Below are 67,474 nucleotides of genomic sequence, written 5' to 3'. Positions count from 1 at the left end.
CAAATAGTTGTTGATCAGGGAAGGGAGGGGATGCAAAGACAAAGGAGGAGCAATCAAGAAACAGTAGTACAGCCTTGGGGGCAGGGTCCTGGTTCCCCCTCAAGGAATATACATAATGTTATCTTTCAACTCTTGAACAAAACTAAAACCCCCACCAAGTGGAAGACATGATGAAGCACTCTTCATTCCAGAGAAGGTCACAGTTCACCTATTACCTGATGCCATATGATCGCCAAGGGGGCCCAATATCAGGAGTAAAAGAAGGGGTTCCTCCTGAGAGATTCTAACTTTCCCTGCCACACACAGGGAGATGCATCTCCCAGCCCAGAGAGGTGCCAAGGAAGCATTCCTCTGGGACTGACTGGGAAGGATCCAAGTGCTCAGGGCAAAGATAATTCCAGCATATGGGCACTCTTGTGACAGCTTGGGGACAGAGAGACCCTGAAGGTCAGAGAGAGGTAGAAAGGCCTCAAGCCAGGCCTAGGAAACATAACCAGCTGCCCTCATTTGAGCCACCTGGATAGATAGGGTCTTGTTCTTCAACTACACCAGGTCAGTCCTGATGCGCCTGTGGGTCTCATCTTAGCTCACTGTGTGACCCTGGGCAAGGCAGAACCTCTGAATCTGATTTCCCTCACAGGTAGCTCAGAATTTAATCACACAGTGGAGGCCAGAGCCCTTGGTTAGCTGTAAAAGATTGGTCTCAAAACCTCAAGTAGGAGCTTCCTTCCCCTGGTGACACTACTGAGTCCTTCCCACTTTAAGACTGTGGAGTTTAAGATCTGTGGATTTATGAGAGCAGTGCCTTGACGAGAGAGAGTGAAAAAAAGGATGGAAGGGGGCAGACCGGAGGCAAGACAGAGGTGACAGAGCTTAGTCCTCAAAGGTCTCTGGGGTCACGAATGTCATTGTTCCAGTCTGCAGCAGTCTGTACCAGGCCCGCAGAGCCCTGTGCCCTCAAGCCCAGATGAAGATCCTGTACACAGCTGCCACCCTCTGCCAGGGGCAGGGCCACAGGACCCAGGGCAGAAGGGACCGACGGGCCCCCTGTCTTAGGAGGAGAGACCTGGGGGAGGAGCAGCTCCAGCAGGAAACCAGGGCAGAACAGGAACAATAGCAAGGTTTCTTCAGTCCTTGTTTTCTTTGGCCTCTTAGCTGCCATGGAGCCCAGATCCCGCTCCGCCAGGTCCTTGACTTTCCTCCGGCCCGCCCCTCAGCCCCCTGACGGAAGAGCACCTGTTCCCTCCCTCTGCTGCGCTCCACACACAGCCCTCAGGAGGCTTTAAAAATTACAGTCACATGTGAGGAAACTTTACAGAGTGTTGCTCTGTGCCAAGCACTAGACTGAGTGCTTCCCAAAAACGGGGCACGGGAGTGGTGGAGGCGTCTTCAGTGCAGCTCCACTCCTGGGATCTTGGGGGTCCTTCCTTGCCCCTCTTCCAAGCTCTCAAGGGCCCTCCAGCCTCATTCCCCACATACCTACCCAGGGATTAGGGAAGAGGGAAGGATGGGAGGGGTGCGGGTTGGGGGAAGAAGGGGCGGCGGAGAGGAGGGACTGGGAAGGACTGGAAGAAAGTGTTACCCAGTTCACGGGTGGGAGAACCTGACTTTGGGGGAACTAAAAAAGACCACATGTAAGACATTCAGACGTGGAAAATGATGCAGCGACTGACAGAGACAGAGTAGAAGAGATGACGAAAGGTGAAATAGAGAGTAGACGCTAGGATGGCCAAGTCCAGGGCAGGCTGGCCTGGTGCTCATTATCCCCAAACGCCCCGGCTCCAATCCAGGAGGTCTGCCCCGCCCGAGTCAGGGAGAGGCCCGCGATGGCCGGACCGCCCCGCAAGGCCCTGCCCGGCCGGCCGCCCCCGCCACCGCCACCGCGGGCCCGCAGGGAGGTGGGCGGCGGCGGCGCTGTCCTCAGGGAAGCGCATCATTCCAGCCCGGCCGGGCATGAGGCCGGGTCAGGATGCCCAGGTCGCAGGAGGAAAAGGAGGAGCTGGACCCAGCGCCCGGAGAGAAGAAAAGGGGAAGACCGCGGCCAGAGATCAAGGCTCAGCGGAGGCACCCGTCCGGAGAGCCGAAGAACGGCAGAGCCCAGAGCCAGCAAAGTCGCCCCGGGAGCCCGGGACAGATAGAGTGGAGTAGGAGCGCGGGAGCCGCCCGGAGCGTACTATGCGCGGGTCCCAGCCCGCCGGGCCGGTCTACACCGCCGGCCTAGTCACGTGGCCCCAGAGGGCGTGCGGCTGCCCGGGCGGGGGGGCGCGCGGGGCCGGGGGCGCGGCGGCCCTGAAGTTCCCTCCCTGCGTGCAGTGCTGGCCCCCGGGTGTGGGAGCCGCCCACTGCCCCCCCGGGCCCGCCCCGCCGCGGGCCGCCTGCCTGGTATATAGCGCGCCCCCGCAGGCCCCGCGCCACGTCGTTAGCCACGCCGCGGGCACCCGGGACTGTGCGGGCACCCGGGACTGTGCGGCGCCCCCGAGCCAGCCCCCGACCCCCTGCACCACCGCCTCCCGGACGGGTGACCCCTGCGGGGACTGCTGCAAGACCATGAAGAAGGAGGTGTGCTCCGTGGCCTTCCTCAAGGCAGTGTTCGCAGAGTTCCTGGCCACCCTCATCTTCGTCTTCTTTGGCCTCGGCTCGGCCCTTAAGTGGCCGTCGGCGCTGCCCAGCGTCCTGCAGATCTCGCTGGCCTTCGGCCTGGCCATAGGAACCATGGCCCAGGCCCTGGGGCCCGTGAGCGGTGGCCATATGAACCCCGCCATCACGCTGGCCCTCCTAGTCGGGAACCAGATCTCCCTGCTCCGGGCGGTCTTCTACGTGGTGGCCCAGCTGGTGGGCGCCATTGCCGGGGCCGCAATCCTCTATGGGCTGGCACCATACAATGCCCGAGGCAATCTGGCTGTCAATGCGGTGAGTGCCCAGGGGGCTGGCGGTGGGGCAGGGACCCTGGGGTGGGCTCTGGACCTGGTCTCCAAGTCCCATCTCCCGAATGGGTGGCACAGAGTAGACCAGCCAGCTGACACCTTTGCCAAGAAGGTCATAGCATCCTAAGGCCAGGAAGATGAATCTCCATGGTGGTGTGTGCTCTCCGCCGACTCCTCGGGTTCGTACCCACCTCCTCTGCCTGCCCACCCACCTCTTGCTGCTGCATCCCAGCGTCTCTCCCGGTGCCTACTGTCCACCTTCTCTTACCTCCCTTCTCCTGTCTTACCTCCGAGCTCTTCTGTCCTCCTGGGCACCTCATCACTCCCGTGTGGCCCTCAGTGGAGTGGTCTCATGGAACCATCAGTGAGAGATGGGTTGTGATCCTGCCTTTGGTGACCCCAACCTCTCTGGGTTTTGTTTTTCTCATTCTCATTACATGGGAATGGCCATGACTTCCGTAGAGTGGGACTCAGGGGGGTATGTTTAGCAGCCAGGCTTGTGGACTCCCTAATGGGATGCCCGTACATATGGCCTCTGATGAATATTGCTTTCTGCTCCTGGCCCCCTCCCCTTCCCCCCATCCCTGCAACCCCAGTTTCAGCCCCCTTGTCCCATGCAAACTGGGTTCATTAATCAAACACAGAGGAGGATTTTCCTGGCCATTGTCAAACCATGAGTCAGCCCCACCGGAGAGACGGGTTTGAGGTTTGGAGCTGGCAGCGGGTCAGGCACGGGCGGGAGGCGGGCTTAGGGGGAGCAGTAAGCAAACTGGGCAGCTGCCCACAGGAGGGAGGGTAAATGCCAGCTTGTGGGGGTTGGGGCCTGGGCAGACCGGTGACGGGCCAGTGTCCAGGAAGAGGTCCCCCAGCTTTGTCACTTTGGCCACAGCTTTGCATTCCAAGCTTTCTGACCACTGGCAAGTATATAGTCTCTTTGGCAAATGAATGACCTCCCTGAAGTGACAGGGCTTGGCTTCCAGGCACTTGGGCCCTAGGAGTCCCTGGAGACCAAGACCCCCATCCCTGCAGGTTCCTGGCCATAGAGTCAGAAGAAGGCAGGGCTCCTAACACACCATCCCCTTGCAGCTCAACAACAACACGACTGCGGGCCAGGCTGTGGTGGCGGAAATGATTCTGACCTTCCAGCTGGCACTCTGCGTCTTCTCTTCCACTGACTCCCGCCGCACCAGCCCTGTGGGCTCCCCAGCCCTGTCCATTGGCCTGTCCGTCACACTGGGCCACCTAGTGGGGGTGAGCAAAGGCTGCTATACTCTGGCCCAGACTCAATCCCCTCCAGTCTGAGAAAATACGGGAGTGAGGGGGAGTTGGGATGGGGACAGCAAACCAAGCCCAAGCTCAGGACAGAGAGGAGAGGAGGGATCCAGAGGGAACTGTGAAGGGAAGGGCTCCAGGCTAGGAATCGGGGGATGGTTGGAGGCCTGGCTGAGCTCTTGAACTGCTAGGGGACCCCAGCGCGGGTCCAGGCCTTGTGAGAGTGGACAGGCATGCTGCCCTCCTCACGGCCTCCTTCTCTCTGTCTAGATCTACTTCACGGGCTGCTCCATGAACCCGGCCCGATCTTTCGGTCCCTCAGTGATCATGAATCGGTTCAGCTCCGCACACTGGGTAAGACTGGACCCTCCCCTGTCTCCCTGGCAATGAGTGCCTAGAAACCCAGCCTCAGCAGCTGACGGTTAACAGGACTTTCTGGATGATGGGGGCCCAGAGCTTGGGGGTGACTGGAGAGAGAAGGGGATGCAGCCAGAACAAGGGCAGGGGTAGATGTAGATGGCAGGGGACCCTGTTTGGGGGGCAGCGACTATGCGTGTTTGTCCCTCTAGGGAAGGGAAAAGCACCTGTGCTCCGGAGTTGGTCTCTGAGGATTCGGTTTCCATCTTTTGGGGTGGCGGGGGGCTGGGCAGTCCAAGTGTCTGTCTTCTCTGATGTATTATTTATCTGTGCCTCTTGGGGACTGGGGAGAGTCTTCCTTCCTGTGGGTCTGTCCCTCTGGACAATCTGTCTGTCATCTCCTTTGAGAGCTCATGGTCTCTCTCCAGAGTCTGTCTCTCTCCCTGTGTGGAAGGGAGAGGAGTTGTGTTCATCTCTCTGAGGTTCTCCATGTCTCTTCCCTCTGAAGGTTCATTTGTCTCTCTTTAGGGTGGGGTTGGTGGGCTTCCCAGGTGACGCCAGTGGTAAAGAACCTGCCTGCCAATGCAGGAGACAGAAGAGACTGCAGATTTGATCCCTGGGTTGGGAATATCCCCTGGAGGAGGACACGGCAACCCACTCCAGTATTCTTGCCTGCAGAATCCCATGGACAGAGAAGCCTTGCGGGCTACAGTCCATATGGTCGCAAAGAGTCAAATGCGACTTGCAGCAGTGGCACAGTGGGGTTGGCGGGGGCCCTGTCCCTCTGGGGATGTCCATCTCCTTTCAGGACCTGGGTGTCAGTGTCCTTTGTCATTGGGGAGTGGGATGTCAGTGGATCTGTCCCTGAAAAAGGGCAAATTCTCTCTTTCCGGAGGTGTGGGCGTGTCTGCATCTGTCTCCTCTGAGAGGCCCCTGGGTCTGTCCTCTGGGGGGAGGGCTCAACCCTGCCACTGCCCTGTCTCTGCCAGGTGTTCTGGGTGGGGCCCATCGTGGGGGCTGCCGTGGCTGCCATCATCTACTTCTACCTGCTCTTCCCCCACTCCCTGAGCCTGAGTGATCGTGCGGCCATCCTCAAGGGCACGTATGAGCCGGACGAGGACTGGGAGGAGAGCCAAGAGGAGCGGAAGAAGACCATGGAGCTGACTGCCCACTGACCAGCATCAGACAGGGGTCAGCCTCTCAGCCCCTGAACTGCAGGGGAGAAGAAGAGAAGCATATGACAGCAAGGCCTCCTCCCCCCGCAGCTGGGTCCCCTGGGCTGGGAAAGAGGTGCTGCTCCCCAGGCTGTGCAGTAAAGAGTTGGAAGCAAGAACACAGGATGGGACTCTTGGGGTAGGGGGCCAGGGGCTGGGAGCTGATGGGGAAGAGACAGGGAGGTCAGACCTCAGGGGTGGTGAGCTCAATGCAGGCTGCCCCGGGGCCAGGCAGGAAGGGGTGGCTTGGCAGTCTGCATCCCCTCCTCCTCCCCAGCCCCTCTTCCAGAGCCAGGAGGACCCCAGCCCCTGGGACGACAGGGGTTGACCCACCCCAGAGCTTCTTAGGTTCATTACATGCCACCTTATTTATTTCTGCTCAAGGATCCAGGGGGTAGGGTGCTGGTGTTTAAGGTGAGGGCTTCCCAATAAACCACTGACATTCATGTTTGGCCTGTCTCGCTCCAGAAGATACTCTCTCAAAATACTGTAGCTCCTCACCTTTCCTCTGCATCATCCCACAACCCCCTCCACATTCTCCGCAATCCTCCGCAGAAAGACAGGGAAACTGAGGCCAGGGGAGGCTTAGAAAGTCAGAGAGGCGGGATTGAGAGGGCAGAGAGACCAAATGTAGGAACAGAGCTGGAGGTCAGGGGGGGGCAGTGGGAACAGAGAACGCCCTCACCAAGCGACCGCCTGCTCACCCCTCCCTCCTCAGCTATGTCGAGTCCTTGCCACTTGAGGAGGGCCTCAGAGACAGGGTGTGCTCAGCAGGGTGGAGGAGAAGTGAACCGGCCGGCAGCCCCTTGAGATGCCAAGGGGGTGAGCAGCCAGGTCTGTCATCGGGCCAGGAGACACAGTCCCGGACTCCCCTCTCGGCCCCTTGAGGTTCCAGAAAGGTGCCACGTTGACAGCCTGTGTTCAGAGGGAGAAGCCCCCTGCCCCCACCCCTATCGGAAGCCATACCCAACCCACCTCTTTTCTGGGTCTGCCTCCACCAGCCAGGGTTTCACCATCTTCCCCTTGGCCTCTAGCTCTGCCCTTACTGCTCTTGTTCCCTTGCCATTGACACTCCTTAGGACACTTTCTTAAACTCACCAAGCCTCTGCCTCTTAAACTATGAAATGAGAATAAAAAAGTGCTTCCCTCACAGGGTTGTTGTGGGGTCAGATGAAGGGAGGGAGGGAGATTCCTGGGACTGGGCTGCTCTCTGTGGGGAGAGGGACAGATAAAGCTCAGGACACAGCTCTGCATCAGAGTTAGAGTCCGGCTTTGAGTTCAAGTCTGGTTGTGCAACTCTGGATGACACAAGCTGTCCAAGTTTTAACTACTTCGTCTGTAAAATGGGGATATTTGTACCCATGGATTGTTGTGAAGATAAAATGAGACAATCGATAGAAAGGAAACACTTGTGCAGACATCTCAGATCAAGGGCTCGATTTGCTTGTATGCAAAGAAATCAGCATGTCCACAGCTGGGCCCCCAGCCACACCCCAGTTCTGGAGGGCCTCTGCTTTCCTGAGAGTGTTTAACCCAAGCTCTTGCTTCTCTCTGGTGTGGGAACCTCTCATTGTGGTTTTCAGTTTTGCTCCAGAAGAGAATGGGCCAGGAAGGCCAGGAGATGGACTGAAAAGGATGGGAGAAGCTATTGACAGTGGCTGACAAGGGTCGGCGCCGGAGGGTGGGGGTGGGGGGGGCGTGGAGCAGATGCTCCAGCCCTCCTCCAAACTTGGGTGGTGGATGTGTGAGTGCTCAGTTGCTTTAGTCGTGTCTGACTCTTAGCAATCCCATGCACTGTAGCCCGACAGACTCCTCTGTTCATGGGATTCTCCAGGCAAAAATACTGGAATGGGTTGCCACGCCCTCCTCCAGGGGATCTTCCCCACCCAGGGATGATTGAACCCGCGTCTCCTGCATCTCCTGCATTGCAGGCAGATTCTTTACTGCTGAGCCACTGGAGAAGCCCAAACTTGGGTCTGAAGAAGTGAAGTGACATGAAGTCGCTCAGTCGTGTCTGACTCTTTGAGACCCCATGGACTGTAGCCTACCAGACTCCTCCCTCCATGGGATTTTCCAGGCAAGAGTACTGGAGTGGGTTGCCATTGCCTTCTCCAGGGGATCTTCCCAACCCAGGGATCGAACCTGGGTTTCCCGCATTATAGGCAGACGGTTTTACCGTCTGAGCCACCAGGGAAGTCTTGGGTCTAATATCTGTAAAAGGGAGCTGCGGCCAGCCCTGCCCTGTCCTGCCTGCCTGGCAGCTTTATAGTTAACATCAAATGGCAGTGTGTGTGAAGCCCCAGTGAAGGCGCACACCCGCCCCCGACAGCTGCCACCACCCCTGCCTCTACCCAGGAGCCGGGCGCAAGTACCAGCTCTGACCAGCAGGGGGGGACCTCGTCCACCGGATCCACCACTGCTGAGCTTCCTCTTCCCCCAAGTCCCGGGTCTGGGCTCCAGTCAGATGGAGCGCCGACGAGAGGGCACCTGGAGTCTTTGAGGTCTGGGTCCTCTGGACCAGCCCACTGCACCCCACCCCACTGTCGGGGAGTGGTCCAGAAGAAAGGGGATTCCTTCCCCACTCACCCCCTCCTCTTTGCCCAGGGGCGGCCAGTTTCACCAGGTAGGAAGGTGGACACGGTGATGGATGGAGAGACCGAGGAGGATCGGGGGTCAAGGCAGAGAATAGACAGAGTGTTGGCCGTCCAGATGAATGGACAGGAGGGGTGACTGGGAGGGTCGGCTCTTTCAACCCCAATCTGTAGATCAGTATATCAGACCTCACTCGCCCTTCCAAACGGCTCAGGTGAGGTGCAGTCGTGACTGGGAGCCTGGCCTCTTCATCCAGCCCAGCAACTTGGTTCCTTTCTCGGACGGACCCCAAGGGAAGCAGGACGCGGTGAATGGCGGGTCGATGAGGGACAGACCCTCAGGGATGGGCGGGGCACCGCGTCGGAGGGAGGTTCGTCTAGGGCTTGAAGCGGACTAGGTGCCACGCGCCCGGCTGTTTGGCCAGCAGAGGGCGCTGCGCCCCCTCCTGTCGGATCCTCTCCGAGGAGCTCGAGTCCAAGGCTGGCAGAGACCTGCGCACACATGAGCCAGCACACGCTAACCCCGCTCTTCTCGGATCTCCGGTTGTACCCAGCGGGCTGCATCTTCGCATAGACTTCTCGCTCCGCATGTGTGCGGAGCCACATCGCCTGTCCCCCATTCCTTTTCACAGGACCGCTGGGGATCAGACCTTGGTACCTGGCTCCATGTGTTCTCTGAGGGGTACAAGTATGTGTCATATCCAAGCACACCCATATTCAGTCACCACCTCTGACCCTCTGCTCCACCTGAAGACAAAACTCAGACAAGCCTTGCTTCTCCGTAGGCTGCTTCCTCCCTTTCCCCTCCCCCTGTGCCCAGGGACGGTCAGTTTCCCCAGGTGGACATGGTGACATGATGGAGAGGTGGAGAACCAGGGGTCAAAGCAGAGGATAGGCAGAGGGCTGACTGTCTAGATGGCTGGACAAGAGGAGGGGTTGCAGGGAGGGTCGGCCCTCTCAGCCGGCCTCTGAGCCTCCGCTTCCTCTTTCCAGGTTTTAGTGCGGTGGGTGAGGGGATACGAGGGAGATGACCTTGAATCCTTCCCTTTCTGTCATGCTTATTGTTCCTCCTCCTCATCTCACCATCATCTCTCCTCCTTCTCCTTCTTGCTCCCCCATCCCTTCCCAGCCCTGAGATAGGACCTTAGCACTCACACTGCCCCAAGTGGACTTGCACACACACACACACACACACACACACACACACCTGCTCATACATGGAGATGCCCACCCTGGTAGTCTAGGGTGCCAGGAGACAGGCCTCTGAGTGAGCGCACACAGCTTCCTGGCAGGCAGCTGCAGACAGCCAGGTACGGGGCTTGACAAAAATTCTTGGAGCATGAGTGACCTCAAAAGCATGCCACTAGGGCCCAGGAAGGCTAGGTCCAGGGACACGCTGGCTAGAGCAAGTTCTGGCCGATGTCCACCTGTCCTGGACAGGTAAAGGACCGAGTTCCAGGCCAGGCAGGGTCCCAGGAGACTCTGCTCCAGGTCAGCTGGAGACCAGGGCCACCACACACTCAAGGCTCTCAACCCCGGGGCCCGGAGCAGGGGCCTCAGGTGCGGCTTGTCCTGGGCCATTTCTAACCCAGCACAGTCTTCACAGCTCTCACTGGAGTGGGAAGGGAGGTGACAATCCTAAAAATCACCATTATCTGACTTTCTCCAAGGCATCATCAGCACATTCACTCCTAACAACATATTGCTGCTGCCACTGCTCAGTCGCTTCATTCGTGTCTGACTCTGTGCGACCCCATAGACAGCAGCCCACCAGGCTCCCCCATCCCTGGCATTCTCCAGGCAAGAACACTGGAGTGGGTTGCCATTGCCTTCTCCAATGCATGAAAGTGAAAAGTGAAATTGAAGTCGCTCAGTCATGCCCAACTTTTAGTGACCCCATGGACTGCAGCCCACCAGGCTCCTCGGTCCATGGGATTTTCCAGGCGAGAGTACTGGAATGGGGTGCCATTGCCTTCTCCAACAACATATTAGGGAGGTGGGAACTAACGTCTCCACTTTTTTTTTGGCCTTGAAGGCGCAGCTTGCAGGATCTTAGTTCCCCAACCAGGGACTGAAACTTGGCCCCCGGCAGTGAAAACTCAGAATGCTAACCACTGAACCACCAGGGAATTCCCATCATCTCCACTTTAAAAGTGGGGCAGCTGAGGTGACAGGAGTTAACACCGGTCAGGGATGCGGAACACACGGTAGTATTCAAATGCTTTCTCTTTCTTATCAAAGGCTCTCAACAGACAGGCATGACTGCTGTTTGGTGCCTGTGTACAGGTGCAGAAATTGAGGCCAGGTAATATGCAGGGACTGGGACGTGTCCTCAGGCCCTCTATGACCCTGTCTGAGGGGAGCAAAGGAGGGAGATGCCCTTGAAATTCGCTGGGACAGCCCCTAGGCAGGGAATTCCCCCCACCCCTCCGTGCCAGGGTGTAATGTCACTCACACTGTGCCCACAGCCACATTCCTTCAGCCTGGAGCATTTCTTGAAAGAGTCCTTCATGCCACGCAAGCCTGGGAGTCTGCACTGGAACAGTGGCAGCACCAAGGAGGTCAAAGTCAGAAGTAGCCACTAGTTATTCCCAAGCCCATCTTCTCTATGAAGTTTGCCCTGACTCTGCTGGAGGGGGAAAATTAGGGCAGGCTTCATAGAGGAATTGAACTTGAGCAAAGTCTTGAAAGAAAACCAAAAAAGAAAAGCATTCCAAACCCAGAGTCTCCACTACTCGGTGACTACCCAGGCACGTTTCAAAGAGCCAGCCAGGCAGAGGGAGATGTGAAAATCACAGATGAGGCTGGGAATGGCCGAGAGAGGTCCCCAGTCACTTGAAGGGAGCCAGGAACCCAAGGAGGGGCCCCGACTCGAACCCAGGAGAAGGGCTGCCTCTTCTTCAGGATCAGAGGGAAGCTGGCAAGGGCACAGGGGGCTGCAGGGACAGGGGACAGGGGAGAATATACTAAGTCTTGCCAGCTGGTTTCACTTTCTAGGTAGAGCAAGAGGCAAATCGATCTGCTGGAAGAAAGCCAGAGCAAGGTAGGGTACTCAAAGAGAGTAGGAAGATTTGAAGTAGGGCTTAGAATAGGGAGAGAGCTGCCTGGAGACAGTGTGGTGTATGGATTACTGAGACCCCTACTGAGGCCAGAGACCATAGGCTTGTCAAGGCATCAGTCTGCATGGCTGGGCAAGTTTCTCCAGCAGTGCTCAGCAGCACAGATGGGAGCAGAAGGGTGTGGAGGAGAACATGCATGGAGGAAAATGGTGGGGGGCAGGGAGGGCAAGGTGCAGAGAATGGGAAGCTGGGACAGAGGACACTGCAAGGTGAGACGCCAGGGGATCTGGCTGGACAAGGTAGAGTCAAATCAGGAGGGTGGGGTGAACAGAAAGGGGGGAGGGGAGGATTGGGGGAGGGATGTGGCTGGAATTGAAGTGGGAGAGGGTGGTTGGACAGAGCCTGTGGTCAGAGTTGGGATATTTCACTTGAAGATTTCAGAAGGCCTGTCCCAGGTAAGGACAGGCTGTAAGGCGAGCTGGCTGAAATGAAGCAGACATGAAAGCCTCCAGGTCAGGAAACTTATTCACTCATGCATTCATTCAGCAAATATTCATTGAGCACCTGAGCCAATCCCTACGCAAGAGGGTACATGTAGGGATGAACAAAACTTGTTCCTGCCCCCCTAAGGGGCTCCCCACCTCACTGGGGCGATACATTAACACCATGACAACACCCATGGTGACTGTAGTGTAAATGGCCAGGTGTGGTGAGGAGGCCTCACCCAGGAAAGGGCCAGGTGATGTCAATGCTGAGCCTTGGGAATAGATTGCTGTTGTTCAGTCACCTACTAGTCGGGTCTGACTCTGTGACCTCATGGACTGCAGCATGCCAGGCCTCCCTGTCCCTCACCATCTCCCAGAGTTTCCCCAATGTCATGTTCATTGCTTTGGTGATGCCGTCCAGCTATCTCATCCCCTGACGCCCTCTTCTCCTTCTGCCCTCAATTTTTCCCAGCATCAGGGACTTTTCCATTGAGTTGTCTGTTTTCATCAGGAATCAATTAGGGCTCCCCCAAACAAAGGACGTGGGGTGGGCTTTCCAGGGAGAAGAGAGAGTATCCCCCCAGGGGAGACCAGCATGAAGTATTCTAGAACCACTGGCCATTTGGTGAGGCCAGAGGGTAAAAAACAAGGCAGGAAGTGGGGAGAGGTGAGGCAGGAGAAGCAGGGTCCCAGAGGACCGTGGGGGCCAGGCACGGAGCTCACAGAGGCGAACAGAGGCTTTGAAGGGATTTTAGCAAGGAGCAGCAGGATCAGATTTGCATTTTAGAAAGATCACTCAGGCTGCAGTGTGGATAATTGATTGGAGCGGAGCAAGGGAGACGACAGAGAGAATGGTTGAAGGCTGCAGGGCAGCAGGGGTGGCAAGAAGAGGGCAGTGTCAGGAAATACTTGGGATTCAGCATCAGTAGGACTTGATGCCTTGGCTGGACGGGGGCGGGAGGGCGAGGTCAAAGATGCCTCGCAGGTGCCACCAACTGAGCTGGGGACAACAGCAGGAATGCATTCAGGGGACCCGGGGAGAAATGAGAATCTCATCGTGAGACACGTCACATTTGGGGAACCTGCGGACACCAGGGGACACCTGCTGGGCAGGGACACATGGCTCCGGGCACAGCCTGGGCACTCCGCTGTGGGTAAGAGGTGACAAGTGCATTATTTTAGCAGCTCGGCAGGTTCTTCTTAGGGACAAAACACTTCTGTTTGAGAAAATACCTTGGTATATTGCTGGGGGTTAAAGGGCAGAGCCTGGGTGTGGGTAAACTAAGGCAGCGTACTCACAAGAATGGTAAGCTGCCCTGTGAAGAGGCACAAGAGGGCGAAGAGTCAATGGAAACTCCAGACCGGTGGGCAGCAGAGGTACCCACCGCCACAGGTGTCACCAGTTAGCTGTGGAGCAACTGCCCCTCAACCTGCTCCTCTGTACCCCTGCAGGCTCACGTCCTCAGTAAAGTTGACCCCGTTCACATCAGCTTTCAGAAAATGGTGCTCTAGGTGGAAGTGGAGGACAGAGCTTCCTTCACATCTTGGTTTATGGGGTGCAGAATAGTGTGAACCCATTTGGAGGCCAAGTCTGCCGGCAAAGGGGGCCAGGAGACTAGGAGCCTGGGGCAGGGGGTGCACAGGGCCCTCTGACATAGGCCTTGGACTTGGGGATCTGAGTGATCTCATTCTCTCTAAGCTGACGTCGCGGATGGGAGCATCCTAGGGTCACCTGGGCCCCCAGACTGGGTGTCGGCCAGCAGCAGAGTTAGGCCTGCCCCGCTTGGAAAACTCCTGGGAGGTTCCAGTTCAGTGCCCAAGGACAGCCCCCCTCCTTTGGCTGTCATGTGAGTTTAGGGTGGGGCGAGCGTGTGGCCACCCCCACACCTCCCACCCCACCCCCCGAACACACAATACCCTGTCAACCTGCCCCCTGCCAGTCTGACCAGCATGGTCCTTGAAGCAGCAGCACCATAAGGAGCTGCAGGCTGGGGCCGGAGCAGCCCGAAGACAGGAGATCAGAAAAGGCAGAGATCAGAAGAGGAACATAGACCCGGGGGCGATGGAGTCAGGCCGGCACAGCTTGGCTAAGATGCTGGTGTGCCGGCTCTGGATGACCATCAGCAGGGCTCTGTTTGCCGAGTTCCTGGCCACGGGGCTGTACGTGTTCTTTGGCGTGGGCTCGGCTCTGAGATGGCCCTTGGTGCTTCCCTCTGTGCTGCAGATCGCCATCACCTTCAACCTGGCCACGGCCGTGATCGTGCAGATCACCTGGAAGGCCAGTGGGGCCCACGTCAACCCTGCCGTGACGCTGGCCTTCCTCGTGGGCTCCCACATCTCCTTGCCCCGGGCTGTGGCCTACGTGGCTGCCCAGCTGGCAGGGGCCACGGCGGGAGCTGCTCTGCTTTACGGGGTCACGCCTGGGGACATCCGAGAAAACTTTGGGGTCAATATGGTAGGTGCAGGGAGAGGGAGAGGCAGGTCCATACAGGTGGTAAGTGGGGAGGGCCAGGCCGGGGCAGAGGGGATACAGCAGAGCACGTGCTCCACACCTGCCCTGGGGACGTGGGGCCCTGGGGAAAGACCATGGCCTTAGTGCAGGCAGAGCAGGAAGGGGACTGTGGTGTGAGGAACAGTGGGGAGAGGGGGGACAGGAAGAAGCCACACTGAGGACCAGGAGTGGGAGGAGGACCAGGCACTTCAGGGTTGGAGCAGCCAGGGAGAGCTGGGGCTGTTGGGGCAGCAGGGGACCCTGCACCTACTTCACCTCCGCGTCCCCAACCCGTTTCCTCCTGTTCCTCTGTCCCCAGCACTCTGCGGCCTGTCTCACCTCCCCAGATCTCTCTACTTACCCATGTTCCACCTACGTCCCCCAGTCCTCACCTTCCACTCCTACACACTGCCCCTCCCAGCCAGCCCACAGGCGAGCATTGTGCAGCACAGCTTCTCCAGCCTTCCCTCCCCCACAAGCCCTGAGCCCCCACCTCCCCCTGGACCGTGGCCCCGACCACCCCATGGAGTGGGTGGGGTGCTGCTCACTCCCGCAGGGAGCAGGTGTCCGTGTGGGTTCACTTCAGGGTTCACCTGAACCCCAGTGCACCGCTCTCCCCAGCCCATGAGCTCCTTAAGTCCTGGGGGGCTGGCGGTGGCAAGGTGTCACAACCTTTACCTTGAGGAACGAGGGCCCAGGGATCACCATCCCCAGGCAGAGTCCGCTGCCTCCAGCATAACCCCCTGCTCGCACAGGTCCGGAGCAGTACCTCGACTGGCCAGGCGGTGGCGGTGGAACTCATCTTGACCCTCCAGCTCGTGCTCTGCGTTTTCGCCTCCACTGACAGCCGTCAGACCACGGGCTCCCCTGCAGCCACAATTGGAGCCTCGGTGGCAGTGGGCCACCTCATCGGGGTAAGGGGCACAGGGGACACCCGCCTGTGTACCCACTGGCCCCTCCCTGGGGAGGCGGCGGGGCCCTGGGGGCCAGAAGTGTCCCTCCCCGAACTTCTCATGCCTTGGAGCCAAGGCTATGCCCCATTTCAGGCCCAGGGCAGGGGGACCCAGAGCCCCAGTCTGGGGGCTGGGGCTTGAGCCGGCGGGGCGGTGGGGAAAGGACTGTCCTCTCCCAGGCCTGCTTTCAGGCTGCTCACACCCTGCCCTTCACTTGCTCCCCAGATCTATTTCACCGGCTGCTCCATGAACCCAGCCCGCTCCTTTGGTTCCGCTGTCATCGTGGGGAAGTTTGAAGTCCACTGGGTGAGACCTTCTGCCGGCAGCCAGGGGAGGGGAGAGGCCCCAGTGCCCATAGGGACTTTCACCAGCAGGGGGGCCCCAGACACTGGGGGATACCTGCCACGAACCATCTTCACTCCCAGTGGAGGTTTCCCTAAGCTCAGAAGACCAGGGCCAGCATCCTTTCCTGCCCACCTCAAAAAGTCAGGGGCATCCAGTAGACTGGCGAGAAGTGGGCCAGGGCCGGCGCTGCACCATTGGACTGGGCCTCAAGTCCTGGCTGCTTCCTTATTCACTTCCTCCAGCTGGACCAGTTTCCAAACTTGGATAGAGAAAAAGACAAACAGAAATAGACACACAAACACACCAGCAGGGACAGGAAGAGCACTAGCCAGGGTTCTGGGCTGAAACGGGGGAGATGAGAGGGAGGCAGGGGTGGTGGGGGCCTGACCCAGCCCCGGGGAGGCTAGGTCCCTGCACCTGCAGAGACTCAGGGTCGGGGTTGCTGGGGGTGGGGGGGGGTGGGCAGTGGACAAGACTTGTGCTTCTTGAATTTGCCACCTTGTAGAAAGTTCCAGGGCTCCCAGGAGACCAAGTCAACACTGGAAAGCAGGTGGAGTTCCAGAGCCGCCCTGTGGTCTTGGCTCACGAGCAGGGCATCTGCTTCTGCCTCCTCAGATCTTCTGGGTGGGACCCTTGACAGGAGCCGTCCTGGCTTCACTGATCTACAACTTCATCCTGTTCCCTGACACCAAGACCCTGGCCCAGCGACTGGCCATCCTCACGGGCAGTGCAGAAATGGAGAAAATGGAAGGGGAGGAACCCCAGAAAAAAGAAACCCAGGCCAACTCAGAGGACACTGAGATGGAGACTGTGTGTCAGGTGGCATAGAGCTTGGCCTCTGCCCTCAAGCTTCTGAAAAGAGTCCTCAAAGTGGACAGCAGGCTTTATATAACCAGATTTCAGGTTTTCCTGGGGACATGGGGGGCTTGCGAGGTGGGGTGGGAAGGCTTGGCCTCTTGACCTAACAGGGTGGGCGGGGGATCCCCAGCCTTACATTTCTAGAAGGAACCTGGGAAGCAAATCTGCTCCATTTCCTCCTCTTCCATCGCTTTTAATGGGGCCGAGCAGAGGGAGGCAGGGGAATTCATCACCACTCTCCCTGTCTCTCATCTGTCTGGACCCCAGGCAGGACCCTGGGCTTCCAGGTCCCCATGTCTTGGAGAAAAAGGAATCTGAGCCCAGACAGGCTGTCTGCTCAGAGGCTGTGGGGACCTCCGGGAACTCTAACTTCTCACCCCACTGTTGGAAGGAGGATCCAGACTTCCCAGAAGAATCAAGTCCTGGGCCAGCCTCTGAGCTCCAAGGAGGGATGTCTCTGCCCTTGGATGTGGATGGGGGATGTGGCTCCCCCTCAGACTGGGGGCTTCCTGAGGCCAGATTGTCCCCTCCCATTATATCTTCATTCCTCACACCTCCAAATGAGGAAATCAGCAGAGAGCCCCTCCCTTGGGAAGAGCTGGCACAGAGAGGAATCTTTTCTCCAGCTAGTGGAGGGGCAGGATACGGGTAAGGGAGGTTCAGCCTAGATGGGCCTTTCTCCCCAGGTGTTCTGCCTTCCACTCCAACCCCATCCACAGAAACAATCCTGACGGGGAAAGGTCCCGTTGCAGCACTCAGTCCGTGACCTGGGCCTGAAGAAGCCATCTCCAGACTCATTCTTAGCTCTGCCGGGATCCCCCATAAGCTGTTGAATATGCCCCAAGGATGGTGGGGAGTCAGGAATAACCCAGGAAACCAAGATTTGCAGTGCAGTGCCTCTGAAAGACTACTGGAGTCTCACCTAGTTTGTTAATATTTACAAGCTGCTATAAATCTACTCTGCCTATGACCTGGGATCCTGTCTGGATCTCAGCTTCCTCAGCTGTAAGGGCTGTAAAATCTACCCCCGAGATTGATGTTAAACAAGAGATTGGAAAATGTGTTTGGAAGTTAAAATGATAGAATAGAAAAACAAATCCAATAAATGATTATTGTTGCTGTTACTGTAATTATTGGGTTTGAATACAATTGCTGTTGATAATGGGAGGAAGGAGGAAAAAAGGGACAGGGAGATGACTGAGAGGGAGGGAAAAGTGAGTAGGCTTTTCTCATTTCATCTGCTCTACTTACCCAGGGCCCTACCTTCTTCTCTCCTGGACCTACTGACCTTTGTGAGCTTTGTGAGTGTCTGTGTGGGGGGGTGATGGGGGAACAGGAGTCAGGTTGGGGAGGGACCCTGGAATGAAAAGACAAGCCAGTAAAAGTCAATTTTTCTCATCTCTATGGTGCCCGTCACTATGGTACCCTGCACTACAGCAGTCAAAAGCATGAAAAACATAGGTCCTTTTCCATGCCAGTCTCCCAAGGACAGGGCAACAGGGCCCATTCTGTGACAGTGCAGTGGCTGAGTCCTAAGAGCTCGTGGCCACAGCAGCCGTGTTCTGTAATACAGTCAGTGCAGAGAACCACTCACATCTCTCCAAGCTGGGCCCCACTCATTCATCTTCACAATCTCTCAGAGCCCAGGGCCTCCTGTGCCCTTTTATGAGCAGCGACAGCTGGGCGTGCACGTGTGTGCACGCGCACACATGCGTGCGTGCAATTGACTTGCTAAAGGTCACCCAGCTCAGTACCACAGACCCCCCCCCCAAGGTCTCCCCAGCTCCCAGCTTAGAATTTTCCAAAATAGAGCTCCAGGGGGGCTTATACAAGCAGCGGCCAGAGAAAAGAAGGAAGCAGGAACTAGAAGGTTGAAGAGGACAGGGGGGTGGAGCTCCTGCAGCAAGCTCTTAAGCTCCGAGACAAATTATCTCCGCATCCCTGAGAACCAAGCACACAGTGGGTGCTCAATAAAAGTTTGATGAATGAATGACTGAGGCTGGGCGGCTGGGGAGGGAGGGGAGGTGGTAATTGATCAAGAAAACTCGGGAGTCACTGCTCCAAATAAGCCAAGAAGACAGCAGCTGAGAAGCCTAGGCTCGAAGGCTGGGGGAGCTGGGGAGAGGCTGCACAGCCACTCGAGCTCCTGCGCCTGCCCTAGAGCAGACCGTGGAACCTCTGTCCCAGCTGGCCAAGAGCATGAGGGTGACTGCCTGAAGAGAAAGCAGGGGGCTATTTTCCCAAATAGTTCTTTAAAGCTCTGCTCTGTCATAATAGACTAGAGCAAGAGACAAGCTTCATGAGAAGTGAGGAATTAGGTTAGAATCTGAAGAGCATCCAAAGTTAGACACAGGAATGAGTAACCAAAGGTTAGCTTCTCCTTCTCTGGAGCCCTTTAATAGGACAGCCGGCCATCTGCTTGGATGTGGGAAGGGCTGGCCTTTGGGGAGCCAAATTTCAGTGGCTCCAGCCAGGGTCTTCGCTTCACAGGCACAACTGGAGCCTGGATGAGGGGCTGGGGAGCTTGGGGAGGACAGAGACCCAACCAGGCAGACCCTTGGTGTGCACTCCCTTCCTCCCTTTTGTCAGGGGAAGTTTTTAATTAATGGTGTGTAATCTGATCTGGCCCTTCTCCCTGCTGAGTGCTGCCTTCAATCAGCGGAGCCATCTGCAATTGCAATTCATAATTCTCCTGAAAGGGAGGGGGGCCTGGGACGGATGCCTTGGTGATTAATACAATTAGCCTTTTATGTTGATGATTGTCTTAGCAGGAGCAGATGATGTGAGCGCAGAGCCTAGGCTGTCGCATCCCCATTGGCTGGCAGACAGCCCCTCTCCATTCCCCACCCCCACTGCCTCCTCCGGGTGTAAAGAGGACACAGGTCTAATCTGGGACCACGCTGCACAGTAGGGGGGCTCCACGGAGGGAGCTCCTGGGACTGAGAGGAGAGGAAGAAGACAACTATCCAGAGACGTTCACTTTCCAAAAGAAAATCACTTGGGCCTAAAGGATTCTGTGCGTCAAGGTTTTTTTGTTTCTTAAATAGTAAAGACCATATAAAGATAGAATAGGAGTTGAAAGTTTAAACACGGGCTCAGCTGCATGGACTCTGCCAAGTTACTTCAGGATCCTGAGCCTTAGTTTCCTCATTTGGAAAACAGGGTCTGTTCATAAGGGGCTGGAAGAACCCAATGGGGCCCGACACACAGATCTCATTCAGTGGTGGTTTTCAGCGTAATCGAGGTAGACTGCCATGCCCTCTGCCGAAAAGTTCAGCTGTTTCTCCTGCGGTTTTTAACATGGCCAGGCTATTACTAAAGAAGGGATCACTTTCTCCCCATACACAAGCCTGAGCTTGAATAAAGGAGACAGAGAGGGAATGTGTGTGTGTGTGTGTGGAGACAGAGAAGGAACGTGTGTGGAGAGAGAGACAGAGAGAGAGAGAGAGAGAGAGAAAAAGAGTGTGTATGTGCTGTGGGACAATGGGGAGGCAGTGAGGAGGATCCCAGAAAAAAGGAGTCAAAAATCAAACCTAAGAGAGAAGTAAGGCCCTCTTCAGAACACAGTGGTGAAGCATTTGGATGGACTGCAGTTTGGGGGAGACTCAATGAAGCAAAGGAGGCTGGGTGGATATAAAGCGGTGAAAAGAGCAGGGCTTTGAGCACCTGGAATCTCATACGAAAGTAAACAAAAGGGGAGCAGCCAAAAGAGCTGAAGCTTTAAGAGGCAGCATAGATCAAAATCTGTGATCTTTAATCTATAATGAGGTCAAGTGATCTGGAACAAGCTAATTGGGGTTTTGATGGGAGACTTTGCTCGGTCAGGAGAGGTGATCAGCTCACCTCTCTGTGAACTGCTCACAATGCAGTTCTCCATGACCTGGAACATGAAGACAGCTCACAATGCAGTTCTCCATGACCTGGAACATGAAGACAGCTCCTAGCAAGAGGTGTTAACTGATAGATAGCCAATGCCAGGCCTCTGGAATGTCAAGGGGAGGACAGGGAGGGACAGAGGGAGGGGAGAGGTTAGGGCTAATCAAGAGGAAGCTTCCGGCCAAGAGGTCACCACTCGGGCAGCTGGGGCAGGGGGTCTGCACAGCCAAGCTCTGTAATCACTTCTCAGGGGGGAGCAGCTACACTGAGGAGCAGTCACATATTTAGCAAAAGCTACAGAGGGGAGGCATGGTTAGTGAAGGGGGGTTATGAGACTGGGGAGCCCAAAGGCACTAATTAATAGGCTGCAGTTAAAGGGCAGAAAAGCAGGGAATGGAAATTTTTCAGAGCTCTGATTAAGTCAGATAAAGAGTCAGTTTCTGCCTGAGCTGGGGGTGTAAGACGCCAGAGACAGAGACCAGCAATTCCCCTGCACCCCCGCGGACAGATGGAACAAGGCTCAGGCAGGCCAGGGCCCAGCCCCGGTCAGAAGAGAGGACAGGACAGCAGTCCAGGACAGCGACCAGTTATAGAGCACCAACCTAGAGGCCCCTCCCCAGCCCTGTTGATGCTTCCAGGCCTTTCGAGCGGCCAGGTTCAGCCTGAGTCCCAGCTTTCAAGTCATCAGCTCCAGGCTCTCTGTCTGAAGCTTCCAGTTCCTCCCTCCTTTAAAGTTCCACAGCACTCTGCACCCACCTCCGTCCTGGCACTGAACACATCTCTTCATAGTTTTGGGAACACCTCTCTCTACCCAAGCAGGAAGACTTTCTTAAGCAAAATTATATTTTTAGTCTCATCTCCAGGCAACAGGTTCCTTAGCTTGACCATCTGTCCCCATTTTTTGTCGGTGCCCATAACATGGCCTTCCAGTTTCCAGTGAGGAAAGTGAAAGTGTTAGTCGCTCAGTCACGTCCAACTCTACAACCAGGCTCCTCTGTCCATGGGATTCTCCAGGCAAGAATACTGGAATGGGTTGCCATGCCCTTCTCCAGGGAATGTTCCCAACCCAGGGATCAAACCCAAATCTCCTGCATTGCAGGCAGATTCTTCACCATCTGAGCCACCAGGGAAGCCCCACTTCCCCAAGGAGGAAAGACCTCTGGCATTCCAGATTTGGTGAGCGAACTGGACGAAGGATTGTACAGATTATCTAACACCTCCATGTAAAGAACCTTGGATGTTTCAATACTGTACTGTGATTTCAGAACTCTACCAGGATGTGTTGTTATATCATGGCCAGAGCCTCACTGATCCACAACCCCTTCTTTTCCCCCTTCTCCAACTCAGGGGTCACATGTAAGGGTTCTGGGGGTCATGACTGGGGCAGATTTTGATTCTCTTCTACACATTGCTTGTCTGCTTCTTCATACCAGTTGTCCTGGGGCTAAGCCTTGTTTTTCCTATACTGCAACTGCCCTCAGACCTGGGGAAACTCTCCGTTTTAATCTCTCTCTGATCACAGCTAAGTAGAAGGTTCCCTTGCCTCCACACTGGGGCTAGCCAACAGCCTACCTCTCATGAACAGCTAATATTTCCAAGCCAAACAATCTGGATGATAAGATGCACCACTACTGTACCAGCCACTGAAGAAAAGCACTGTTACATACCACTGATTATAAGAGAATCTAATTCTCATTAAATTGTATTTTTAAGTGCATTTTACAGTAAGGAAATGATCATTTCTCCTTCAAGTCTTGGCTCCTTGACTCAGATTTGGGAATGGAAGGCCCAAGTGGGACCGCATCACAGGGCTCAAGTCTTCTTCCTTAGATAACATTCATTGCCCTCGTATGCACTCAACTCCTCTGTGCATCTGTTGCTATTCCAGCTTTTAAATGCCCAGGCTGCCCCTCACAGTGAGCATCTCTTCTCCTTCAGCACCAGAGCCCACTGAAGAGAACCCCACTTTTTTCACAGAGGCAAAGCAAAACACAAACCCTGCCAAAGCCTGGACTGCCATTTTTGAGATCACCACCTAGCACTCCGACACCAATTATCCAACCACTTCCTACCCTACGGGGCTACCTGCCCCCGAGCCTCCAGACCAGGGCCCTGAGAAGATGCCGAGATTAGTCATCTGCTCTGAAGCGGGCTAAGACGGCGCCAATAAGCTGCCAACTGCAGGCAGTTCCCGTTAAAGCAAAGCAGCTGGAAAGGGCTTAGCCCTTTAATGCTAGCAGCTGTATCTCCACAGTGTGGCTGCTCTGCTGAGGGGCTGGACTCTGTCCAGAAGCATCAAGCATTTAGCCCCAGTCGATGTATATTAACCTAGGAGGAGAGCAGCCAGCTCCCTGGGAAGAGGGGAGGTGGTTCAGTTAAGCACCTCCACCCCCAGGTTTTGCTTTCCAATGAAGAAGAAAAATCCCAGCCCCTTTGTAGGACTCGCTCTACTAAAATCTGGACAAACAGTATCATCTCACAGGCAGAAAGAGCTTTTCTCACAGGTAGCAAGAACAACTCCATTTTTAAAACTCACCTAAGGACAGAGCCACTTATTAGGTTTTTTGTTTGTTTTTAACATTTGGCTGCATTGGGTCTTAATGGTGACTCGTGGGCTTAGTTGGCCCTGCAGCCTATGGGCTCTTAGTTCCGACTGGGAATCAAACCCACGCCCTCTCCATTGGGAGAATGAAGGCTTAACCACTGGACCACCAGGGAAGTCACTCCACTTGTTAGTTTTGACAAGACTTTAGGCCACTAACCAGGCACTCATTCTCCTTTGACCTTATTTTTTTCCTCTGAGGTCTCAAGTATTCTTTGGATGCCAGGTGTACATTTGTGTGAACACAACAAACGGGCTTCCTCTTTTCCAAGAGGCTCCTCAGAGCCCTGGGCTCTGAGGGTGATGAGGGAGAAAGCTGAACAGCCCTCAGAAAGCCCTGGCACAGAGCTGGCTGCTGAAGAGAGATCACTCGAAGACTTCTTACTCAAAGCCAGATGGTGAACATGAGACGGGGTGAGAGCTAATGCCACTCAGGGGAAAGCCAATAAGCTAATCCGCTGACACGTCTCTAGAAGCGGGCTGATGGCTTTGGCTCAGTCTTGCCTGATCTTAGCTCTGGGCTTCAGAGCACACAAGATGCACATGGGTGGCCCAGGAAGACTCCCACGAGGACAAACTTAAGCTCATCCTCCACCAGCCCATCCTTTCTTTCCACACAGAGGACAGCACCAGACCACCAAGCCCAGGTCCTCCAACTGACCCAACAACCCAACATTATGGAATGAATAATCTCCAGTCCCAATGCTTTTCCCAGCGGTCTGGGCCTTTCTGCTCTTTCTGGGTCATCTGTCGAGAGTGCATAGGCACGTCTGCATACAGCCAGCCCTGAGTCGAATTATTTACATACTTAATATCATAGGCCCCATGATGCTGGGGAAGTCTGAAGTAGCAAACACCACAGCTAACCTCCAGAGCAGGAGCTGTAATCTCCAGGTTCTAATCCCAGCTAAACTACAATTTATGAGAAATTGAGTCAAATTACTTCACTGAGTTTGTCATCAGTTGGGATCCCATCACCTATTCCACCCGTGTGGTGCGGTCAAATATGTTAAATGGAAGCACCCTGTATATTGTAAGTAACCACATTACGTTTCCTAGAGGCTTTGTGGAGAATCAGTTCTTAATTCTATCTTCATTGATGACCAGAGAAGATATTAACTGGCAAGTGCTTTATTAGAAGTCTAAATATCCATTTACATGTGTCTAAGCCCAACACACATATGGTGTCCAACTGTGTGAGATGCAAGAGTAATGCTGTATAAAAACAGTGAGACTAAATGAAGCCTGGCAAGAGTTACAGAGGGAGAAGGTATACAAAAGGGAAAATTCCTGCTTCCAACTCTGTGTCCCTGAAAAGTGGCCTCCTTTCCCATCCTACACGACTGCAGAGGACAAGGCTCCCACACACTGCAAGGTTATTCCTGGTGACGTCAAGCTGTCTTCAGCCTGACTTCGTGAATAGAAACCATCAACAAATATAGACTCTGAAAATGAGAATCTCACAAATCACCCAAGTTAAGGACCTCTTGGTCTGGGGCCTTTCACTTATTTACAAAATATACCAGCTACAGGAAGCAGATTTTATTTTTTTTAATTACTAAATTCTTAGGTGAAGTGGCCACTCTCCAAACCCTGTTTATACTAACAGCACAATGACTAACATGCCCTGACCCTGCAGGCTTAAAAGCTTTTCGCACCAGTGGCTCAAGCTTGAGTCACGACCGAGATTATCGTTAAAGCACACAGATCAAGAACCTACTGTGTGAGCTACGCCAACTTGAACTCAGCACCTGCCACCCTTGCTTCTCAGGTCTGGATGCCACAGCAGCTCTTTCCCTGCTCCTGCTGAGAATCTAAGAAAAGGTGACACATGATTAAGCAGACTGCTCAGTATCCCAGGCACAGCCTTGGGTCGCCCAAACACTTTCCAATAGGAAACCACATACTGGATGTGCATGCACGTGTGTCTGTCTCCCTGTCCAAAGGCTGAGGTGGGCAGAGAGGCCCTACTATAACCAAACAAAAATACCAAGCCTGGGATCTCTGCTCTCAGCACTCGCACAGTGCTCCTTGTCACTTTGTGCCGCTCGGTAACTGAAGCATGAATTTAGGAACTCAAGATCCCTTTCAGTGCCACAGGGTCAGTTCATAGCCCAAAATAACTTTTTTCCCCCACAGTTAACTCAATTGAGAACCCTACAGTCTTCTGATGGAAACTCAAGATGCCTTCTTGCCCTCTTATTTCTGCAAGCAAAGAACTCACCTTCTCAAGGAAGAAAAAAAACCATTAAATATCCAGTAATAAACACCAACTGTTGCTCCTAAATCAAACCATGTAATGCTTGCCCAGTTAAATCAACATCAAACTCAGGAGCCTTACACAGATGGATGGAGATGAATGGATTTAAAGATGTAAATATTCTGGCTATTAGCAAGTGGGATAATAAAGCTCTGCATTAAAGACAGAGTAAGAGGCAACATCAGAAAGGGTTAGGATTAGGAGCAGGAGGTAGGGTGACACCCACTCCCAAGCCCCTGCCACAGATCTCACATCAAGGGAGTACAATTTAATTAAGAAAGCCCTCGAAAGTCAAGCTGTTCCACATGAAGTACTGTTAAAGAAGTTGAAGGTTGATGCATATTTCCCTCTGCTAATATCAGAATTATTTTCATGGCTAAGGTCTCTTGGCCTAGCCTAGAAACCAAGCAACTGGCTGCCAACATTTGACACACAGGACCATTTCCTTTTTCGTTAATGGGCCATCAGTTCCTGCACAGGGTCTTCTTTTGCCTTCACTCACATTATACAATCCATTTGCTTCCTCCACATTAGTGACTTAAAATGTACCTTGGGGAGATACTACAGAACAGCAAATATGGAGACAGGCCAACACTAAGCTTGCAGAGAAATAAGAAAGACAGCATCCAGGACAAAGTTTAAAAAAAAAAAAATCCTAAAGGCACACATGTGTGTGTGTGTGTGTGTGTGTAAAGAGGGAAAGGGGAGAGGGGACCCATCCTCTGTCAATTTGCTGAGGCAGATGGGCCCTGCCGCAAGAGCTACCACCTCCTGGGAAAAAAGCCAGTAGGTTGCCTCCTCTCTCCACGGTTACATATTAAGCCTGCAACTGTTTACGTTCAATCTCAGATACATTCTGTTCACCAGCTTCAGAGTTCCAAGTGCAGGTGCCCTCCGTTAATCATCCCAGCTCACTCCAGAGGCACTTCCAGCAGTGATGGGTATTCCAGGCAGTCAGCCAGACAGTCGTTTGTGTTTTTCTTTCTTTCTTTTTCCTGCACCATTCTCGTCCTTAAAGACTTGTTTAGAAAGTTTGGTTTTTGTTTAAAGTAGTTTCTTCAAATAAGGGGTTAAGAGTCAGGACAAATCCAGGACTTCACTTTGGACAATGAAAGAGACTAAAACAAAGAAACCAACTCCTGGTGGTGGTGAAGCTGGAGGTGGTGAGGGGGGAGCGGAGAAATGAATGATAAGACTCAGGACACTTTTGGGGAAATATATTTTCTTTAAAAAGGCATTGAAGGTTATCTTCCAGACAAGAAAATCAATCTCACATTCATTTTGAAAAAACTATTTACTTTTTTCCAAATGTATGTTTTACAGGGTCAGAACATTCTATATGTTCTGAAACTATGGGTCAGAAACATTCTATAGAAGGAAGCATTTTGATAGGCTTTGTAAATAATTCTAATAGAAGGAAAAGCTCATATTTATCTAGATGCAGCTATGCTCCATAGGAAGATTTCAGCATCCAAAGTGCAAAGACAAAATGACTGTGGCTTTTCTTGCCACTCAAAATATTGACAATCTTCCCTTACAGCCTACTCTTGTTAGTTGGGTGTTAAACAGACGGTACACTGACCTTTAGAAGTAGAGCTCCAATGGACAAGGGGGCGGGGGGGTGTTAAGCATCAGAATGAATTCAACTTAAGAATAAACTGGCTCTGACCCCAACCAAACCCAATGTCCCAACAGAAGCCCATTAGAAATAAATATAAATTGTAGTATAACTTTTACAAGGTTGTGCCACTTAACACTATTAAACCTAATCAAACCAAATTAAAGCCAAGCACACTCCCATTACTAGTTTAGTCCTCCCCATATCCCACTTCTATGAAGGCTCCACTGTTACAGCTCAGCTCCTAACAGGGGAAGGGGAATTTCCAAGTTCTCACGAAGGAGCCATCCTAAATTCTCTGCCCAAACCTTTCTTTACCCTGCCCCCGCTATTTCCCACCCCAAGACAAGTCAGTCTTACCAAAGAGGCAGGGGCTTCTACCACTAGTCTCATGGAAATTACATCAGAGAAATGTCATTACATGAGGGAATTTGGCTTTAAGCCAAAGGGATGTCCCTCCTAGCCTGCAAAAGAATCACAATGAATTTCATACCCCTGTAAAGATCTCCCATCTAAGAGCTCCCAAAGACAGCACAAGGTGTTGATATTACATTACTTGAGGAGAAGGAGAAAGAGATATATATAGTTTTCATAAAACCCCCATGCACAATTAAACTTGATTAAAAGCCTGGAGAATGCTAAAAGTAGTAATGAGGCTGCAGAGTAGAGAGTACAGGTGCACTCTTCCCCACAGTCAGTAAATGCTGTCAAGTAACAGGAGACACGACTTCACTTGAGCATTGGAGAAGCAAAAAAGTTGCCTTGTCGTCCTAGGTTGGTGGCAGACTTGCTTTTGCTCCCAAATCTAAAGAAAAAGAAAATGAACTGGAAAAGTACTCTATAAAAAATAATAAATAAACAACTATAACATTACTTGACAATCAACTAAAGTAGGAAACCCTCAGCAACTACTCTGTAAGCCGCTCTTTATCACCTGAGATGAGGGAGGGTAAATACTAAAGACCTTTGCTACTGCTGCTGCTGCTGCTAAATTGCTTCAGTCGTGTCTAAATCTGTGCAACCCCATAGACGGCAGCCCACCAGGCTCCCCTGTCCCTGGGATGCTCCAGGGAAGAACACTGGAGTGGGTTGCCATTTCCTTCTCTAATGTGTGAAAGTGAAGTTGCTCAGTCATTTCCGACTCTTCGAGACCCCATGGACTGCAGCCCACCAGGCTCCTCCGTCCACGGGATTTTCCAGGCAAGAGTACTGGAGTGGGTTGCATTGCCTTCTCCGCTAAAGACCTTTAGACCCTTTCAAAAAGGGTATCCTTACAGCTTTTAACATCGAGCTGCTAGCTAAGATCTAATTCAATTTTTCTTTCAATAAGCTTCAGCATGATGGGAAGGATGTCCAAGGAAGTGACCATTTCCTATTTCCTGAGCCAACCAATTCTACATACCTGGGAGTGTTCCTGGTGAGGGTGGAGCGGACTCTCTGCGACAGGGAACTGGATGAAGGAGTCTTGAGGAGCTGATGCTCAGGAGTGGTCACAGGCCCCAGTAAACTCACTTCAATCAAAGGTAAGACATATTTTTAAAGGAGGCGGGGTGGGGAAGAAAGCATTCTCATAAGGCAACTATTATTAAGCTACAAAACCTGTGAGACACTTAAGAGCTAAGTTTAGAGACCTAGCAAAGTCCCGGGGGTCAGTTTTGTCATCATTTTATAACACACAAGTATATTTTTTGAACTATGCAGGCAATGCTCAATGAGTAGCTAACATTCATTTTCTGACTTAAGCCATTCTCAAACTCCAAACTTCACAAATCTAGCATCTATTTGATTTTTCCTGTACTAGAAAAAACAATATACTTCCTTAAAAAGCAACTTGCAATAATAAAAGAACAGGTCTCCGATGCCAATGAAGTTGGAATGAAACCAGTCTCATACACTTTTGGTGGCAATACAAATTGGCAAAAGCCTTTAAGAAATCAAATTGGTAAAGCATACCAAGAAACAGAAATGTTTAAAACCTTTATTTCAATTCAGTAATTCCCACTCCAAGGAATTTACCATTAGGAAAAATAAAAAGGCATATACATATGTTAATGCCATCAGTATACGTAGTTATGAAAAACTGAAAAATAAAATCAGTACCAAACATAGCATATTTAAGTAAATTATAGTTTACAACCATAAAAATGATAAGATCATACAGTAACAGAGAAAGTTCTCACAAAATGCTAAATGAAATAACCAATTATATCTAAATTATTATATCTATATTTATAAAAAATATCCATATGGATAAAGAAAGAAGAACATGGAAAAGTAAAAAAAAAGTTAGGATGGTAGAACTGTATAGCTTTTTCTTTAATGTTAGAATTCTCAAAAATCTTTTAATTTTACTAAAGAATATGTATTTCAAATGGCTCTAGCAAAGGGAAGGAGAGGGCATCCAGCCAAAAACCAGAGAGGGAGTCAGGCCCTTTAAGAAGCACGCCTTAGGCCTTACCTTTGACATCTGGGGTCTGTGGTGTCGAGAAGGCATTTGCGTTTTCAATGACATGCATGGGGTCGATGTTTTCTTGCTCTACCATCATGAACTGGCTCCAGTATTCCAGGGGTAGTGACAGCAGGCGTTCTACCACCTAAAAGCCACCCAACATGTTAGCGAACTATCAACGCTCAGGGCTTACCTTCACCAATTTGTCCTGTTTTGTTGTATGAGTTCATGTAACATAACATGCCTGCTTACCTTGGGCTGATGCTTGATGTCCTGTAACAATGTCACTGGATCTGGATTGGATACAGCATGGCCAACTATTGTAGGGCCAAAAACTTTGGCCAGATTGGCAACATCCATTTTAGTGTTTGGGCTCTGAGCCACTCTATGTAAAAGAGCATTACATTAGAAGACTTGTCCTTCTGCTTAAAAGTAGACCAAAATATAAGATCTACAGGAAAATACTTCACCCTTCACATTCTTCCCTAACATCCAACCCCCATTCTCTTCCATGTGGCAAATTCCCAGACTCACAGAGACAAATCTCCGCTCTACTCACCTCTGCAAGTGAATCATGAGGAAAGCCAGTGTGTCTCTGTTGGCCTGGGGCAGCTCACCCACAGCCTGGTACATGGCCGCTATGCTGTTGTCATCATCTGTGATTTCTGTAAATGAAAAGAAAGCACCAAGAGGCCTAGACTTCTTTCCCTTGACAAGAGGTTTCCAAGCTATCGACCACAAAGTCTCATCTATACAGTAAGCTTCTGAAACTTCTGATTAGGTTCATGACTGCATCAGTCTCTAGTTTCATTAACAAGTAGGCTACTGGCCAACAGCTCAATATTAGAAATCAGAACTTTAAAAAAAAACAACTCTTGCAGTTCGGGAGAGCAGCTGGAAACTCGTGTTTCCAGGAAGGCAGATGTATAACTGCAGTTTACAACTATAAAGAAGGTACTTGTTCACAAAACATGTTAAGAGCCTACCAGGTGCCAGGCACTGTTTTAAGTGCGCAGCATCAAGCAGAACTAAACAAAAGCCCTTGCCCCATGCTACTGGAGGAGTCAATCAGAAAGCAAATACCTATCAGGCAGTGATACATATAATAATAAGGCAGGCAAGAAAACTAGAAAGTAATGGGAGCTGTTCTTTCTGACCAGCTGGTCAGGTGTTTCTGTGGACAAGCTATCCAACAAGAAACCTGAAAGAAACAAAGGAGCAAATCCTGCAAATGTCACTCCAGGTTGAGACAACAAGTATGATGGCCTCTAATCGAGTTGGGAGTAAGCTCGGTTATAGTCTAGGAATTACAAGAATTTCAGTGTAACCGGAAAAGAAGGAAGGAAGGAAGGCATGTTGATGGAAATGATATTGGAGACATAACCAGGGCAAAATCATGTGGGTCTTTGGGGCCTGTTAAGGACTGTGGATTTTATTCTGAGACTTACGAGAGGCTTCTGGGAGATACTGAGGAAAGAAGGGATATCGTCCAATTTAAATTCTGAAAGGACCACTCTAGCTACTATGTGAAGGTTATACTGTAGAGGGCAAGAGTAGAAATAGGAAAACCAGTAGGGTCTTACAGCACTCCAGAGACAGCAATAGGAATGACACATTTTAAATTTAAGATATATTTACAAGGCTTCTGCTGATAAGATGCGCCAATGGATTAAATATAAGGCGTGAGGTAAAAAAATCAAGGGTTGCTCCAGGTTCAAAAGGACAACCTAAAACTTGACCAAAAAAAGCAACAGAAAGTACGACAAAAAAAACCCTGTTAGGACCCTATACGTTTCAGACAGGAAGAGCACAGGGAACATGGAAGAGTTATTCATCCATCACAGTATCTGAGCACTGTATTCAGGCACTGTACCCGGCAAGGGACAAAGCAGGAAACAGAAGAGTCAAAACTCCTGCCCCCGCGGGACTCATATTTAAGCATTAAAATCTGCCCCACCTGCTGCATCCATAAACGTCTTGTTTAGCCGAAAGGTCAGAAGCGGTTCTTTGAGGTTTCGAAGGAAGTCTTTCAGGAGGCTACAGATAGCATGGATGTCATCCACTTTGCTGAGGAGAGGTACAGTTTTCACTCTGAGGAATTTCTCTTTTAGCTCTTTCACTGTCCGGTCACAGCCTGAGATCCGATACAGGCCTGTCTGTTATCAAGATGACACTTTCAGTTAAAAACCTCTTAATTACTGATGCAAATAACAAATTCACCCTCTCCAAGGGTGGACTCTTACCTCGGTCAGCCCTCTTTGCTCAATCTCATTTACACAGTGGACAACAATTGATGGGATCATTGGAGAAGTCTGGGACACATAATCTGCCAGCATTCCCTGAAAAAGGCGAGTTCAGAGTTATTATTTATACCACTTAGACTAGTAGATGAAGACCAGTGGGAAGAGCCATCCCCAGACTAATACAGAGGCTGGGACATCATGCCTACTTTAAAATTCTTCTTCCCAAAGCATAAATAAGACTAGAGCCGCTCAATTATTTTTCCTACCTCTACACCAGGACTGATTTATGGTCACATACACCACACTCTCGCATGAACAAGTAATAAGATCACTAGCTACAACTCCACCCCTGCTCCTCTTACAGTCAAGGGCATCAGAAAGAAAGCAATAATGAGATTACAGGTATGGAGTGTAATATAAACTAATTTATTATTCTAAAAAATCTGTTCTATCCTGTAATTACTCTTAGTAAGAAAAGTTATTTAATACAACTCAGTTGACTATGACACACACTGATCTGTAGGAGAGAACTCCGTGGCTCTATATTACAGAAAATCTGTAAAAAAATTACAAGCATGGATAAAAACTCTAAGATTAAAGGACTTCCCTAGTAGTACAGTGGGTAAGAATCCACCTCCAATGCAGCGGACATGGGTTTGATCCCTGGTCTGGGAAGATTCCACATGCCACAGAGCAACTAGGCCCATGTACCACAACTACTGAGACTAACGGGCCTGAAGTCTGTGCTCCACAACAAAAGAAGCGCGTGTACCACAACAGAGAGTAGGCCCACTCACTGTCAACTAGAGAAAGCCCTCGAGTAGCAACAAAAACCCAGCACAACCAGAAAAAAAAATAAAGATTAAATGGGAATCATGCATTAAAAGAAAAAAAAAAGATTAAAGAAAAGTAATATTTGATTTGCTGGAGGCTGAGTAGCAGCTCAATCATTTTATTTTGATTCTTGCTAATGTTGCTTCTAATAATAATTTCTTAATGAATTGAATCAAATTTTAGAAATGAATCTAATCTTAATAGCCTAGTATGGAATATCTCTAACATAAGAGAAAGAATATTCAAAGATGAAATTATATCATGGCTGGGATTTGCTTCAAAATAATTCACTGAATAGGGTCAGGAGGAGGAGATGGGGGTATTAACAAATCAAGACTCGACATAAGTCAGGGATCATGAAAGTTGAATGATAAGAACCAGGGTTAGTTATACTCATCTCTCTACTTTTGTATATGTTTGAAATTTTACAAAAGTAGATGGGATGGGAAGGAAGAGAAGAAAAGGAAGCCAAAGGAGGGAAGGGAGAAGGAAAAAGGAAGAAAAAAAGGAAAGGGAGGGAAAGAGGAAGGGGAAGGGAGGGGAAGAAAAGGAAGAAGAATTTGGTTTAGAAAGGCTACTAATCAGACAGACAAACCCAAACAGGATTCTTCAAGTTAATATTTTATAATTTCTACTCACTATTTGAGGGAGGAAATGTACATGGCATCAATAATTTTTGAAAAAAATGACCATAAGCTTTTAAAGGGCTTCTCTGGTGGCTCAGAGGTAAAGAATCCACCTACCATGCAGGGTCTATCACTAGGTTGGGAAGATCCCCTAGCAACCCACTCCAGTCTTCTTTCCTGGAGAATCCCCACGGACAGAGGAGCCTGGCAGACTACGGTCCATGGGGTCACAAGGGGTTGGACAGACTGAAGCGTCTGAACACAGAAGTTTTTAAAAGCTAACAAAGTCATAACACAGGGAGGGCTCCCACAGGTCATACATACTTCTCCAATCTTGACAGGTGTCCCTATCAGGGTAGGAATACAGGGAAGCGGACAGCGGTCCCGACATTCTGGATGAGAGACCACACGACAGTCTCGGCATTTCAGAGACGGCTTGCCAAATTTTATTCGCTTTCCACATGGTACACAAGATTCGGGTTTAATAACCTGAGGATGAAACGGAATGGTATGAATTAGAACATTTATCATCAATCAACATTTATTAAGCACTCAGCATGTGCCCAACAGCTTTCTCATCCCTTTACACTTAGTTTTTACTTGTGTATTCTCACAATAATCCTATAGGTTTTTTTAAGATAAGGAAACAAGCAAAAAGAGGCTAAGTAATTTGCATAAGTGCACTGAGTTGGAAGGGATCACCATACACTAGTGGAAAGAATTTGTTGGCAAGGAGTCAGAAAACCTCTATGTTAAACTTCGCTACTTACTGTCCTGTGGCTCAAACAAGTCAGTTAATGCCTCTGTGCCCCTGTCAGTTTGCTTGGATTTTTACCAGAAATCAAATGGGACACGTGCCATATTCAAACATGAACTGTAAATACATATCACAATAAAGCAAAAACTGCTTCTGAAAAGTTGCTTTCTTTTACTATCACTCACAGAATGGAAAGATACACACCCTCTAGAACCCTGGAGAGTGGGATGAGAAGGAGGAAGGAAATTTGACATTTAACTTTACAATACTAAATATGTAAATTTGTGATTAGCAAATATTATGCCCACCATTAAAAAATTAGATGTGTCCCAAAGCAGCAGCAACCCCAGTTTTACCGTCTTAGAGACGAAGTCGTGCAGGCGCATCCCCCCATTGCTTTGCGGAGTGCTGGAGCCGTCTGTTTCGGTTTTTGGCTCTGGCTGCCTGCTGCTCAATGTGGAGTCACTGTTCCACGGCTGTAAAGTACCTAGAAAACAGACAACTCCACGCTTTGTGTCTTAGATATTTCGTTCTGAATTTTTTTTGCCGCGCCCTGTGGCTTGTGAGATCTTAGTTCCTCAACCAGGGACGGATCCCAGGATCCTTGACAGTGAGAGTGCGAAGTCCTAACCACTGGACCGCCAGGTAATTCTCCCTTCTGAATTTTAACCCCAATTCTAATATAACTAGTAGGGACTTCCTTGGCGGTCCAGAGATTAAGAATCTGCCTTCCAGTGCCAGGGGACATGGAAAGGAAACATGTCTTCCATGTTAGCTGCAGGGGAACTAAATAGCCTGTGCTGCTGCTGCTGCTAAGTCGCTTCAGTTGTGTCCGACTCTGTGCGACCCCATAGACAGCAGCCACCAGGCTCCCCCGTCCCTGGGATTCTCCAGGCAAGAACACTGGAGTGGGTTGCCATTTCCTCCTCCAATGCATGAAAGTGAAAAGTGAAGGTGAAATCAGTCAGTGGTTTTCTACTCTTAGCGACCCCATGGACTGCAGCCTACCAGGCTCCCCCGTCCCTGGGATTCTCCAGGCAAGAACACTGGAGTGGGTTGCCATTTCCTCCTCCAATGCATGAAAGTGAAAAGTGAAGGTGAAATCAGTCAGTGGTTTTCTACTCTTAGCGACCCCATGGACTGCAGCCTACCAGGCTCCTCCGCCCATGGGATTTTCCAGGCAAGAGTACTGGAGTGGGGTGCCATTGCCTTCTCCAATAGCCTGTGAGCCACAACCAAATAAACCTACACCCCACAGCAAAGATCCTGAGTGCCGCAACAAAGATCCGACACAGCCAAATATACAATATAACTATTAGACACTCAGGAATCTATAACAACACACAGAAGTGAACTATGCAAAACACTGTCTCCAGAGAGACAAGTTACACACCAGTGGTGTAGGTCAGGCTAGCAAGCCAAAGCAGGGCATGACAAAAACAGAGCTCTGTCCCTCAGTGAGTAGCAGTAAAGTAAACCTAAAACATCCAGCCCCTGCCTCATGAGGGTTCCAAGAAACCAGTTCTCCCTGGATTTTACCAGTTGTTTTCACACAGGCAATTCAGCCACAAACCCAGCGGACCTGTTTTCCTTCGGCTCCGGGTCCAATATGGCACGGTCTCAATAGTGGACACAGCCTCGATGGGCCCGCCATCATTGGGGACAGTCACTGTAGTTTTAGCAACTATGGATTCATTTCCCTGAAACAAAGGCAGTAATGAGGGAAGGATAAATCTAATTTCCCTTCTACTATGGGTGGTTTGGTGGAGTTAAAAAATTTCTGAGTCTTAGTAAGGACTTAAGCCCCCAGCCCCAAATACTCTTGAAGTTGAAATCTAATACTCTCAAATAAAATACAGGTCACAGGGGTAGGTATACACGCAAGCAACTGAGAACAAACACGAAGCTGACGTTGTTTACTGTTCTATTCTTGTGGATAACAAGAATCCTAGTACAGAGAAAAACTTTCACCAAACATCTCTTTCAAAATAACACTGCAATGTTGACTTGGGATTTTTATGGCTGGGGCCACTACACTTCGCTATGTTCAAGACCACAATTCTCTCAGCCTAGTTATTCTTACCTGGTCTGCGGTGGAGCCAATGGAACGCGTTTTCTTTACAGGTCCAGGGGGACCATCCACGAACTGTCGGCTATTTGAGCGCTAGAAATGGGGCAAAACCCAAGAACTTTAGTGCCAGATAGGAGATCTGAAGCACAAAAAATAAAATTATTCAATTAGACAACTTGGATGCAAGTCCTAGGTACCAGCGCTGCAGGAAATAACAAACAATGTGCACTCTCTCACAGCCTATTTCCACAAAAAGGCCTTCAGTGCCCTAGAAGAACAACCAAGCTTTGGAAAAATTTAGATGGCAGCACCAGAAAAAGTAGAGTGTAATCCTATCTAAGGACATGAAGTCCTAGAAACATATTAAGGACCCTAAACAAGCACAGATAGATCTCTGTATATCCCATTACACACATATTTCATCTGAAACTTAGAGCACAAAAGTTCTGCATAAAAATTCATATGACATCTCAAAACAAACTTAAATAGATCCTTTCCCTCTCCATGAATGAACTTAAATCAGCTCAGAATAGTGAAACAGACAGGACAGGATTCTGTCTTGAGTTTACTACCTCAGGGACGATCAATACTGCCCCCGCCCCCAACATGGATTCACTTGTAATATGTGTTTAACATCAGCTAGGGCAACATTTCTGAGAAAACTCTTTTATTGCTACTAAGTAAAAACAGACACACAAACCCAAAAGTAAACAAAACCATACATACCCTCTTTTCTCTCTTCTTCAGTTTAAAAGTCTTTACCAAAGAAGAATCCCAATCCTGTTGACAATTGTACTGTATTAATATCCTTCTTTGGTTAGGCCTCCCCTAAACCCTATGCAAATACATTTACAGAAAATTTTAAAAACCTCCTGAGTCTGAGTATCTAACTCACAATTCTCAAATGTTATAGCCATAGGGCTGTGGTAAGTGAACATGCCTTCTTTCCAAAATTGAAGCTATTATAATAGAATCAGGAATCAATACCACAGAGGCAAGAAAAGGTTAAAGAATCAACTTCTGTCATGATTATCTTCAGTACCTGGTCCTTTGTTTCTGATTATTTTTGTAATTAGTTTTAGAACTCACAGAATGGTGGGCACTATACTAATGGTTCAGATGTGATCCTTGCTCATTAGGGACTGCTACCATCTAATCTGATGTTCTGTACAATGTAGCCACTTTAAAAGTTCTAGTTTAGGATTCACATCTCTCAATCATCCCTCCTCCTTGGGCCCTAAAAAAGTATTCATTTGTCTTTCACTGTGGTCTAGTTTCACTTCACTCACTCACTCAATTTTTGCATTCATCTTTAGTAGCTACCTATGACCTCCTGACCCTGATAGTCTCTGAAAACACAAAACCCCTAAACAGTTGTATATATTATAGCTTAGCTAAATAAATTTATCCTTTCCAACTTATGGTCAAGTAATTTAGGTACTGGTTGTCTGATTCAGCCTCAGTTACAAGAGATATTACACCATAGGTCTAGCTCTAAAAGCAGCTAGAAATATATTCTAGTTTTATTACAAATCCCAAACTGTGTCATTCCTTATTCCCAAAAGGTGATACCTAATATTAATATCTACAAAAGAGCAGTTACTGCCCTAGTCAAACTCTGAATTTGGACAGAAAACTCTCAGCCTAGTAACAAGTAGTTGTCATTTCTTTTGCTATCATCAAATGACCAACTACCAATAACCTCCTGATTTATTGTTTAGTTTGCTAGCTTTCCACCAGTCAAATAGGAAAGCTACACAAACCAATAAGTTGCAAGTCTCTGGAACAAAGACTGACTATCAGGGTATGACCTTTTATGCAGAAACATCACCATACATTACAAGAAGGGTGCTGCCCCACAACAGCAGGGTAACAAAGAGCTCAGACAGGTGAACCACTGCTCATCAAGGTATTATCTAGTGCCTGGAAACTTTCATCAGCCTTTGGGCTAAAGTTCCAAGGCATTGGTTTCCTTCTAATTGTGAAGTATGACTAAGTTTTCCTCAAGAACCAATTTAATTTAGAAATAAGGCACACGTCTACTCTCACCAAGAGCAGCAAATAAAGCCTGGCTGGATAGAGTCTTGATAATTTTTTTTTTTCCCCCTAGCTGGGGTTTTAAAAAGTCAAGATGTAATAATCAATTAGTACAGGCAGCTCACAGATTCGTTAAATAAATTTAACCTCATGCCAAATCCTAAATTCTATATTCTCACTTCCAAAGGCTAAATATATGCCAATCTCTTACAAGCTTGTGTGTATTTATATTTTTAAAAGCTAGTCAGTATCTATAACATATCAACTAATAAAATAGTAATAAGGGAATTTCAGAAGAGAGGACAGAAGAGAGATTCCTGATGGAGCAGGGTTAAGAAAAAGAGATAATTCTCAGAAATCAAGTGTTCATTACCAGGGATTCATCGGTCTTGTCAAAGCTGATATCGGATAAAATGGAACCAGATTCATCAATGGTTGACAGTCTAGATGAGTGAAATAGTAGTTAGAAACAAGACTGTGCAAAGTAAAATCCACCAACACCAGAAAAAGTCACACTAGTCAGGTAACATCAGCAATTTCACAGCAGCATCTTCCCTGTGGAGATAACTACAAGCTCAAACCCTAGCTGTGTTGAGCTGCTTTTTATGGTTTTCCAGGGAGACGGTGTATGTATGTGTGTTTGTGTGTGTGTGCACACACGAGCACACATGCAGCGCAGTTGCTATTTCAGCAAAGGTCTCATAACTGCAGTTTAAAGTTAGTCAGGGGTATAGGTGCTATTTCCTGCTGAGTCTATACTACAGGCTGCTAAAAAGTCACAGGCAGAAGAGTGAAGTTCAGTTTGATCCCAACTGTGGTTGTTTTCTACAAGAGAGAGAATTACCCAGCATTAGCTTTTTAAGAAATTAAGCCTGTACATCTTCTTAGTTATAAAGATTCCCCATAAAACAACCAGACAACAAAATAAATAGCTCAGAGTGCTGACCATTCCCTACGTACCGTATTGGGGGTTTTAATTCAAAGCCTGGTTGAGACTATTCTAAATTGTGATGCAGTAGAACCAAAATTATTGTCTGGGCTTGGCTCTCAGAGGGTCTTTCTAAACCAGAACTACGAGAGCTCTCTAGAGAGTAAACACTGGAAGTATTGCTGAACTGCCACTTCCACCTCTAGGTTTCTTAGCAATGTGCAGGATTATTGATGTTGGTGCAATTGTGCACCAACGTCAAAGTTTACCCTTAATGAAAAAACCTAAGATAAAAAAATAAAACCGGAAGCCCCTGCACCTTTATTTCCCACCCACCCTTCCTCCAAAGTCTTTTTGTTTTATTTAGCACACATTCCAAAAGCAGTATATTTAAGAGTTTAGATAATAAGAACTTATTAGAGCTGTGTTCCTTGTGATCAGATAACAGATGCAGTTCCCCCACCTTTTGTTCCCAGCATTGCCACTGGCTGGTTGGCCTCTGTTGAGAAAAGCCAGAGCTGATTTTTGCTCTTCACTTAGTTGAATGCTGCCAGATGTGTCACACATGAGCATCTCTCGAATCAGCTGAATCTGTCTTTCCTACAGACCAAAGCAGAGTAAAACATCCTAACTAACCAGGGGAGAAAGCTTCACCTTAAATTTATGGGACAGGCAAACCAGAAGACATTAAAATACAGCATTATGCAAATGAGCCTTCAGGAAGGCTGCTACACCAATAGCATATTAATTCACATCAAGCCCAGACTGCGTCTCTGATTTCTGACTGGTAAAATGAACTCTATCTAGAATAGTGAGGTTTCTGCTACAAGACTTTTGGATCAAACCGCTAATTCAAGAAAAGAGAGGACTGCAAAATCAGAGTCCCAAAATAGATTTCACAGAGCAAAAACACTTTAGTGTCATCTTATCAGGACAATTATTGGCTTCTACAGATCAAAGCAGCCACCCACCTTTCTAAATGGTGGAGCAAAATGCATTAAAATGGATACAAAGCTGTGATGCACTGGAACCAGACGATTTGAGCTTACTGAGGCATCTAACAGTATACCAAGATGGATTAATCCCTCCTAGTAAGGGCTTCCTTTGTACCATGACCCACTCTGGTACATCAAAATGACAGTGCCCTACGTCCCAGTGTTCATATTGGTTGAACATAGCGAGCCCTTTATCCTAAATTAAGAGCCGCAATAAAGACTTAAGAATTGTCCTGCTTATATCAATGACAAAGTACTAGCTGTTACTATCTTACATGAGGATGTTCTAGGTAGCACTTATAATCAACAATAAGAAATAGATCAAATATGCTAGGATCTCCCTGCCTTTCCCCCTAATTCTTTAAATTCTCATTTGAAATCTGTATATTAAGTAAATGTTTAAGATCTAAAGGAGAAAAAATTTTAAAAATTTAAATTTCAACCTATGAAAAATAGTATTTCTGGTTGCAATTTCAGCTCCAATCATGGACAAACTGCTTCTAATTCTTTAATGAAGAAGAAACAGGGCACCCCCACTGTCACAGTGCTAGCAGAAAAACAATACACACCAGCTTTTCACAGTCAGCCTCAGCTCGCTGTCTCCGTTTGATCTCTACATCCACCTGATTGCGTGCATGTTTCAGTTTAACATCCAGAGCACTACGCTCAGTCTCTGCTTTCATCAAAAGATCCTTGTATTTGCCCAACTCGTGGTCTGTTCTCTGCCACTTTTTACGAAAATCTTCAAAGTCCTTTGCCAACTGGATAAATTCTAAGAAAAGGGGGAAACTTTAATAATTCAAGCACCAAACAGAGTATAAATGCTGTAATAAATGAGTCCTCCAGTTAGTTTTACTCCAAATGCATAATTAAGGGACTAGCTGAATTATGAGCAAATCCAGCTGAAAATAACCAGGAGCAGATCCTTGATATATGTTCATCACTCTGGTCAAGAGTTTTGTGGGGAGCAACTCCTATTCCAATAGGCCACTTACTTTTGGCTTAGCCAGTGGCATCTGCTATGAAATAAGTAACTCATTAGTCACCTGGCTCCAGATGTAACACTAACAGTGAAAGCTCCTGAACAGAAGGCAATCAAAGGAGGATACCTTTGGGGCAGCTGTCATGCACCAGGACAGTTAGGCCATAAAACAAAAACACCCTCCTTTAGAGTCACATGTTGCTGCACCAAAGAGGCGTTAAACAGCAAATTCAAATGTAACTGCTGTAATATGCTCCAGTAGATGTAGATTAATATTACAGATGTCTAGGCCTGCAATCGCATTCAGCTGTATAATTATACAAATATTGATTTGAAAGTAAAGAGCCAATTTGCTTCTGCTGTTTAACACAGCCCTGAAGGGTTATGTAAACATTCCAGATGGAAAGACACAGGACGAGAAGATCATACTAGCTTTGGACGACTCACTGATAAGAGGAATGTGGACTCTCTTCAAATGTCTGCAAAGGAAGCATCGCTTCCAAGGCAGCACCTCAAAGCATAACAACTCTGGTGGCATCCATTCTTATCACCTGCAAAGACTACTGCAAAGACAATTCTACAATGCCTTACTGTTCTAGTTAACCTCAATGTATCTCTAAGCCATCATTCCACCAGCATCATGGAGGAACCTTCCAAGGTGTACATCTGCTGCTGGTCAAATTAACCCAGTTTACAGTGGAAACTAGGCCAAATTCACACAAAGCTAGCAGATTCTCTGGTAATAAGGGAGCCTTTCCTATTTGAATTTAACGTAAGAGCATAGAAATAATATAATGCTTTTTTAAAGCAATTTTAATTATTTGACCAAATTTCAAACTTACAAATTAGGATAACAATTCAATCTAGAGAAACTGATTCTGACACACAAGGAAACAAGTTTTTAGTAAACAACAGATTCTAGCAAAGCAGGATATTATGACCTAGTTATCTTAGATAATACAAATATCAAGGATCTCAAAAAGTAAAATATATTATTACAATTGAAATAGTTGTAAATGATATACTGGTTTAGTTAACAGTTTAGAACACATTACTAAGGGGCTTTTTTCTCCTTAACTGAAAAAGAAAACAATATATCCTTTTGCAACTTTAAATATTTCAAAATTATAGATTCACAAAGAGAAAGTTGAAAAACAAGAGCTGGTTCTTAGTCACATTTTACTCTCACGATTCACCAAGCAAAGAACTTATTGTTTGCATATTTTTCAATGTATGTAATACTTCCCTTTTTCAAAAATAAAGAACAGGAAACACATTTTCCATAGTCTAAAAGCTTTCTAGTTCTACACTGTGGTCAATGTTTCTAAATATAGTGCTGCCTACACACTCAACTATTTCCTGAATTGAAAAACAATTTAAGAATGAAAAGATTTTCACTTGACCTAATTTGCTGGTTAGCTTGTTCTTTAGGATACTCCTTGAAAAGTCTTATTTGGGGTTTAATTCCCATTCATTGTTAAATGGCATATGTTACAGATCTAACTGAATCGGACAACAGAACTGAAACCAAATAAAGTATCAGTTCATTTAAAGGAAGGCATTCCTATTTTAATACAAATGATTAAATGCTTGTTTATATTAGACCAAAACCAGAGCATTTGCATACATGACTAAGATATTACTGTACAAAAAAAAAGAAAGGAATGAAGTTATATGATGAAGAGCAAGAGTAAGGAGTCAGGGGACAATTAGGCATGGGAAGAATTCCTAGGCTCTAAGAAGATAACAGACTAGAGTGGTTGCAGAAAAGGAGATTCTAGAGTCCAGAAGACATTAAGTCATTTTAGTTCCTCAAAGGGCAACATACCAAGTTAGGGATTCAGAGCGGGTACAAAATGTACCTCTACTTTGTAACAGAAATTAAGGAAAGACAGAAATTTACTTATAAAATAAAGGTTCCTGTAAGAATAAATATCTTGTATTTTTACGGCATATTTTTTCCATAGGTATTTTCACAACCTAGTATCTCATTTATCTCCAAATCCTTGTGGCAAAATTCCTATCTCACAGACAGAAATAACAGTTAAAAGCCAGCACTAGTTACTAAGACTCCAAACCTCAAATTCCTCCCTCTGCCCCCACATGCCATCAGCTGCTTCCTCCTAGAGATCTTAGTATCACAGCCTCTTCTGCCCATTTCCACGCTCACAATCATCGCTCCAGTTAGGGCTCCCTAATGCCTCTTTCCTGAGCTAGGGCAAACACCTAATCAGCCTCTCAGCCTCCACCTCTAATGCAGCCACCACCTCTGGCAGGGTAACTTTCCAAAAGCACGGCTCTGATTAAGTCATTCCCCACTTACCCTTATTTACCTCACATCCAACACCCTTTTGCCTCCACTCAGAAGTCTCCCTTAACACTCAATGACCTCTTTTACCTCTGTCTGTTGGGATCCTACCCTATATCCAATTGAAGGCTCAAGTCAAACCCTAGTTTTTTCCATGAAGTCATTTAGTCATCCCTTTCCCTCTACATGTGCTAGAAGTTGTGATAGGTTCTCACTGAATATGGGCTGAGTGAACCTGAATTTTAAGATCTCTTCCCCACTGGACTCCAAAACAATCTGTCTTCTGAGATGATGTGACCTCAAAGAAAAGCCTAATTAGTATGCCATCATGGTTACTGAGTTGGTACCAGATGACAAGGTCATGCAATAGTTATTAGAGAAAAAAGAATATTGTTTTGAAAGGGCTGTAAGTAAATGAAAGCTATTAAAAGCATGAATCAAATTAAAGAAAGCACTGAATGGCACAAGCAACACACTATAGTAAGTACTATGAAGATTTTTAAGACTTAGTTCTTGCATTACTTTTATACCAATGAGACTGACTTAGCAGCAACACCCACTGAATTAGATATTCATGAAAATCTGAAATAGGAGAGGATGGTAACACAAAGAAAAGCCAGTAAAGAATAATTCCCTTAGATCAGTAAGTCAGAGCTATCGGCTCCACCTTTCTTTGTCACTAATCTACTTCCCAGAAGACGATTCCATCACCACCTCCTTTGCCTCCCTAGCTCTCCACCCAACCTCAAACCTTTATTACTAAGCATCAAATATATGAAGTAGGTGAAAGCAGATGGATTGTCCTTCCTTCAAAAAGAAATTATGTCATTTTTCTCCTTTCCAATTGAAAATGTTTTATAGGACACAGGGAAAACCCCAGATAAAAAATGTACACGACTATTCCTCTAATGAAAAAAGCAACATCCTTAGAAATTCAATAGATTTTGCCCAGTTTGTTATACAAAAATGAAATCGGCAACTAATGCCAACTATTTAGTGAAAAGAGAACCTTAATAATGAAAAAATCTGGGTAAAACCCATTTAAAAATAACTACAGGAAAAAAAAAAGTGACCATTTAGAATCCGTGTCCATGAAGCTTTGACCACAAATAACTGACCATTGTTTTTTTTTTAGGTAACTCAAAATGAAAAACAATTTTAGGGTTGGAACACACTTAGGCTATGTAGAAAGCCCAAATCTGAAATCTGTTTTTTCTCTCCTCACAGGCCATCTCAGAATGACTTACGGAGTTCATTTCCTTCACTGAGAATCTCCACCCGGCGTACAAGCTGCTCAAACAGATTCCGCATATTCAGCATCGTAGTATCCATCTTCCTGCCAAGAAATCAAATATACATTAGGGGTCCTGCCATCTCCCCCAGACAAAAGATTCAGTAGCAATCCAGCACAGTGATCAGTGACTAACATCTGGACTCATCCATGTGTAAGCTACCACTATGAGAATCTCAAGTCAACAACTGATGTTTTGTGTAATCCTTATTATAAAAACAAAGTTAGAATGTTTAAGACTCATTTGAAAATTACAAAAGCATTTCAGTCCCCTGAATGTAACACCCCTTGCTGCCTACTTCTTTTCCTCCATTCTACAATCACTTTGGAGCTGAGAAGAAAGCAATTAGGGACAAGTGTGTTAGTTTATTACTAGGTGATCAACTACTTAGTCGAGCCTAATGATTAATATAACATTTTTGCCACTTTAATCCTGCTGTACTTTGAAGACTTTCAATGTAACTTGAAAGGTTTATTTTTAATTTCATTTTTAGCTAGTACCCATGTGGCAACTGCCTTTTAAAATGCAGGACATGGTCAGCACATTTCCTACCAACGGCACAGATGACGTCACACGAGCGATTAAGTGGGGAAATCGCCAGCTCAGCAGCACAAGAATTATTTCTGTAATGCAGGCTCTCTGCTGGACTGCGTGCAGGGACTATGTCTAATAAATTTGTACTAAGTATAGGCAAAGGATTATGTTGTACCACATTCTGGCATCAAGGAGACAATACACCACCTTCACAGCTAGAAGGGCAAAGGAAAAATCATTTGCTACTGTGTTCTGTAATAGTGAATTTCAAGCTTCATATTTCCCCCCTAAAGACTTGCTGATATTACATTAAAAATGGTGTCCTTACAGGCAGTTCTGTTCCAAATAGACTTTAACTGGGAACACTTTGAGGAAATAAGATCTTAACAGTTGAGAAAGAAAGACATCAGTGCGATGTTATGAAAATTATCAAGGAAATGAAATTAAAAAATCAAATTTCATTTGAAAACTGAACGTCCTCCGAAACACCATTAAAGGATTCTTCTTATGTTCTCCTAATCATCCCTTGAATGTTCTAGTCCAGGTCCTCTTTCATGCATCTAAATAAAATTTTAAGAACTCTTTTATGAAGGATTAGTGACTTTACAGTGTTTGTAACATTGTACTATAAGCTATAAGGGCAAGAAAGGGGAGGGAAAACCAAAGGAAAAAGGAATATATAAACATTAAGATTTTCTATTAAATGCTACAGAATTACTCATTTGTACTTGTATGATGATTGCTCTAATAGCAAAAAAGCTTTCAATTCCAAGCTTGGATGCAATATATACCTGAATCAGGGCCGGAAACCAAGATTTTCAAACGGCAATGTATCTGTTCCAAGCTACATAATAATCACAGCAAGCTGCTAAGCAACCAGACCGACAAATTTATTACAAAGCTCTTTCTCTAAACTAGAAACAAAACTACAAGACTAGTATTAAAACTGGTAGGAAAAGATGCAGAAGTCACAGAGATGCCCTTGGGTTTTAACAATATGACCAAAGAAAGGCAAATACATCTCTGTGCTACAGGACAGAAAACAGGGATAGGGCGTTCAGTAGCCTATTCAAATGATGAATTCCTTTGGCTCCCAATAAAAATCAAAGTCGGTGGTCAGTTTTAATATGGGGTTATTATTCGTGTCTATCGTCTCTTCCCTCATCTGTATAATCTGACATTGTACAACAGTGAGCTCAGTACACAGAAGAACTTCTACTTCACTAGGAATGCAGAAAAGATTCAATCCCTGGGTTGGGAAGATTCCCCTGGAGGAGGAAATAGCAATCCCCACCAGTATTCTAGCCTGGGAAATCCCATGGACAGAGGAGCCTGGCGGGCTACAGTCCATGGGGTTGCAAAGAGTCAGACACGACTGAGCACACAAGCAGAAAAGGAAAATTCGACAGTGCAACTAGAATACCGAAAACTGGTCATTAAAAAAAAAATCAGAGGACTTTTACGACTTAAATGACAACAATCTGATTCTCTGTCCCCTTTAAGAGAAATTCTTTATTTTCTCAAGTTCCTCTATTCTTGTTTCACTATTTTCTTGTGTACACCACTCCCTAGAGTGAGCACTGTGTGGAGGTACTTTCTTGAAAACACAACTTGATTCCTGAAAAGACTAAAGACACAGAGTACCTACTTGGGGACATCTCACTGTAGTAACTGTGATTTCACACAACTACCCCAATCTACATTGTTCTCCTAACAGGATGCCTAGTACCTAGGAGACAGCTGTTTCAATGTATCCAACTACCCCATTTGAGTCATTGCATAGCTACAGACAGCCCCCCCATTTCTCTCTCTGGCCCTCAGCTCTCCCTCCGCTGACTCAATCCTATAGCTCTCAATTCGGGATGACTTGGATGCCGAGCTTGATTTTGAAAACATCCTTCCCTCACATATATTATCAACTACTCTACCCACTGACCTACCCTGGTCCTCCTCCTCCTGACATCAAACTTTGATTTTCTTATTTTTATCATTCTCCCAGTCACTCAGTTTCAAACCTCAGAGTCACCTTAAGTTACTCCCTTTCCTACAAATATAGTCACCGAACTTTGTGGATTCTTCTCTCATGCATGTTACAGCCAGCCCCTCAACACATGCAGGTCATTAACATTCACTTCAACTGACCTCTCTGGTCCCAATCTTTCCTCAACTGCTTTGCTCACGTGGCACATTCATCTTGTACTCTATTTTAACTTCACCAGCTATGTCCCAGCTAGACTCTAAATTTGAAAGGAGAAACCTTACATTTGGAACTAAATTGCAAAGGCTCAGTATTTAAAAAAAAAAAAAAGAAAAAAAACACTTGATAAATTGAAGCCAGAGAACAAACTCATGAATGAATACAGACACATTCCCCACCATGATTTAATTGTCAAAAGCATTTCCATTCTACCTGAACATGTTTAATATACATGGAAACAAAGAAAACAGTTAAATAAAGGTGACAGAAGCCCTAGGATAAACTTTTAGTTTTTATTTACCTGTTGTATAACCGTGGATAAGTCACTTAAAATTCTGAAACACATCTATAAATGGGAACAAAAATACTTGCCATATTTGCCTCAAAGAATTCTACAAATTAATGGAGATAAAAGTTTTATACTGTATAAAGCAAACCTCACAATAAGACTATAGGGTATTAGAGTGGGTATAAATTTTTTGGTTTTGTTTTTGTGTGATTGTTGTTAGTTACATCCTAGAATAGTGATTAGCAAACCACAGCTGGACTTCAAATCAAAAACGGAGGAGACAGTAAAATTTGACATGGTCTAGGCTCTTAAACAAGCTCTTCTACATGAGCCTCATAGCATCTGAGAAGAGCTAGTTTTTCCTCTAAGACAGAATTACTTTGGGCAATCCAAATAGCACCAGAAAATATAATCCTCTTCACTTTGTATGCTGGGGAACTATGTATTTTTATTTGTGTTCTATAGAAGTGACTCTAAGGAATTATTTATAGATGACAAAAATATCTTTCTGTATCAGTACTAACCCTGATATCTTGACAAGTTGAAATTTACTCATTCTATTCAGTATCAACTAAAAATCGTGTTAATTTTCCTGCTGGGTCACATCTTCACCCTCATGAATACTTGTTTATTTCTCCCCCTTTATTATTTAGCTCATAGCTAGGAGATACACTAATGTGAACGGAAACACAAACAAAGTCATATTGTAGTACATTGCTGCGCAGCTGTAAAACAGCTGTCACTTTTTCACTACAGAGGCGGCTGTCTTCTGGGAAAGCTGAAATGATCCTTGTGTGTAGCAAGGAAATCAGTTTGTGGAGCACTTTAAACAAAAAGGTGCTAGAGAATCTCAGCTGTTATTGATGAGAAGCCCCAGAGGTGGAGAAGTCACTATGTTACAGATTCCCAATCTGTGAGTATCCTTAAGGGAGCAATTTGGCATCACCAGGAAAGAGTCTCAGCTTGATGTGATTGCTCTGAGTCCCCAATTTAATTTCAATCACCCAGCCAAGAGAACAGACATCATCCTTCAGAATAACAGACTATTGCAGATCTTACTGCAGAGTATCCTGGGAAAAGTCTCTATCCTCTTCTTCCTCCCCCTACAAATAACATTATTAAGAGACCTATACATCAGGTTTTAGATGCATCAAGAGTGTTAAATATTGTAAGACAAAGCAATGAGTTTTTCAGGAAAGAGTTTTGATGAAAAACATTCTCACAAACGTTACTAAATCCAAAGAGTCCCAAGAAATTAACAATACCAGTTCTCTGCTGCCAAGGAAAAACATCCCCTAAGACTGTCTCAATACTACAAAATGCTTTCATATGAAAGTTATTTCAGAACAATTCTTTTTCCCAAATGTCCAGCTTTTGCTTCACCATATCAAAGCCTCTATTCAATTGGCAGGCAGAAGGAATATCTTGAAAACAAATGTTCTCATGAGCAAGTCAACTGCAGAAAGAGTAAACAGAACACCTTCAGTCCAACATGAATGAAGATTAAAATACGGAATAAGAGGGAATTCCCTGGCAGTCCAGCAGTTAGGGCTCTGCACTTTCACTGCGGAGGGCCCAGCTATCCTGGTGGGGGAACTAGGATCCCACAAGCCCGTGCAGTACGCCCCCCCCAAAAAAAAAGCAGAACGAGACAAATTACTATTTTTCATAAAATCATTACCAGTTCATTATACTAAGTTCTCCTTTTATTCTTTTTCTTCTGTGAATTCTTTCCATTCCAAAGTGTTCCATTCTTCAGGGTCTAATGTAAGTATTATCAACTTATGGAAAGCGTTCCATAATCATTTTAGTATAAAACAACCTCTTTATTATCTAAAACACTCATCTGGCAGATATAAAACGCTGCCTCATACTGTTAATTTTCTCTGTTCAAAAAAAAAGTAACATTTTTTAATGGTGAAACTAAAACCTCACCACCCTGAACTCAATGCACCTCCCTAAGTAATCTTTGCCCATTATGCACTCATATTTCATAGAACTGCAATCATAGATTTATATATTCTTACTTTTTTCTACCATGTTTCCATTAAGTTGCAAGAAGTTGATAAACATTTATTTAACTGTTCTCTTCCTTGAACATTTGGGTAATTCTGTTTACCTCTACTTAGAATTTTTCAGATGGTCACTCCCTCACTTTCTTCAGGTATTTATTCAAATGTCATTTACTCATACAAGCCGCCCAAAAGCACATGAAAAGATGTTCAACATCACTAATTATTAGAGAAATGCATATCAAAATCACAATGAGGTACCACCTCACACAAGTCAGAATGGCCATCATTAAAAAGTCTGCAAATAACAAATGCTAGAGAGGGTATGGAGAAAAGGGAACCTTCCTGCGCTGTTGGCAGGATTATAAACTGGAGCAGCCACTATGGAAAAAACAGTACGGAAGGTCCTGAAAAACTAAAAACAGACTTGCCATATGATTTGGTAATCCCACTCCTGGGCATATATCCAGAAAAAAACAATGGTTTGAAAAATATATGTACCCCAATGTTCACAGCAGCACTATTTACAATAGCTATGACATGGACACGACCTAAATGCCCATCAACAGATGCATGGATAAAGAAGGGGCATGTACGGGTGTGTGTGTATATAATATATATACACATATATATATTACACATAATATATACACACACACCTATGTATATACACACACACACAGTAGAATACTACTCAGCCCTGAATGAAATAATGCCATCTGCAGCAACATGGATGGACCTAGAGATTATCATACTAAGTGAAGGAAATCGGAAAAAGACAAATACCATATGACATTGCTTATATGTAAAATCTAAAATACAGCACAAATGAACTTATTTATGAAACAGAAATGGAAAACCAACTTATGGCAACCAAAAACGAAAGAAAGTGAAAGGAAAGTGAAGTCAGTCAGTCGTGTCCGACTCTTTGCGACCCCATGGACTGTAGCCTACCAGGTTCCTCCATCCATGGGATTTTCCAGGCAAGAATACTGGAGTGGGTTGCCATTCCCTTCTCCAGGAGATCTTCCCGACCCAGGGACTGAACCCGGGTCTCCTGCACTAAGAGGGTGGGATAAATTAGGAGTTTGGGATTAGCAGATACAAACAACTATACATAAAACAGACAAACATACAAAGTCCTACTGTATAGCTGCTGCTGCTGCTGCTGCTGCTAAGTTGCTTCAGTCGTGTCCAACTCTGTGAGACCCCATAGACGGCAGCCCACCAGGCTCCCCCGTCCCTGGGATTCTCCAGGCCAGAACACTGGAGTGGGTTGCCATTTCCTTCTCCAATGCATGAAAGTGAAAAGTCAAAGTGAAGTCGCTCAGTAGTGTCCCACTCCTAGCGACCCCATGGACTGCAGCCCACCAGGCCCCTCCGTCCATGGGATTTTCCAGGCAAGAGTACTGTATAGCAGGACCTGTAATTATCCATAATGGAGAAAATCCATAATGGAAAAAAATATGAAAAAGAACATGATTCACTTTGCTGTAACCAGAAACTAACACAACACTGTCAATCAACTACACTTCAATTAAAAAAAACATTGTCCCATTGTTAACCACCCTTTCAAATTGCATCTTTCCCCCCAAACTCCTGCTTTACTTTGCTCAAAAAAATTTATCTACATCTAACATATTTACATATTAACTGACTTATTTGGATTATTGTTTGTCTCCCCACTAGTTTAACGTCCAAGAAGGCAGAGATTTTTGCTCACTGATGAGTTTCTGGTGCCTAGAACAATGACTGACATTTGGCAAATGATGATAAAATATTCAATGAACGAATAAGCTGAACATCACTACGGACAGTGTTTTTCTTCAAGTGGCCATGTTCCTTAAAAATGCACTTCCAAGGCTTGGAGTACCAAGTTAGATGGTAAAAAAAATCTCTTATGACTCTTGATAAATGGTGCAAAATATTTTCTAAAAGGGCCGGACTAACGTATTCTCAACAGTGTAAAGGCCTACTATATTCACCACAGTTATCTTTCTAAGTTCTATTAGCACAAATAAGTTGCAAGCTCATTTAAAGCCAAGTAAGACTGTCTTGTACTTAATTTTGCACTGAATGCCTGTTGAATGATTAACCTATAGGAAAGGCGTCTTCCCTAAACATTTTCAATAACTCGAAAGCTCACCCACCACATTAAAGAGTACGATGACGTTTCTTTAAAAATAAGCTTATCTTCCCACCCAACCCACAATCCTATACACTCCCTCCTATAGACTCCCTCTGTAGATGAGTCTATAGGATCTAGATATGAACAGGGATCTATGTGAAAGGATAAAGTAAGGCCTTGCTGTTTCTAAGGCTGAGATTTTAATGAGAAAGGCAAATGTCATCATTTCCCGAGACTCACACAGCCCACTAGAAAGTGGGGCTCCACTCCAAGCCGCCTCGGCCTCTAGAACACCAGGGCTTTTCCCATTGAAAAAGTTTTGTTCCTCCGAAAAGAACCGTCGAAAAAGTCTTGCTACCCCACCTACTTTCTGTCTTTAAGTGAAAGCCATTTATTTGGGGTAGCTTCTGCCCTGTTGAAGTCACCATCTCAAAAAGACGCCCCCGGCTTTCCACAAAACATGGCGCCACGAAAGAACCCCCCCACTCCCTAAGTAAAGCCCGCTCAGGCCGCCCGCGCCCCCGGCCGGAGGAGGGCCGCGGAGGAGGAGCTGTTGGTGCCGGCCTCCCCCTACCCCGACCCCGTGAGGGCCACAGCTCACCAACCGGGGACGCCTCCCTCCCCCAAAAGACCCAGCGCCACAAACACCTCTCCTCGCAACCCCCGACACCCACCTTTTCGGGTCCGCCTGGCCCCACCCGGGCGGCCTTCTACTTCCCTCCGCGTCTCACCCAACGGCAGAACAGCACCGCGCCGCTAGGCCAGGTTTGAAATCCTGCACCAACCAATCACAGAGAAATTTATTCCTCCCGCGGTGTTTCCCCCCGCCCACGCTCTGACGCACACGCCAGGGCAACGGAGAAGGGCGGGGACACAAGAGTGGGCATGCGCGTTCTGATAGAGCGAGGCCAAAGGCACCCATCTTGACTAAGGTCAACAGTTTTGGGGGTTTTCTTTCTCCCTTCGCCCCACTCCCTCCGGAACACTTTCTTGAAGGCATTCAAGATACCATGTTGACTAAAGGCAAATGATACTTTTTGAGGGCAAATTTTTCTGGGCCTGTTTTCCCCAGACCCGGAAATAGGACTTTTGGAAATTCTTAACTGAGAAGTGGATAATCTCTCCATTCAATAGGAAGAATTTCGGAAGATTTACTGAGCCGACAGTTCAGTTCAGTTCAGTCCCTCAGTCGACTCTGCGACCCCATGGACTGCAGCTCGCCAGGCCTCCCTGTCCATCACCAACTCCCGGAGTTTACTCAGACTCATGTCCGTGGAGTCGGTGATGCCATCCAACCATCTCATCCTCTGTCGTCCCCTTCTCCTCCCACCTTCAATCTTTCCCAGCATCAGGGACTTTTCAAATGAGTCAGTTTGCATCAGGTGGCCAAAGTATTGGAATTTCAGCTTCAGAATCAGTCGTTCCAATGAATATTCAGGACTGATTTCCTTTAGAATGGATTGGTTGGATCCCCTTGCAGTCCAAGGGACTCTCAAAGAGTCTTCTCCAGCTGCTGCTGCTGCTGCTGCTAAGTCGCTTCAGTCGTGTCCAACTCTGTGCGACCCCATAGACAGCAGCCCACCAGGCTCCGCCGTCCCTGGGATTCTCCAGGCAAGAACACTGGAGTGGGTTGCCATTGCCTTCTCCAATGCATGAAGGTAAAAAGTGAAAGTGAAGTCGCTCAGTCCTATCCGACTCTTCGCAACCCCACGGACTGCAGCGTACCAGGCTCCTCTGTCCATGGGATTTTCCAGGCAAGAGTACTGGAGTGGGGTGCCATTGACAGGCCATCAATTCTTCGGCGCTCAGCTTTCTTTATAGTCCAACTCTCACATCCATACATGACTACTGGAAAAACCATAGCTTTGACTAGGCGGACCTTTGTTGGCAAAATAATGTCTCTGCTTTTTAATATGCTGTCTAGATTGGTCATAACTTTTCTTCCAAGGAGTAAGCGTCTTTTAATTTCATGGCTGCAGTCACCATCTGCAGTGATTTTGGAGCCCCCCAAAATAAAGTCTGTCACTGTTTCCATTGCTTCCCCATCTATTTGCCATGAAGTTATGGGACTAGATGCCATGATCTTAGTTTTCTGAATGCTGAGTTTTAAGCCACTCTCCTCTTTCACTTTCATCAAGAGACTCTTTAGTTCTTCACTTTCTGCCATAAGGGTGGTGTCATCTGCATATCTGAGATTATTGATATTTCGCCTGGCAATCTTGATTCCAGCTTGTGCTTCATGCAGCCAGGATTTCTCATGATGTACTCTGCATATAAGTTAAATAAGCAGGGTGACAATATACAGCCTTGATGCACTCCTTTCCTGATTTGGAACCAGTCTGTTGTTCCATATCCAGTTCTAACTGTTGCTTCCTGACCTGCATACAGATTTCTCAGGATACAGGTCAGGTGGTCTGGTATTTCTGTCTCTTTAAGAATTTTCCACAGTTTGTTGTGATCCACACAGTCAAAGGTTTTGGCATAGTCAAAAATGCAGAAGTAGATGTTTTTTCCAGAACTCTCTTGCTTTTTCAATGATCCAACAGATGTTGCAATTTGATCTCTGGTTCCTCTGCCTTTTCTAAATCCAGCTTGAACATCTGGAAGTTCACAGTTCACATGCTGTTGAAGCTTGGCTTGGTGAATTTTGAGCATTACTTTGCTAGCATGTGAGATGAGTGCAATTGCACAGTAGTTTGAACATTCTTTGGCATTGCCTTCCTTTGGGATTGAAATGAAAACTGACCTTTTCCAGTCCTGTGGCCACAGCTGAGTTTTCCAGATTTGCTGGCATATTGAGTGCAGTACTTTCACAGCATCATCTTTTAGGATTTGAAATAGGTGAACTGAAATTCCATCACCTCCACTAGCTTTGTTCATAGTGATGCTTCCTAAGGCCCACTTGACTTCACTTTCCAGGATGTCTGGCTCTAGGTGAGTAATCACACCATCATGGTTATCTGGGTCATGAAGATCTTTTTTGTATAGTTCTTCTGTGTATTCTTGCCACCTCTTCTTAATATCTTCTGCTTCTGTTAGGTCCCTACCATTTCTGTCCTTTATTGTGCCCATCTTTGCATGAAATGTTCCCTTGGTATCTCTAATTTTCTTGAAGAGGTCTCTAGTCTTTCCCATTATATTGTTTTCCTCTATTTCTTTGCATTGCTCGCTGAGGAAGGCTTTCTTATCTCTTCTTGCTATTCTTTGGAACTCTGCATTTAGATGGGTATATCTTTCCTTTTCTCCTTTGCCTTTTGCTTCTCTTCTTTTCACAGCTATTTGTAAGGCCTCCTCAGACAAGAGAGTTTACATTACAACCACACAGCACAGATCTCTACTGATCCTTACAACACATAATATTGTTGTTGTTCAGTCACTAAATCCTGTCCAACTCTTTGAGATACCATGAATTGCAGCATGCCAGGCTTCTCTGTCCATCACTATCTCCTTGAGTTTGCTCAAACTCGTGTCCATTGAGACAGTGATGCCATCCAACCATCTCATCCTCTGTCATCCCCTTCTCCTCTTGCCCTCAATTTTTCCCAGCATCAGGGTCTTTTCCAGTGTCAGCTTTTCACATCAGGTGGCCAAAGTATTGGAGCTTCAGCTTCAGTCCTCCCAATGAATATTCAGGGTTGATTTCCTTTTAGGATGGACTGGTTGGATCTCCTTGCAGTCAAAGGGACTCTCAAGAGTCTTCTCCAACACCACAGTTCAAAAAGCATCAATTCTTCGGCACTCAGGTTTCTTTATAGTCCAACTCTCACATCCATACATGACTACTGGAAAAACCATAGCTTTGACACATGTAATGTACGCTAGCAAAGAATGACCAGACTAGGAAGGGATGGGACTTTATCCTATAACTGACACAATGACAAGATAATAGGGCCTGGGTTGACTCTGATTATGCTTGCATTTTACATAGGTCGTGTGCTCAAATGGGGGCTTCCCTGATGGCTCAGTAGTAAAGAATCCACCTGCAACGCAGGAGACTGCCTGCAGTGCAGGAAACCTGGGTTGGGAAGATCCCCTGGAGAAGGAAATGGAAACTCACTCCAGTATTCTTGCCCAGAAAATGTCATGGATAGAGGAATGTGGCAGGCTACAGTTCATAGGCTCGCAAGCCTTGGACATGACTTAGTGACTAAACCACAACCACCATGCTCAAATGGCATGGAGGTTTGTTTAGAGAGGGGAAAATCTGAAAGTAGAAAGACTTGCTTCATTGTTAGGGAGAGGACACAAGCTGAATTAGACAAGTGGCAGTGGGAATGGAAAGGAGGGAACAGGTGGCAAAGATATTCATGAAATGAAATGGATTTATTAAATGATTAGGGGTTGAGGGAGAGAAGGGGATGTAAAATGACTCAGTTCTCACCTTCTCCCCTTCACCCCTTATCCAATTACTTAAAACAAGTCTTTTTAAAAAAATATTCTTTTATTTTTTTCTTTTATCACTTGGCTGCGCTGGGTCTTACTTGCTGGTGCCCAGGCTTCTCATTGTGGTGGCAGAGTGCAGGCTCTAGGGCACGCGGGCTCAGGAGTTGCCACTTTCGGGTTTTCTAGAGCACAGGGACTCCAGTAGCAGTGGCCTGTGAGATTCATCACCCCATGGCATGTGGAATCTTCTCAGGCCAGGGATCAAACCTGTGTCCCCTGCATCGGCAGGTGGATTCTTAACCACTGGACTACCAGAGAAGTCCTACTTCAGCGCAGTTCTTAAGTATCTGTTTGTATGTATCCACTTCTTCCTACCTTCTCCACCTTAATCCCAACTCAGTTGTCCAAGCCATCAGTGAATCTGGTTACCCTTCACTTGCATTTTTTACACCCTGAATGATCTTTTAAGAATGTAATTCTAATCATGCTTCTCTCTTGTTTAAAACCATTAATGACTTCAACTTCCTCCTCAATAAAGACCAAAATCCTTAACAAGGCTCTCCTAACCTGGCCCTGGCTTGCCCTTAGAGCTGCATTTCGTGACCCTCTGGCATTTCCAGCTCCTCTTTCCCACCGCCACAGCCTCTTCACCTGGCTAAATTTTCCTAATCCTTTGCAGCAGCTGAGATGTTTTCTGCCTTGCTCAGGGAGGTCTCCGAGGCCTAGAGCCACGCCTTTCCCTATAAGCTTCCCTAGAACGACTTCCTCCCACAGGTCAGCTCATCTTTTTCATCTTCCTGGTTCTTCTAGTCACCAACTATATGGACTTTTAGAAGCCATCTGTGCCTTTGCTCACTTGTCTAGGAACCTATTTCATAGATAAGTGAGCTGTCCATATAAAACACTTTGCACAGTTTCTGGCACACAGTGAGTGCCCAGCAAATATTCCTGATTTTACCCACAAGACCATAAACGTCCAGAGAACAGAGATTGTACTCCTCTAATTTACTGCTATAATCTCTTGCTTTTGCAGCTCCAATAAATAGTCATGTGAGGGAGCAGAGGTGCATTCAATAAGACAGTGGGAGCATTCCACCCCACCATCCAAACTCTGTGTCCCAAATGATGGGTGAGGGTTGGTGATACTGACACCCCATTCCTCCCTTCCCCCAAAGCACCACCACACCCCTCCCATTCCATTCAACCCCCTTCCCTGCTACACCAGCCCTTGAAAATGTGTGTGTGTGTGTGTGCATATGTGTGTAAGTGTGTGTGTGTGTGTGTGTGTGTGTGTGTAGGGATGTTTTAAACCCCTTTCTTCTCAAACTGTAGTTCTCTGGGTAGGGAGGCATCCTGGAGCTGTGATGGGAAAAGCATGAGAACTGATGCCAGAAAGCACAGATTCGATTCCCGGCCCTGCCACTTATTAGAGGGGAGATGTTGGCCTGGTTATTTAATCTCTCGCGTTGGGAGAGCCCCACGCACCGGGTGATTCGGAGGAACCAGCGAGGTAATGGTTGTAGAAGGGCCTCTGCCTGCTGTACCGCGCCGTCGAAGGATGCATTAGCACCGTTACGCCCGCCCTCGCCCTACCCGCTCCCCCGGCCGCCGCGGCGCGCCGGAGCCGCTAATGGGATTTATGCTAATGCGAGGACGCGGATGGCCGGTCGAGCGCGCGGCCCCGCCACCCCGGCGCCCCACCTCGAGTCGGGCGGGCCGCCTGCCCAGAAGTCGCGACCGGGAAGCCGGCACCGTCGGTCGCTGGGCAGTAGCGGGGTGGGGGGGATGGGAAGGCCGGGCGGGGCTGGAGGAGACGCGGCCCTGGCGGCGGGCCGTCTGGTTGCCGCCCAGTGTTTGTCTTCATCCTCTCCCCATTTCGGCTTTTATCTCCCAATTCCTTCTCATTTGCTCACCATCTCTACAGGTCTTACTCCCTACCTCCATTCGAGAATCACTGTTCCCTTTGTCAATTACACCAGCCCGTGTGGAGCACTTAGGTGTACTTACGTGTACGGTGTACTGCGCCCTACACACGGCGCAGAGTACGGAGATGCGGAGTGTGTCCCCAGGGGTTCGGGGCGGGGGAGCAAGCCCTCTTCTGGCTGGGAATCAGGGAGGAAGAGGCATTTGAGTTGAGCCTGAGGAATGGATAGGATCCCAACGGGGAGGGGAATGGGAAGTGAAGTAGTCAGAAATGTTCAAAGATGGAGAAATTAATCCAGCGTGGCGGAAGTGCAAGAATCTTGATAGGGGGTGGTAAAGGCTGGAGGGAATTTTGGTATCACAGAATAAGAGACCTTGAATACCAAGCCGTCTAAGATAAGTTTAATTCTCCAGGCACTAGTGAGCCATTGAAGAGTTTTTTTTTTTTTAGCAAATGGCAAGTGAGAACTTCTTCTTGTTCTCTAGGAGAGGCACCAAAGCATATTGGTAAAATGCATGGGCTCAGGAGTTATATTGGCCCTGGTTCAAGGTCTGCTTCTATGGGCAGCTTGACTTGTCTGTGCCTCCATTTCTCTATGCATTAAATGGGAGTGATAATTATAGTTTAAAGGGCTGTTGGGAGGATTAAATGAGACAGTGTTTGCAAAACTCTTAGCACAGTGCCTGGCATATAGTAAGGGCTCCACATAAGTTTTAGTTCTTATTACTTTGTGTCTCCCTGTCTTTTGTTTTTCCTTTCTCTCTTCTGATGACCTCCCTCTCACTGAAAACAAAACAAATCTTCCCAAACCCATGTTTTTCCTGCCCCATGCCTAGGAATCACCCTCTCACAATGAATAATGTGTTGAATTAAATCAGACTCTAATACAACCAAGTCCCCTTATAGAAACACATCTGTGCCTCTCCCAGGTGCTCAGGTTCCTTAGACCCTTGCCTAGGGGAAGAGATGCATTTATTGAGGTCCTGAACTTCTTTCTGCTAAATTCCAGCCTCCTTAAAAGCCAAGACCACAGCACTTCCACGTGCCTGACCTTCAGTAGGTTCCTCCTCTAGACCAGGGGTTGTCAAGTATGCATCAGAATCCCCTCAAGGGTTCTTGTTGAAACAGGTTGCTGGGCCCACAGTTAGAGTTTCTGGTCATTAAGTCTTTGGTAGGGCCTGAGGACTTGCATTTCTAATGCATTTCCAGGTGATGCTGATGCTACTGATGGGGTGACTTCACTGAGAACCCAGTGCTCTAGAATTGCTGTTGAATGGCTACCCCCAAGAAAGTAAAGTAGCCTCACCACCCCTTTCCTGCCCAGCTGGTCATGAGAATCCAAAATATGTGTCCAAGGCCTAGAATCATGAAGAGTGAGACTAGGGAATTTTCTAAAAACTTCCCAAGTGATTCTGATGTGCAAACAAGTTTGAGACCCACTGGAAAATCCCATGGAAAGAGGAGCCTGGTAGGCTACAGTCCTTAGGGTCACAAAGAGTTGAATAGGACTGAGCGACTTCAATTGCACTCATCTCACATGCTAGTAAAGTAATGCTCAAAATTCTCCAAGCCAGGCTTCAGCAATATGTGAACCGTGAACTTCCTGATGTTCAAGCTGGTTTTAGAAAAGGCAGAGGAACCAGAGATCAAATTGCCAACATCCGCTGAATCATGGAAAAAGCAAGAGAGTTCCAGAAAAACATCTATTTCTGCTTTATTGACTATGCCAAAGCCTTTGACTGTGTGGATCACAATAAACTGTGGAAAATTCTTCAAGAGATGGGAATACCAGACCACCTGACCTGCCTCTTGAGAAATCTATATGCAGGTCAGGAAGCAACAGTTAGAATTGGACATGGAACAACAGACTGGTTCCAAATAGGAAAAGGACTACGTCAAGGCTGTATATTGTCACCCTGCTTATTTAACTTATATGCAGAGTACGTCATGAGAAACACAAGAAGACTGGAAGAAACACAAGCTGGAATCAAGATTGCCGGGAGAGATATCAATAACCTCAGATATGCAGATGACACCACTCTTATGGCAGAAAGTGAAGAGGAACTAAAAAGCCTCTTGATGAAAGTGAAAGAGGAGAGTGAAAAAATTGGCTTAAAGCTCAACATCAGAAAATGCAGATCATGGCATCTGGTCCCATCACTTCATGGGAAATAGATGGGGAAACAGTGGAAACGGTGTCAGACTTTATTTTTCTGGGCTCCAAAATCACTGCAGATGGTGACTGAAGCCATGAAATTAAAAGACGCTTACTCCTTGGAAGGAAAGTTATGACCAACCTAAATAGCATATTCAAAAGCAGAGACATTACTTTGCCAACAAATGTTCGTCTAGTCAAGGCTATGGTTTTTCCTGTGGTCATGTATGGATGTGAGAGTTGGACTGTGAAGAAGGCTGAGTGCCAAAGAATTGATGCTTTTGAACTGTGGTATTGGAGAAGACTCTTGAGAGTCCCTTGGACTGCAAGGAGATCCAACCAGTCCATTCTGAAAGAGATCATCTGGGGGATTTCTTTGGAAGGAATGATGCTAAAGCTGAAACTCCAGTACTTTGGCCACCTCATGGGAAGAGTTGACTCATTGGAAAAGACTCTGATGCTGGGAGGGATTAGGGGCAGGAGGAGAAGGGGACGACAAAGGATGAGATGGCTGGATGGCATCACTGACTCGATGGATGTGAGTCTGAGTGAACTCCGGGAGTTGGTGATGGACAGGGAGGCCTGGCGTGCTGGGATTCATGGGGTCACAAAGAGTCAGACACGACTGACTGAGCAACTGAACTGAACTGAACTGAACTGAGCTACTTCACTTTCACTTTTCACTTTTACCTTGTACTGCCCCCCATCCCCCCTCCCACCAACACTAGTATACTTCCCTTCTCATTGTGCCCACCTCAGCTGACCCAGCAAGCCCTACTGCCTGCCCATACTTCATTCAAAGGATGCTCAGCTACTCTGAGTTCAAGGTGGCTGGAACTGTAGGGAGACAGGCTGAGAAAAGGAAGAGGAAAGTAGCTGGTTCTGAAAAAAGGCCAGAGATTCATGTAAACTGTAACAGGTAGCAACACTACTAATTTTTAACCCTGAAAGTTAAGTCAAGAGCCAGTTCTCAGAGTCAGGCCTGGAATCAGATCTGGGCTCTCTCCATCTCTGTTCAACTTCTACTATCTGTTGATTTAAGGTTTAAAAAGGAGATCATGGATTCAAAGTTCTCTTCCCCAGCTGTTGCTGGGGAACTTTCACACACATTTCATTAGATTCTCTGAACAGTCCTATGGGACAAGCAAAGTATTATTCCCACAGAGAGGGGAAAGTTAAACTGCTAGTTCCCTCCCATTTTACAGACGACAAAGGTGAGTCTCAGAGAAGTGAAAAGACTTGTCTGAAGTCTGCGCAGTTTGGGTAAATTAGGGAAGTGCTGGAAGCAGAGCAGACTGTCATCTCTACTTATTCTCTGTTCCTTTGCTCTCTCCTTCCCCTGGGTCCCTTTTGCAGCCCTTCTAGGCTTGTTTTACCTGCTCTGAACAGAAGGAAGATGGGGTGCGCTCTCGGCACTTCTTGGGGACGGTCTTGCTCTCCTGCCCATCACCCAATCTTCTACCTGCAGCTTCCTCCCTAGTTAGGCCCCTGCCAAGTCGCTTCAGTTGTGTCCAACTCTGTGCGACCCCATAGACTGCAGCCTACCAGGCTTCTCTGTCCATGGGATTCTCCAGGCAAGAACACTGGAGTGGGTTGCCATTTCCTTCTCCAACGCATGAAAGTGGAAAGTGAAAGGGAAGTCACTTAGTCGTGTCTGACTCTTAGCGACCCCATGGACTGCAGCCCACCAGGCTCCTCCATCCATGGGATTTTCCGGGCAACAGTACTGGAGTGGGGTGCCATTGCCTTCTTCCAGTTAGGCCCCTATAGGACTGAAACTGGCAGTCCCTGGGGCACATATCTACCCTGAATTCAAATTCTGGTGCAACCGAATTTAAACAGACCTCTTCTGCTCTCCAGGCCTGTCTCCGCATCAGTGACATAAGGAGTGGTTTAAATCCATGGTTCCCAAATTTAGAGGCCTTGGAATAATCACAGGAGATTTATCCTGTGGCACCATAAAGACTATGAGTAACCCATCTGTGTGTAACTGATTGACTATGTGTAACTGTATGATTGCTGGGGGATGAATAAAATGCAAATGAGTTTTAATGATGAGATCCAGAACTCAGTCATTATGGTGCTTTCTCAATCAACAGATATCAAAAATACAACTGCTGGAATTCCCTGTCAGTCCAATGTTTAGGACTCAGCACTTTCACTGCCAAGGAACTGGGTTCAGCCCCCGTTGGAAATTAACATCTCGCAAGCCGTGCATCATGACCGCTCCCCAAAAAACAAAACAAAACAACACTAATAACATGTCAAGGTCTTGGAAGTGTTTTGGAATGAAAAAGTTTGGAAATCCTTTGGAGTTGAGCGGCCATCCTGCAAAACTACAAAAGGGAAGGGATTTTAGGCCACTAGGGGGCGCTGCATCCTGGAAACGACGTGGAAACGGGGTGAGAAAGCGGTTCCAAACTGGGAGAGGATACCACCCCGGTTCCAGTCCTGTGTCTAGAGACAATAACGAAGACATGTTACACATAAGGCTCTGTAAGGGAGATGTACAGATCTGAGGGAGGTAAGGGACCCAGAGGGGACCCAGCATATTGCATACACCTCAGTCACTCCCTTCTCGTTAGACCTGGAGCTCCAGTTCCTGGCCTGGCTCATAGGAAAGTTCTCACATTCCACTTCAGCTATCTTCAGACAAGGAAAGGAGGAGGAAAAAAAAGGTACCAACAAGGCACAGATGGCCATCCCGAGGGAGTGGTCTTGGCATGAACCTCCGGAGTGTGGGGAACAGATGGAGATCTGGGGAGGCAGGGACTCCTTTCTGAAGGAGTTGGGGAACAGTAAGAGAGGAGCAGAAAGTCAGTTCAGGCAGAGATTTTGTCTGAAAAAAGGAGTAATTATGAGAAGACCTCTGCTGAGATGTGGGCTGCCTCACCCGGCAGTAAGCAGCAGCAGCTCACTGCCAGACGGGATCGAGGCCAGCACCCTCCTCCACTTTCAGCCCCTCGCCCACCCCACCCCAGCCCTGCTGAACCCCGGGCAGAGCTCTGACCCAGCTCAGGCTCTCCAATCAGAAGTTTCTCCCTGGCAAGGGCCAGAGAACTTTGAAGAGAGAAGTGGATTTCCACACAATATACCCCCAAGGCTGAGGCCCTGTCACACTCAGACTGTCAGGATCCAGAAAACTTTCCAGCTTAACCTGAAGGTGCACTCAGACAGGCGCTCCCCATGACGCAACACAGGGGCTCTGCCCTGCCCTGGGACAGACAGGCACACACACACAAGCTCAGGCTTGATTTTAGCCAAGCAAATGAAAGACCCAGGGCCAGAACATTGCCTCACTCCCCCAACTTCTCCTCCCTGCCAAGCTCCACTCACCAGCTGTTCCTTTCTCACAGCCCTCAAAGGCTCAGAGCAGCAGATTCCTTCCCATAGTCGTCCCTTTGCCCTACCCGACCCCTGCCCCTCTTCCTGGGCTCTAGACACCAGCCCTGACCCCCAGGCTGAGTGTCTCTCAAGAGCCGCTCCTCCTGCCCTCCCAGACCCCCAGGCCTCCCACGAAGCCTTTTTGAGGTTGCCAAGCATGGTTGGAGGGCATCACCGATTCAGTGGATGTGAACTTGGGCAAACCCCAGGAGATAATGAAGGATAGGAAGGCGTGCTGCAATCCTTGGGGTTGCAAAGTGTCGGACACGACTTGGCAACGGAACAACAACCACAGAACCTGAGTGCTCACCTAAGCAGCGAAGACCAGAAAGAGAGGCAGCCAGGGGAGCACGGGGGCTTCATACCGGCGAGGCTTCTTGGGCAGCAGAGTGGACAGAGGATGGACAGGGTGGGTCAGTCACTCTGGAGGGCGTGGACAAACCCTGCCTTGCCCCATCTCGTCAGGACCATCTCCCAAGCTTACAATTTTGGCTCCAACACGTACACAAACACACATGCCCAGGCTTGTCTGCTCTGCAGAAGTCTGTTTCCCTGGGGCTCCAGGCCCTGGTTCTTCATTGCCCACCAAGCCTTTCCCATCTGCTTTCACAGGGGACCCTTCATCATGGGTCCCCCACAGAGATCTCCAAATTTTCTAGCCTTTTTCCGCCTTCCAGAGACAAGGCATATCAAATCTGCCATCACTGCAACTGTTCCCTTACAGCCCAGCCCCAGCGCCTCCCATCTCAGTGCCTCCCCCCTGCCTCAGGAAGGCTTCAAGGCCGGGAGGGAGGTCAGAATGGAGCCCATCCTGGTGAAATGAGAAAAGATTAGAGCAATACATTTGCTGTCAGTGGCAATAAGACTGCCTGAACAGGGGAGGAGGAGTATTTGATTTCAGGCTCTCCGGGGGTCTTGATGGAGGAACACTGGCAGCCTGCAGCCCCAGGCCTGATGGAGTGGGGAAGGCTGGTCCCAGCCCCAGCCAACGACAGGCCCGGGTGCCCCAGCCCTCCCATCTCAGTATTGACCCCATCCTCCACAGTCACCCGCTGGGTTCCAGCTCCCTCCTCTCTCCCCAACCATCATTTCTCCTTTTCCACTGCCAAACTTGCTTCCCCACAGCAGTTTTTCTACTGGTGCAGGGTGATGGAGCAGAAAGAACACTGCTCTAGGGGCTGGAGAGGAGGCCTAGGTTCTAACCCCCCTATTGTATCCTTCCAAACTGAAAGGCTTCCTGCGAGTTGCTAAGCATCTCTGAGCAGGGTGGGGCTGGAGGACAACATGACCTTTGACATCCTGAGGTCACTCAGCCATTCATGGCTTCAGTGGTGTTGGGCAACATCACTTAACCTCTCTGTGCGTGCATGCTTAGTCACTTCAGTCTGACTCTTTATGATCCCATAGATTGTAGCCCACCAGGCTCCTCTGTCCATGGGGATTTTCCAGGCAAGAATATTGGAGTGGCTTGCCATGCCCTCCTCCAGGGGATCTTCCCAACCCAGGGATTGACCTGTGTCTTTTATGTCTCTTGCATTGGCAAGTGGGTTCTTTACCACTAGCGCCACCTAGGAAGCCCCTCACCTCTCTGAGCTCCCATTTATTCATCTAGAAAGTGAAAGTGAAGCAAATAACAAAACCTAGCTTTGTCCTGGGTTTCCCTGATGGCTCAGATGGTAAAGAATCCACCTATAATGTGGGAGACCTAGGTTCAATCCCTGGGTTGGGAAGATCCCCTGGAGGAGGGCATGACAACCTACTCCAGTATTCTGGAGAATCCCAGGGACAGAGGAGCTTGGTGAGCTACAGTCTATGAGGCCACAAAGAGTCAGACACGACTGAGCGGCTAAGCACAGCACAGCTATGTCCCAGGGCATTGGTCATATGAAATCTGTAAATAGTTACATAATCTTGTTTATATGGAATTCGTGGTATGTTTTTTGGCTGAAGAATGGACCTGAGCTTCATCCAGAAGCTCTAGATGTTTCTTTCCTGCCCTAGAATCCTGGCTCTGGACCCTGCCCTCCCCAGTGGGTAGAGCGTGTAGTCTCTCTGGCAAAGTGACAGTGATGGTGAAAATCACTCACTCATGTCCGACTCTTTGGGACCCTATGGTCTGTAGCCTGCTGGGCTGCTCTGCCCATGGAATTCTCTGGGCCAGAAAACTGGAGTGGGTGGCTGTGCCCTTCTCCAGGGGAAATTCCCAACCCAGAGATCGAATCCAGGTCTCCCACACTGCAGGCGGATTCTTTACTGTCTGAGCCAACAGGGAAGCCCTCTGGCAAGGTGGATCAGGGGATTTCTTGGTCAAACAGGCTTGAGCTGAGGCGCTGAATGTCCTGGACCAGTCATGAAAGACATTCAGGAGGGGGGAGATTTTATTTTATTTTAATTTTTTGGCTGTGCCCTGCCATATGTGGGATCTTAGTTTTCCAACTAGGGATCAAACCTGTGCCCCTGGAGTGGAGGCTCAGAGTCTTAACCACTGGACTACCAAGGAAGTCCCAGGAGGGGGAGATTTTAGGCGCAGTTGGTCAATAGTATCTACTCCCTAAATCCTCCTATCCTTGCGTCCACATGTGAATGGTGCCCCCTGAAGCTGTGCAGTGTGGCACACTAGAGCAGTGTTCTGGAGAGTGTCCTCTCCAGCCCCTAGAGCAGTGTTCTTTCTGCTCCGTCACCCTGCACCAGTAGAAAAACTGCTGTGTGGTCTGCCTGGACGGGACTGACACAGCTGCTGTCCAATCTCCAGGTGATGGACAAGGTACGAGGCAGGGAGACTAGGGGATGGACATAACATTTTATTTTTAGGCTGCCTGGACTCACATGCAGTGTTTTTCGTATGACGTCTGGTCTACGCAACAGCCTGAGAGGCAGGCGTAACTGACAGAGAATAACTTGCCTATTGGTATCCACTGGGAGGAACTGTGACTCAGGTTGACTGGGTCCCATCACTCACACTGCCTCCTGCTGGAGCAGAAGGCTGGAGGCTTCAGCCTCAGGCCTGCCTCCCCCTGGCTGAAGGTTGTTGGTTGTGTTGTGCTCAGTCGCAAGCCCACGGACTGTAGCCCACTGGGCTACTCTGTCTATGGAATTCTCCAGGCAAGTATACTGGAGCAGGTTGTCATTTCCTCTTCCAGAGGATTTTTCCTGCCCATGGATCGAACCTGAGTCTCTTATGTCTCCTGCATTGGCAGGCAGATTCTTTACCACTGCGCCACCTTGGAAGCCTGGAAATGGGGCAGATTTTTAAGAGTATGGCTCTTCTAAACCAACTGAGCACAGAGAATGCTTTGGAAAGTGTAGAGGCCTGCACAAATGCATTAGAAATCCATGTGCTTCTTTTCTGATTCCAACCTCGTTCCCCCCTCTCTTCTTCCTCTGCTTGGTCTTCCCCTCTGGCCAGGTGTCCTCGCGTCATTTTCCACCGGACACATCAGGCTGGTTCCTGTCTCCTTCCCCTCTGCCTATCCGGCCACCATCCTCTGAAGCTTCACTTTAGGGCCTCCTCCTCCATGAAGGCTTTCCTACCACCCAAAGTGGCAATAAGCATCGACTTCCTCGACTTACTAGGCTCTTTTTATGAATGCGTCCTGATTTCCCCGAGAGAGACCCCAACAGATTCTCTGAAGACACAGATCGTGTCTCCTATTTCTTTGTAATCTTGGGGCTTGCCTAGAGTCTGGTACATAGTGGGTGTTAGAAAGACTATTGTAGCTGAAGGTGATGATTGTGGTGAGAGTTCTTATGACAGAATTCACATTTGAGTTGAAGGTAGAAGTGGGAGAACTTCCCTGGAAGCCCACTGGTTAAGACTCTGTGCTTCCACTGCAGGGAGCATGGGTTCGATCCCCGGTCAGGGAACTTAAGATACTGCATGCCATGCAGTGTGGCCAAAAAATTTAAAAATTAATTAATTAAAAAAAATAGATGTGGGGATGATGGTGACAGGGGTCATGACTGTGATGACAGCCATGGTGGTGAGTTTGAGAGCATGGTGGCGTCGGGTGGTGATATTGATAACATGAGTTTAATGACGAT

The 67,474-nt window shown here is 47.7% G+C and overlaps 3 protein-coding genes across 8 annotated transcripts; 2 read left to right on the top strand and 1 right to left on the bottom strand.

Moving 5' to 3' along the window:
• The first annotated feature begins 2,329 nt into the window (after positions 1-2,329).
• AQP5 (aquaporin 5) lies at positions 2,330-6,213 on the top strand. The gene is made up of 4 exons (XM_019960617.2): positions 2,330-2,910; positions 4,011-4,175; positions 4,467-4,550; positions 5,543-6,213. Exons 1-4 carry the CDS (start codon positions 2,548-2,550, stop codon positions 5,726-5,728), a joined length of 798 nt encoding a protein of 265 aa, XP_019816176.1. The 5' UTR covers positions 2,330-2,547; the 3' UTR covers positions 5,729-6,213.
• Positions 6,214-12,269: 6,056 nt separating this feature from the next.
• On the top strand, positions 12,270-17,679 carry AQP6 (aquaporin 6). Of its 2 annotated transcripts, none has more exons than XM_070789145.1 (4): positions 12,270-14,357; positions 15,149-15,307; positions 15,572-15,652; positions 16,197-16,455. In XM_070789145.1, exons 1-4 carry the CDS (start codon positions 13,965-13,967, stop codon positions 16,326-16,328), a joined length of 765 nt encoding a protein of 254 aa, XP_070645246.1. In that variant the 5' UTR covers positions 12,270-13,964; the 3' UTR covers positions 16,329-16,455. The 2 variants fall into 2 exon arrangements, with proteins under 2 accessions (XP_070645246.1, XP_019815591.1); XM_019960032.2 differs by having other exon boundaries at positions 13,793-14,357; positions 16,307-17,679.
• Positions 17,680-26,489: 8,810 nt separating this feature from the next.
• Positions 26,490-63,832, bottom strand: RACGAP1 (Rac GTPase activating protein 1). Of its 5 annotated transcripts, none has more exons than XM_070789140.1 (17): positions 63,744-63,832; positions 44,383-44,471; positions 40,415-40,617; positions 39,314-39,450; positions 38,296-38,365; positions 36,612-36,665; positions 35,898-35,978; positions 35,397-35,514; positions 34,171-34,301; positions 33,382-33,546; positions 31,598-31,693; positions 31,312-31,510; positions 29,914-30,019; positions 29,607-29,739; positions 29,364-29,499; positions 28,308-28,416; positions 26,490-27,710 (listed from the first exon to the last, which is right to left on the bottom strand). In XM_070789140.1, exons 1-17 carry the CDS (start codon positions 63,794-63,796, stop codon positions 27,635-27,637), a joined length of 1,956 nt encoding a protein of 651 aa, XP_070645241.1. In that variant the 5' UTR covers positions 63,797-63,832; the 3' UTR covers positions 26,490-27,634. The 5 variants fall into 5 exon arrangements, with proteins under 5 accessions (XP_070645241.1, XP_070645242.1, XP_070645245.1 ...); XM_070789141.1 differs by lacking the exon at positions 63,744-63,832 and adding an exon at positions 52,262-52,411; XM_070789144.1 differs by lacking the exon at positions 63,744-63,832 and adding an exon at positions 52,262-52,393 and having other exon boundaries at positions 44,383-44,467.
• Between the last annotated feature and the right edge of the window lie 3,642 nt (positions 63,833-67,474).

The sequence above is a fragment of the Bos indicus genome, chromosome 5, assembly GCF_029378745.1.
Source record: "Bos indicus isolate NIAB-ARS_2022 breed Sahiwal x Tharparkar chromosome 5, NIAB-ARS_B.indTharparkar_mat_pri_1.0, whole genome shotgun sequence".
In the NCBI taxonomy this organism is placed as follows: Eukaryota; Metazoa; Chordata; class Mammalia; order Artiodactyla; family Bovidae; genus Bos; species Bos indicus.
The sequence above is the reverse complement of the archived record's forward strand: the minus strand, read 5'-3'. Positions and strand labels throughout refer to the sequence as shown.

Coding starts and splice junctions, on each gene's coding strand:
- AQP5 (XM_019960617.2), top strand. CDS start 2,548: ATGAAGAAGGAGGTGTGCTCCGTGGCCTTCCTCAAGGCAGTGTTCGCA. Junction 4,176..4,466: donor CACTGGGCCACCTAGTGGGG/GTGAGCAAAGGC, acceptor CTCTCTGTCTAG/ATCTACTTCACGGGCTGCTC. Junction 4,551..5,542: donor GGTTCAGCTCCGCACACTGG/GTAAGACTGGAC, acceptor TGTCTCTGCCAG/GTGTTCTGGGTGGGGCCCAT.
- AQP6 (XM_019960032.2), top strand. CDS start 13,965: ATGGAGTCAGGCCGGCACAGCTTGGCTAAGATGCTGGTGTGCCGGCTC. Junction 15,308..15,571: donor CAGTGGGCCACCTCATCGGG/GTAAGGGGCACA, acceptor CTTGCTCCCCAG/ATCTATTTCACCGGCTGCTC. Junction 15,653..16,306: donor GGAAGTTTGAAGTCCACTGG/GTGAGACCTTCT, acceptor CTGCCTCCTCAG/ATCTTCTGGGTGGGACCCTT.
- RACGAP1 (XM_070789140.1), bottom strand. CDS start 63,796: ATGAAGCCCCCGTGCTCCCCTGGCTGCCTCTCTTTCTGGTCTTCGCTG. Junction 28,417..29,363: donor ACAGACCCCAGATGTCAAAG/GTAAGGCCTAAG, acceptor CTTTGATTGAAG/TGAGTTTACTGGGGCCTGTG. Junction 27,711..28,307: donor CTCACCAGGAACACTCCCAG/GTATGTAGAATT, acceptor CTTTTTCTTTAG/ATTTGGGAGCAAAAGCAAGT.